The following is a 72,089-nucleotide window of genomic DNA, read 5'->3' as shown; positions in this document are numbered from 1 at the left end:
CGACAAAGACAAAGTCTTCGATCATGAGCATATTCCTCACGTGGACATGGAATCCCTGCCGTGCTTCGAGCCAGTCCTTAGCGTTCTTCACGACGCTGGACTGTTAAATTTCTGCACTGACATCTGTGATTGGAATGAAGAACTTATTCTTCAATTCTATGCAACGCTGCACATCACCGGAAATTCAGAAGATGTGAATTCATGGGTGCTGGACTGCATGTCTGAAAACACTCACTACAAGGCACCAGCTACTGAATTGCTTCGTGCCTTACCTCTCAGTCCGCCCCTTGAAGGTGCTTGTTGCGTCTACAATGAACCTGAGCTAACCGATCACTACATGCAAGTGCTGATGAAGCCTTTGAAGCCAGGTCAGACCTCAAGAATAAAATTCCTTGTGAAGGAATTGTTGTATGTGCCTCGGACTGTCTATCGCATTCTGACGAAGACATTGAGTCCAATCAAGGGCCACGACTCAAATGAAGAAGAAGTCGTTGGCATCATGAAGAATCTGCTTTTCAATATCATTCATGGCATTCCCATCAACTTCCATGATTTCTTCATGAGGACTCTGGCCAACGTCGCCATGTCACCGTTTGAGCTGAAGCCTTATGCACCTTGGATTATGAGATTCATCAGGACAAGATCTTCACTCAACTATAAAGCTGATACACTGAACCATTGCAGCTACTTCCCCCCAATTGAAGTCCTCAAACGGACATTTTCCTCAGCTGATGAAAAGGGCAAGGCTACTGCTGTTATTGATGAAGGCATTCGTCCATTGGATGGTCAATTCCCCAAGGCTGCATCCTACTCCACCAATGCTGACTCTGCCACCCATGACTCTGCCGCCAACGCACCCAAGCAAAAATCCTCAAGGCACAGCACCCAGGGTGATGACTGACCGTGAGCTTCTCCTCAGTCTTCACCAGAAGGTTGATCGAAATCATAAATGGGTCAAACGTCAGTTTGGTTCAATTCTTCACAACATGACTGCTACCCACAATGCAGTGAAGAAAAACCACTACTACCTTCATGAAATCCTCAACCGCACCTGGGCTATTCTGTCTCAAGTCTACAGTGAAGAAGATCTGAAGACAATGGGTCTCAAGGACGATCTTGACTGGGCTACACCTCCTCCGAAGAAGTACAAGAAGGTTAAGGTTCCTTCCTTGGTGGCCAGCTCCTATTCTTCATCATGTGACACTGATGAACATGAAGATTTGGACGACACTGCGGCAGGCCCTACATCGACAAACGACCCCAACAACGCCGACGCTCCTTCATCACCTTGATATTCTTCAGGGACGTTAGTCCTCATTTTCAACCCTTTTGGTCATTTGATGACAAAGGGGGAGAAAATTGAGTTAGTCTTCAAGCGGGTCTATCTTATATGGGCATTTTTTCTAAGTTGCAACTCTCATTCTTTTGAAGACGTTGCTGGATTGAGTTGTAAACTTAAACTCTATGGTGACCTGATAGTTTTGATGTTTCTTCTGCATGCTTATTCCTCGTTAATATTATTGCACGCATGCTGAATTACATCAGTCACCATATTTCATCATGCATTTCAAATTCTTCATATATTATGTCAAATGCGTGTATGAATTACAAGATATAGGGGGAGATCTCCATGATTCAACTCTTCAAGTGTGCATTGCTTCAAAAGCAAATTCCTCACTATGCACATCTTTAGGGGGAGTTCTTCTATATCTTGCAATCAAATTCCTCAATATCAGTATTTACACTTCATATGTTTATCCCCGTTGAAAACTTAACCTATATTGTCATCAATCACCAAAAAGGGGGAGATTGTAAGTGCATCTAGTGCCCCTTAGTGATTTTGGTGTATTGAAGACTTATAGGTTAAGGGACTAATGCGTTTGTGAGTGTACACAGATCTATAAGTCTATGAGGAGTTTGATATTTACAGAGAAAGTCGACCCCTAAAAATGAAGTTCTTCGACTGAAGACTTTGGATTTCTGAAGACTTTCTGAAGACTTTGAAAGTGAAGAAATTGGTGTGACCTTGAAGACTTAGTATTCATTTGAGGAATATGAAGCGTGAAGACTTTTGTTTTTGTAGTTTTCATTTTATCTTTCTTGAGTCATAGGAAACACCGTACTGTTAAAGGGGGTCGAGAAAATACTAAGGAAAAATTTCCATGTGATGCTCAACTCAAAATCCTACACCTACCAATCCCTTCGAGTGAAGCCATTGAAAATCTCATACAGTTCAGTCATATTCTTCAGTGACAGAGACGAAGTTCTTCTGGTCTCTGAGGAATTTGTTCTGACTAAGGAGTTAGGAATTCGCCAGTGCGGATTGCCTACACAGTGAGGAACATGATAGCCCTGAGGAAATAGAACCTCAAATTTCCGACCGTTGCTGTGCTGCGCGCCAGCTGTCCCAAAATATCTTATCCACCTAACGGTCATACCATTGAAGGGCATTTATGTCTTATCATGTCGGGCTGCTCCCTAGGCTATAAATAGCCGCCCCCTACAACCACTAGCTGGTTGGCTGCTCTGAGAGAAACTGACACTTGTTAATTGAGAGCATCCCATCCTCCGAGGACTTTGAGTGAAAATCATCAAGTGAGGAAAACCCCAAACCCAAACACCTACAAACCCAAAGTGATTGAGCATCAGTGAAGAGATTGATCCTGCGTGGATCTGACGCTTGTTACCTTTGAAGACTATGCTTCTTCCAGACGGTTAGGCGTCATGGTCTAGAGCATCCAAGAGGAAATTGTGGATCGCCGAGTGACCGAGTTTGTGAAGGTTTGGAAGTCACTTGAAGACTTACCACGAGTGATTGGGTGAGGTCTGTGTGACCTTAGCTCAAGGAGAATACGGTGAGGACTGTGTGTCCAGGACTGGGTGTCCTCAGGTTTAAATACCTAGCCGCTCCAACCAGACGTACAGCTGAGACAGCAGTTGGAACTGGTCTACCAAATCATTGTATTCACCAAGCCAACTGGTTCTATTTCCTCAACTCTTCCATTTCCTCATTGTTGTGTTGTGCTCTTGTTCATATCTGTGTTTGAAGACTTTGACTGAAGACTTTCTCAATTTCCTCAGTTCAATTTCTTCAGTCTGTTTGTCTTCATCCTGTGTTATCCTGTGTCTTCGCTTTCTGTACTCTGTGCTTGTTTTCATTTCATCATGATGACTATGCTTGTGTTCTGCCATGCATACTTTTGAGTACTTATTCCGCTGCAAGTAGTTCTTCGCTAAGGAATTTCCTCACCCACAAATTCCTCAGTGAAGAATTCATAAAAATCGCCTATTCACCCCCCCTCTAGTCGATATAACGCACTTTCAATAAACCTCTTCGATAACATATGGGCCTTCCCATTTTGAGAGGAGTTTTCCTGCAAAGAATCTAAAACGAGAGTTGTACAAAAGAACATATTCTCCAACTTTAAACTCACGCTTTTGGATTCTTTTGTCATGCCATCTTTTAACTTTCTCTTTGAATAATTTTGCATTTTCATAAGCTTGGGTTCTCCATTCATCTAATGAGCTAATACCAAATAACCTCTTTTCACCAGCAAGCTTGAAATCATATTTGAGCTCTTTGGTGGCCCAAAATGCTTTATGTTCTAACTCAAGAGGCAAATAACAAGCTTTTCCTTAAGCATTTTAATAGAGGTGTTGTGATCAGCACTACTGGTTGTAATAGCTTCTACCCATTTAGTAACATAATCAACAACAACCAAAATATGTGTATACCCATTAGAGGAAGGAAAAGGTCCCATGTAATCAAATCCCCAAACATCAAATGGTTCAACAACAAGTTAATAATTCATAGGCATTTCTTGACGCTTACCGATATTACCTATTCTTTGACATTCATCACAAGATGAGACGTACTTGCGGGCATCCTTGAAGAGAGTAGGCCAATAAAATCCAGACTGCAATACCTTATGAGCAGTTCTATCTCCAGCATGATGCCCTCCATAAGCTTCGAAGTGACATTTCCGTAGGATTTGTCCCTGTTCATGCTCAGGTACACAACATCTAATAATACCATCTACTCCTTTATAAACATGTGGGTCATCCCAAAAGTAATGTCTTAAATCATAGAAATTAGCATAGTCAGCATACCAAGGAGTATTATGAGAAACATTTATTGCAGCTAACTGCTCATCAGGAAAACTATCATCCATAGGTAGTGGGTCATCAGGCACATTCTCAAGCCTAGATAAATTATCAGCTACGGGGTTCTCAGCTCATTTTCTATCAATGATATATAAATCAAATTCTTGTAACAAGAGAACCCATCGAATAAGTCTAGGTTTAGCGTCTTTCTTTTCCATAAGATATTTAATAGCAGCATGGTCTTTGTGAATAGTCACTTTGGAATCAACAATATAAGGTCTAAATTTATCACAAGCAAACACCACTGCTAAGAATTCTTTTTCAGTAGTAGCATAATTTCTTTGAGCACTGTCTAGAATTTTACTAGCATAATGAATAACATTCAATTTCTTATCAACTCTTCATCCTAGAACAGTACCAACAGCATAATCACTAGCATCACACATAATTTCAAAAGGCAAGTTCCAGTCAGGTGGTTGAATAATAGGTGCAGAAATTAAGGCTTTCTTGAGTGTTTCAAAGGCTTCTAAACAATCATCATCAAAAACAAAAGGAATATCCTTTTGCAAAAGACTAGTGAGAGGCCTAGAAAGTTTAGAAAAGTCTTTGATAAATCTCCTATAGAAACCAGCATGACTTAGGAAACTACGGATACCTTTTATATCTTTAGGACATGGCATTTTCTCAATTGCATCAACCTTAGCTTGGTCCACTTCAATACCTCTTTCAGAAATTTTATGACCCAAGACAATGCCTTCATTAACCATAAAGTGGCACTTCTCCCAATTAAAGACAAGATTTGTTTGTTCACATCTCTGCAAAACTCGATCAAGATTGCTTAAACAATCATCAAAAGACTTCCCATAAACAGAGAAATCGTCCATGAAAACATCAACAATCTTTTCACAAAAGTCAGAGAATATAGCAGTCATACATCTTTGAAAGGTAGCAGGTGCATTACATAAACCAAAAGGCATACGTCTATAAGCATAGGTTCGAAAAGGACAAGTAAAAGTGGTCTTTTCTTAATCAGGTTGAGAAACAGGTATTTGTAAAAAAGCCAGAATATCCATCAAGGGAGCAAAAGTGTGTGTGCTTAGATAATCTTTCAAGCATTTGATCAATAAAAGGCAAACGGTAATGATCTTTTCTAGTTGCTTTATTTAATTTTCTAAAATCAATTACCATCCTATAGCCTGTAACAATTCTTTGTGGAATAAGCTCATTCTTATCATTAGGAACAGCAGTTATACCTCTTTTCTTAGGGACACAATGAACATGACTTACCCATCTACTATCAGCTATAGGATAGATTATACCTGCTTCCAGAAGTTTTAATATTTCTGATCTTACCACTTCTTTAATCTTCGGATTTAACCGACGTTGGTGATCAACAACGGGTTTAGCATCAGGTTCCATATTAATTTTGTGCTGACATAGAGTGGGACTAATGCCCTTTAAATCATCAAGAATATATCCAATAGCAGCTCGGTGCTTCCTTAGAACTTTCAATAATCTATCTTCTTCATGTTCTGAAAGGTTAGCACTAATAATAACAGGATATATCTTCTTTTCATCAAGATAAGCATATTTCAAAGTGTCTGGTAATTGTTTTAATTCAAACACAGGATCACCTTTAGGTGGAGGTGGACCTCCTAGAGTTTCAATAGGCAAATTGTGTTTAAGCAGAGGACATTCTTCAAAGAAAATCTTATCTATTTCATTTCTTTCAAGCATATGTAAATCATTTTCATGGTCTAGCAAATATTGTTCTAAAGGATCAGTAGGTGGTACAGCAATAGAAGCAAGACCAATTAATTCATCCTTACGAGGCAATTCTTTTTCATGAAGATTTCTACTAAACTTGGAAAAATTAAACTCATGAGACTCATTACCAAAACTAACACCGACAATTTATTTCTCACAGTCTATTCTAGCATTAACGATGTTCAAGAAAGGTCTACCAAAGATAATGGGACATAAGTCATCTTGTGGGGAGCCAAGAACAAGAAAATCAGTAGGGTATTTTATTTTCCCACACAAGACTTCAACATCTCTAACAATCCCAATTGGTGATATAATGTCTCTATTAGCATGTTTAATAGTAACATCTATGTCTTCTATCTCTGCGGGTGTTATGTCATTCATAATTTCTTGATATAAGGAATAAGGAATAGCACTCATGCTAGCACCTATGTCACATAAACCATGATAACAGTGGTCTCCTATTTTAACTGAGATGACTGGCATGCCAACAACAGGTCTATGTTTATCCTTTTTATCAGGTTTGGCAATTCTAGCAGCTTCTTCACAGAAGTAAATAACATGCCCATCCATATCTTCTTCCAAGAGATCTTTAACCATAGCAATGCTAGGTTCTACTTTAATTTGTTCATCAGGTTTATGTGTTCTAATATAGCTTTTGTTAACCATAGTTGAAACTTTAGCATGTTCCTTTATCCTAACAGGGAAAGGTGGTTTCTCAATATAAGCAGAAGGGACAACTGGATCAACATTATAAAGTATAGTTTCTTCTTTAACTAGTACCGATTCTTTAATTTCTTCTTTAATAGGTGGGTGATATTTAAACCACTTCTCTTTAGGGAGTTCAACATGAGTAGCAAATGATTCACAAAAGGAGGCTACCATCTCAGAGTCAAGTCCATATTTAGTGCTAAACTTTTGAAAAGCATCGGTATCCATAAAAGATTTAACACAATCATACTTAAGTTTAATACCTGACTCTTTACCTTCGTCGAGTTCCCAATCTTCAGAGTTGCATTTAATTCTTTCTAGAAGATCCCTCCGGAATTCAATAGTCTTCTTCATAAAAGAACCAGCACAATATGTATCAAGCATGGTTTGATCATTACGAGAAAGCCGAGCATAAAAGTTCTGGATAATAATTTCTCTTGAGAGCTCATGATTGGGGCATGAATATAACATTGACTTAAGCCTCCCCCAAGCTAGAGCGATACTTTCTCCTTCACGGGGCCAAAAATTATATATATAATTCCGATATCGATGAACTAGATGCATAGGATAATTTTTTTGATGGAACTCCAATTTCAAACGATTCCAATTCCATGATCCAATATCATCGTATAGCCTATACCATGCCAATGCTTTTCCCTTAAAAGGTAAAGGGAAAACCTTTTTCATAACTTCATCTCTGGGTAAACCTGCAAGCTTAAACAATCCACAAATTTGTTCCACATATATCAAGTGCATATCAAGATGTTCAGTTCCATCTCCTGCATATGGATTAGCTAGCAGTTGTTCTATCATACCCGAAGTAATTTCATATTCAATATTTTCAGTAGGTGTAGTAGGTTGAGGGGTAGCTAATTGTGGTTCCGGTCAAGGTGAAGGTACCCCGAACAAACCCCTCAAAGGATTGTTTTCCATAGTAACAAGTGACAATAAATTTTAGCACACTATATAAATGTTTCCTTATCAAATTCCACTTACCAAAGGCGCTTCCGTAACGCCCCGAGGCCGATGCTCCAGAAGCCTTCCATATATTTCGTGTTCGCCGTGTGTTTTATTTTGTTTGTTGCATTCATCATGTCATCATGAGCATTGCATCGCATGTTTTCATAAAACTTGCACCCGTTGATAGTTGCCGCTTCTTCCTCGTCTCTGTTGACCTTTCTCAAGACCGACCATTCTTTTGTTGCCCGACCGTTTGACCCTCTCTACACAATGCTCAAACCCCTCACACGAGTCCGGAAACTGCCCCGAACCAGAACCGCTCAGTCATCACCGTTGGATTCGGATCATCCCCAAACATCTATAAAACATCTCCGTTTTCTTATTTAGACTCCCTATCTATTTATTTCTCGGCCGTCCGATTAAAATCGGAGGGACCAAATACCCCTACCTAAAAATCCACTTGCTATATATAAGACCATCACCTACCAAATCATCCCAACCCTAATTTCTAGGAGGTTTGTCCCCATCGCCGCCGCCGCCCAGTCTCGATCCACCTCGGGATCCCCTTCTCCTTGTCTTCCTCCACCCACCAACCAGAGCAGCCAGCCCCACTCCTCGTGCTTGAGGCCTCCCGAGCCGCTCCTCGCCGGACTCCTCCCGCGGCAGCTCTAGCCCCACCTCATCGCCGTCCAGAGCCACCTCGTCCCCGCACCCTCGAGCTCCCTCACATGGCGGCCTCGCGCCACCAGAGTCAAGCCGCCGGCAAGCTTCACCAGAGATGAGCACCGACGCCCCCTTCTTCTCCTTCCCATGCTCCTCCCGTTTTCCCCTCTCTGAACCCTCTATTTTCTGCCCATCTGCTGCAGGAGCAGGTACGCCCTGGCCAGAAGCACGCCAGGCGCCATGGCCGCCGAAGGAACTCCGCCGCCTCGCCGAATCCTCGCCTCCACCTCTCCCCTGCGTTGCCAGGTCGCCCTTCTCGCGCCCCTGCCCTCCTCCCTCTAGTTCTCTTCCTTGTCTCTCATGCCTCTCCCTCTCTGTTCCAGGAGGCAACCAGGAGCTCGCCATGGTTGCCCGCAGCTCCCTCGTCGTCGTTTGCACTAGGCCGAGCTGGGAGACGGACGGATCCGTCCTCCCACGCCCATCCCCGTCGTTCCCGCGCGGAACCCCTCCACCAAGGTCCGTCGCCGTCCGCTACAACGCGCGTTGCCGGCCTCTGCTTCCCCTGCAACGAGCAGCAGCCGGTGCATCGTCTCCCGCCTGCGCCCGTTGACCGCTTCAACCTTCCACGTGGGCCCCGCGTCGCCAGCCAGCTCCAAGGCCCAGCCTGCTTCCCCTCCAAATCCGGCCTGCTCCAGATCTGGCCCAGCCGCCGCCACCGACCTGGGCCTCAGCCCATGGTGAGCGCCCAGAGCCCAGCAGTTTCGGCCGGATGTTTTTTCCCTGCTGCGAATTTGTCTAATTTCCAGAGAACGCTGCATTGCAGAAAAGTCCCTCTAGATCATGCATTTAATAACTCACAAATGGTGCATCAGTTTAAAATGATTTCAACATGTAAAATGCTTAGATTTCTGTCTAGTTTCATATTTTGCAACTTTCATCCATGTTTAAAATGTTTAAACTTGCTGTTTGTTTAAATTTGCTTAAATGCCATGTTAAAATGATTTATTTCATAACTAAATATTCGTAGCCCTAATTTTAATAAACTTTATATGTCAATGGGGTAGAAAAATGCCTAGTTTAACATGGTGCACTTCATTTTGCTGTCTAACAACTTTAATATATGGTTTAGGGCAGAACAGTACCGAATTCAAAATATGCATATGGGGATTTTCCGGAATTGTTGTTTGTTGTTTCCGGCCTCATTTAAACTTGCCTAAATAGTTAGTTTACTTACGTTTCACCTCTTGCCATGTTTAACAACATTTAACATTGTTTGGTAGCTTAAACGAGATTAAACTAAATATGTCAATGTGGCGTTTCGTCAATATGCAACTCGTTGCATATCAAGCTCCACTTAATTTGTAGTATTGTTTGTGCACTTTGCCATGCCATGCCTCTTTAAACCGGACATGCATCATACTTGTTTGTGCATCATGTCATGATTATGCTTGTGTGTTTTACCATGTTGTTTGCTTCTTTCCGGTTTGCTCCTCTCGTTAGCTTCGGTTTCTTTCCGGAGTTGTGAGGATTCGTTCGACTACGTTCATTTGTCTTCTTCATGGACTTGTTCTTCTTCCTTGCGGGATCTCAGGCAAGATGACCATACCCTCGAAATCACTTCTATCTTTGCTTGCTAGTTGTTCGCTCTATTGCTATGCCGTGCTACCTACCACTTGCTATATCATGCCTCCCATATTGCCATGTCAAGCCTCTAACCCACCTTTCCTAGCAAACTGTTGTTTGGCTATGTTACCGCTTTTGTTCAGCCCCTCTTATAGCGTTGCTAGTTGCAGGTGAAGATGAAGTTTGTTCCATGTTGGAACATGATTATGTTGGGATATCACAATATCTCTTATTGTAATTAATGCATATATATACTTGGTAAAGGGTGGAAGGCTTGGCCTTATGCCTGGTGTTTTGTTCCACTCTTGCCGCCCTAGTTTCCGTCATACCGGTGTATGTTCCTTGATTTTGCGTTCCTTACGCGGTTGGGTGATTTATGGGACCCCCTTGATAGTTCGCCTTGAATAAAACTCCTCCAGCAAGGCCCAACCTTGGTTTTACATTTGCCTACCTAAGCCTTTTTCCCTTGGGTTTTCGCGAGCCCGAGGGTCATCTTTATTTTAACCCCCGGGCCAGTGCTCCTTCGAGTGTTGGTCCAAACTGGGTGATGTTCGGCGCCCCCTGGGCAACCAGGGTCTATGCCAACCCGACGTCTTGCCCATCCGGGATTTGTCGGCACATTCGGGCGGCTGTGCTGGTCTTGTTTTATCATTGTCGAAATGTCTTATCAACCGGGATTCCGAGACTGATCGGGTCTTCCCGGGAGAAGGAATATCCTTCGTTGACCATGAGAGCTTATGATGGGCTAAGTTGGGACACCCCTGCAGGGTATTATCTTTTGAAAGCCGTGCCCACGGTTATGTGGCAGATGGGAATTTGTTAATATCCGGTTGTAGAGAACTTGACACTTTACTTAATTAAAATACATCAACCGTGTGTGTAGCCGTGATGGTCTCTTTTCGGCAGAGCCCGGGAAGTGAACACGGTTCGGGTTATGTATGAACGTAAGTAGTTTCAGGATCACCTCTTGATCACTTCTAGCTTCGCGACCATTGCGTTGCTCCTCTTCTCGCTCTTATTTGCCTATGTTAGCCACCATATATGCTTAGTGCTTGCTGCAGCTCCACCTCATTACCCCATCCTTCCTATAAGCTTAAATAGTCTTGATCTCGCGGGTGTGAGATTGCTGAGTCCTCGTGACTCACAGATTCCACCAAAACAGTTGCAGGTGCCGACGATACCAGTGCAGATGACGCAACCGAGCTCAAGTGGGAGTTCGACAAGGACCTTGGTCGTTTCTATGTTTCGTTTCCTGATGATCAGTAGTGGAGCCCAGTTGGGATGATCGGGGATCTAGCATTTGGGGTTATCTTCTTTTCATTTGGATTTGACCGTAGTCGGTCTATGTGTGTACTTTGGATGATGTATGGATTTATTTATGTATTGTGTGAAGTGGCGATTGTAAGCCAACTCTCTTTATCCCATTCTTGTTCATTACATGGGATTGTATGAAGATGACCCTTCTTGCGACAAAACCTACCATGCGGTTATGCCTCTAAGTCGTGCCTCGACACGTGAGAGATATAGCCGCATCGTGGGCGTTACAAGTTGGTATCAGAGCCATCCCCGACTTAGGAGCCCCGTGCTTGATCGAATCGCTGGCGTTGTTGAGTCTAGAAAAAAATGTTTTGAGTCTTAGGATTATATATATCAGAGAGTAGGATTCTTTTTACTCCTCAGTCCCTTCGTCGCTCTGGTGAAGCCCCCTGACGTAGAAGTTTTGACTCTCCTCTCCTCAAATTTCACTAAAAAAATTAGGATCACGCGGGTATCTTGGAATCGTTCCGATGGTTTTGTGACGAGAACATTGATCTTGGTGCCTCCTGACATTTAGGGGTTGTGGCAGTGTCCCGGGGAGTTGAGCTCCGAGGTGTTGTCATCACAATTTTATCGTTGCGGTTCTGGAATACCTGAGTTTCGCTGACATCGAAAATCTCTTTTATGCAGTTGTTGGTGAGATCACCTCGACGCCACCCAGTACTGGGGCGGGAGTTCGGGAGTATTGCCATAACTCGTATAACGGATGCTTTTCGAAGGTTGAGGCACATGATTTCCGGAGTTTTCTTGGTTATGTGTTGACGGATGGATACAACTGGATCTAGGGATTGTTAGTTTGGGTGAGATATATTGCGTCCCCTGTATCCCCAACACCTGATTGCATAACCAGAAAGTTTCGGGAGTTTATAGGTGGGAATTCAAGTAGCTCCTAGAATATCTTTTTGACAGATGTATGATTTGAGATTGGGGTCCAACATCTAGTGGTTCGCTTTTCACGGTCGATTTACAGTGGTCGCAAGGCGTCGTAAAGAATCCTTGGCTATGCCGATTCGGGGACGTCTTGTTTGTCATTCGTGACGTCCACTGTACGTCGTGCCCGTGGGGCCTCATCACGAACACTTTGGGTGAAGTCTCTATCATATGTTTGTTTCCGGCTTATTCTGCAAGCCAAATCCTTTGTTTTGTTTTATTTGTGGTATTCGAGTTGCTTCGATGTCAAGTGTTGATTCCATACCTTTTCCTAAATGGTGTTCTCATATTTCTATGGGAGTGCTAATCCTTCTCTATCACTGAGGTTGTCATGTTGATTCTTTTCCAACCGGCGTGCTTCTCTTCAAGTGGATCCGATCATTTCAACATTCACGGGATCAATTCTAAGTTTTCTCAACGGTATCCATTCCATCTGCCCCAAGTTGCCTTTGTTTTTTTTCCCGCCCACCCACCCTTTTTCTTCAAGGACTCATATTTCTTAATCATGTATCCTTTTATTTGAGAGAAGTCTCTTCATTCTTTTCTTTCGATGTTCTTATCCGGTGATTTCCCATGAAGATGCTCAACAGTTTCAAGTTCATCATCCTTCGTTGTTGTTTCTTCTCTGGCGTATCCAATTTCAAGCTTTCGGTGTTGATCACATCCCTTTCCTCGTTTCAAATGTTTTCCCATGCCGGTGCACCTCTTAATTGCTCACCTCTCTCTATTCATATCTGAAGTGCCGAGGATATCTCAGAAGATTTGTGTCTCCATTATCAATCCGTTCAAGCTATTTCGAGATTATTATCTCATTCAAGTCATTTAATTCAACCGGTGCAATCTCTCTTCCAAGCGACCTTTTTAACGGTGTGTCTTTTGAGTGGGCCCTAACCCACAGGTCTTTTCCCAGGATCTTACCTGACTCTTCTAATTTTCCCGGAGCTATTCCCAAATTCTTTTCGAATTTTGACGTAAGAATGAATTGTCATCAGTCAAATGTCTTTCTCCAAGATCTTTCAAATTCTTTTCATCGTTGGTTCAACCTTCCTAACTTTCATTCCGGAGTGCCTCAATAATTCACGGTGGTGTTTCTCGTCATCATTCTCAGATTTTGAAGACCGAAGAGGAATTCCTCTTAAATCCTTACCCGTTCTTCCAAAGATGTGAAGTTCAAGCTTGATGCCATCCTCTCATAATTGTTTTCGATTGTGAGAATTCTTTTTACCCATCCGGAGCATTTCATGAGTTGTTCCCATTTCTTTCCTCCGAAGGCCATCATGTCATAATTATTCATTCCAGCTTTCAGCTCTCGTTCTCCAAATCTTACCGGTGCATCATTCAAGTATTCTCTAATCAGCTCATGATCTCTTCGTTCTCACGTATTTAAATTCTGCCAAGTATCTTTATTCGTTTTCTAACTCTTCCCGACGATTCGTTCTCTTTTCTTCGTTCGTTTTCAATTCTTACGGTGGTTTGTTCAAGATTTCTTTTCCTTCGTCATCGTATCAACTCATTCGTTGTTCAAATCCTACCGGTGGTTTGTTGAAGACCTTCCAAAGTTTTTGCTATATCTCTCTTAATCCTTTATACGAGAATTAGTAGTATGCCAAATCCATTGCTTGTCATCAATTTATATTGGTGAAGGATACGAATAACATAATTCTTGTTCTTGTTTCATCCAAGCGATTAATTCCTTCTTCCGGAGTTTGTAGTGATATCAATTTCTCAGTTATATGTTGTTCATCTTTCTTTTCCGGAGTTCCAAGTTTTCCGCATTATCTCATCGCGAAGCTCCATCTAAATCATCGCAAGGCTTCACCTTGTGTTCTCAACTTCTCTTTCTTTTATCATCCTTTCATTACCGGAGTTCTTCATGGAGGTTCACATGGTGGTTCGTCAAGGATTCTTTTCATTTTTCAATTGTTCTTCAAGATTTCTCTCGAAGTTATGATCCGTCAAGCTATACTCTAAAATAAACATGGTGCTCAACACATGTTTGTTTTGAGGAGTTCAAACATTCTTCATATTGCATTCCGAAGTGCAATTTTTTCTCTCTTATCTTTTGAGGTGGTGTTATGTCATTCTTGATAATTTTCTTCATGCTTCATGATTCACAAGTTGTCAAGAATGAGATATTTAAACCCATCATATTTTCTTCGTCCATGAGTTGTTTCAACCCATAATAATCTCTTTGTTGGAGTTATCTTGGTATAGATTTCACTTAAAGCCTTCTCCAAGGAATGTTGCTAATTGTGGTGTCTATCAATGATCCAAGTTTTCTCCTATCCTCTCAGCGAGAGAAGTTTTCATCTCTTCGTTGATCTCAAGCAAGCAATTGTTTTCGTTAGTGGCAGAATTCACCTCAAGTTTTGAGATGTCTCCATAAGCCCACGAAGATCATATCCTTTCTTTGTTGATTTTTCAACAACTCCATTCTATCCTTCTTTTAAGGATGCTCTCTCAAATTCACTTAAGGTAGAACATGTTGTTTTCTTCTCCATTCTTTTCATTGCATTCTTTCATTTCTACCGGAGGCATTGTGATATTGCTCTCTTCGACCCATCTTCTTGTTTTGTCAAGATCATCTTCTTTCCTTGCTTATCCATTTAACCGGAGTGTTGTGTCATCTCTTCAATTTCTTTTCATCTTATCAAGTTTTCCTTCTCTTTTTCAACCGGAGTGCTGTCAAAATTATGTCATTCTTGTTCCTTGGCTATCTCGTTATACCGGTGTGGTTTCATATTCTTTTGGTTTGTTAAACCCTTGTTTCATGTCTTTCAACCCACAAGGTTCTCATAATGTTCCTTGTTCCCCTTTTCTAACAGAGTGTTTGTAATCTCGTTCATCTCCGTTGTATTCTTTTCTCAAAATTGTTTAACCTCTCAAGGTTCTTTGGTTTCACTCGTTTGTACAAGAAGCAACTTAGTTTTACCTCTTCTCCTCATCTTCCGTTATGCCTCCGGTGCCATCTTAGATCTCGGGACGATATCTCTTGTAAGTGGAGGAGTGTTGTAACGCCCCGAGACCGATGCTCCAGATGCCTTCCATATATTTCGTGTTCGCCGTGTGTTTTATTTTGTTTGTTGCATTCATCATATCATCATGAGCATTGCATCGCATGTTTTCATAAAACTTGCACCCGTTGATAGTTGCCGCTTCTTCCTCATCTCTGTTGACCTTTCTCAAGACCGACCATTCTTTTGTTGCCCGACCGTTTGACCCTCTCTACACAATGCTCAAACCCCTCACACGAGTCCGGAAACTGCCCCGAACCAGAACCGCTCAGCCATCACCGTTGGATTCGGATCATCCCCAAACATCTATAAAACATCTCCGTTTTCTTATTTAGACTCCCTATCTATTTATTTCTCGACCGACCGATTAAAATCGGAGGGACCAAATACCCCTACCTAAAAATCCACTTGTTATATATAAGACCATCACCTACCAAATCATCCCAACCCTAATTTCTAGGAGGTTTGTCCCCATCACCGCCGCCGCCCGGTCTCGATCCACCTCGGGATCCCCTTCTCCTTGTCTTCCTCCACCCACCAACCAGAGTAGCCAGACCCGCTCCTCGTGCTTGAGGCCTCCCGAGCCGCTCCTCGCCGGACTCCTCCCGCAGCAGCTCTAGCCCCGCCTCGTCGCCGTCCAGAGCCACCTCGTCCCCGCACCCCCGAGCTCCCTCACATGGCGGCCTCGCGCCACCAGAGTCAAGCCGCCGGCAAGCTTCGCCGGAGATGAGCACTGACGCCCCCTTCTTCTCCTTCCCATGCTCCTCCCGTTTTCCCCTCTCTGAACCCTCTGTTTTCTGCCCATCTGCTGTAGGAGCAGGTACGCCCTGGCCAGAAGCACGCCAGGCACCATGGCCGCCGAAGGAACTCCGCCGCCTCGCCGAATCCTCGCCTCCACCTCTCCCCTGCGTTGCCAGGTCGCCCTTCTCGTGCCCCTGCCCTCCTCCCTCTAGTTCTCTTCCTTGTCTCTCATGCCTCTCCCTCTCTGTTCCAGGAGGCAACCAGGAGCTCGCCATGGTTGCCCGCAACTCCCTCGCCGTCGTTTGCACCAGGCCGAGCTGGGAGACGGACGGATTCGTCCTCCCGCGCCCATCCCCGTCGTTCCCGCGCGGAACCCCTCCACCAAGGTCCGTCGCCGTTCGCTGCAGCGCGCGTCGCCGGCCTCTGCTTCCCCTGCAACGAGCAGCAGCCACTGCATCGTCTCCCACCTGCGCCCGTTGACCGCTTCAACCTTCCACGTGGGCCCCGCGTCGCCAGCCAGCTCCAAGGCCCAGCCTGCTTCCCCTCCAGATCTGGCCTGCTCCAGATCTGCCCCAGCCGCCGCCACCGACCTGGGCCTCAGCCCATGGTGAGCGCCCAGAGCCCAGCAGTTTCGGCCTGATGTTTTTTTTCCTGCTGCGAATTTGTCTAATTTCCATAGAACGCTGCATTGCGGAAAAGTCCCTCTAGATCATGCATTTAATAACTCACAAATGGTGCATCAGTTTAAAATGATTTCAACATGTAAAATGCTTAGATTTCTGTCTAGTTTCATATTTTGCAACTTTCATCCATGTTTAAAATGTTTAAACTTGATGTTTGTTTAAATTTTCTTAAATGCCATGTTAAAATGATTTATTTCATAACTAAATAACCATAGCTCCAATTTTAATAAACTTTATATGTAAATGGGGTAGAAAATGCCTAGTTTATCATGGTGCACTTAATTTTGCTGTCTAACAACTTTAATATATGGTTTAGGGCAGAACAGTACCGAATTCAAAATATGCATATGGGGATTTTCCGGAATTGTTGTTTGTTGTTTCCGGCCTCATTTAAACTTGCCTAAATAGTTAGTTTACTTACGTTTCACCTCTTGCCATGTTTAACAACATTTAATATTGTTTGGTAGCTTAAACGAGATTAAACTAAATATGTCAATGTGGTGTTTCGTCAATATGCAACTCGTTGCATATTAAGCTCCACTTAATTTGTAGTATTGTTTGTGCACTTTGCCATGCCATGCCTCTTTAAACCGGACATGCATCATACTTGTTTGTGCATCATGTCATGATTATGCTTGTGTGTTTTACCATGTTGTTTTCTTCTTTCCGGTTTGCTCCTCTTGTTAGCTTCGGTTTCGTTCCGGAGTTGTGAGGATCCGTTTGACTACGTTCGTTTGTCTTCTTCATGGACTCGTTCTTCTTCCTTGCGGGATCTCAGGCAAGATGACCATACCCTCGAAATCACTTCTATCTTTGCTTGCTAGTTGTTCGCTCTATTGCTATGCCGCGCTACCTACCACTTGCTATATCATGCCTCCCATATTGCCATGTCAAGCCTCTAACCCACCTTTCCTAGCAAACCGTTGTTTGGCTATGTTACCGCTTTTGCTCAGCCCCTCTTATAGCGTTGCTAGTTGCAGGTGAAGATGAAGTTTGTTCCATGTTGGAACATGATTATGTTGGGATATCACAATATCTCTTATTGTAATTAATGCATCTATATACTTGGTAAAGGGTGGAAGGCTCGGCCTTATGCCTGGTGTTTTGTTACACTCTTGCCGCCCTAGTTTCCGTCATACCGGTGTATGTTCCTTGATTTTGCGTTCCTTACGCGGCTGGGTGATTTATGGGACCCCCTTGACAGTTCGCCTTGAATAAAACTCCTCCAGCAAGGCCCAACCTTGGTTTTACATTTGCCTACCTAAGCCTTTTTCCCTTGGGTTTTCGCGAGCCCGAGGGTCATCTTTATTTTAACCCCCGGGCCAGTGCTCCTTCGAGTGCTGGTCCAAACTGGGCGATGTCCGGCGCCCCCTGGGCAACCAGGGTCTATGCCAACCCGACGTCTTGCCCATCCGGTGTGCCCTGAGAACGAGATATGTGCAGCTCCTATCGGGATTTGTCGGCACATTCAGGCGGCTTTGCTAGTCTTGTTTTACCATTGTCGAAATGTCTTGTCAACCGGGATTCCGAGACTGATCGGGTCTTCCCGGGAGAAGGAATATCCTTCGTTGACCGTGAGAGCTTATGATGGGCTAAGTTGGGACACCCCTGCAGGGTATTATCTTTCAAAAGCCGTGCCCGCGGTTATGTGGCAGATAGGAATTTGTTAATATCCGGTTGTAGAGAACTTGACACTTGACTTAATTAAAATACATCAACCGTGTGTGTAGCCGTGATGGTCTCTTTTCGGCGGAGCCCGGGAAGTGAACACTGTTCGGGTTATGTATGAACGTAAGTAGTTTCAGGATCACCTCTTGATCACTTCTAGCTTCGCGACCGTTGCGTTGCTCTTCTTCTCGCTCTTATTTGCGTATGTTAGCCACCATATATGCTTAGTGTTTCCTGCAGCTCCACCTCATTACCCCATCCTTCCTATAATCTTAAATAGTCTTGATCTAGCGGGTGTGAGATTGATGAGTCCTCGTGACTCACAGATTCTACCAAAACAGTTGCAGGTGCCGACGATACCAGTGCAGATGACGCAACCGAGCTCAAGTGGGAGTTCGACGAGGACCTTGGTCATTACTATGTTTCGTTTCCTGATGATCAGTAGTGGAGCCCAGTTGGGATGATCGGGGATCTAGCATTTGGGGTTATCTTCTTTTCATTTGGATTTGACCGTAGTCTGTCTATGTGTGTACTTTGGATGATGTATGGATTTATTTATGTATTGTGTGAAGTGGCGATTGTAAGCCAACTCTCTTTATCCCATTCTTGTTCATTACATGGGATTGTGTGAAGATGACCCTTCTTGCGACAAAACCTACCATGCGGTTATGCCTCTAAGTCGTGCCTCGACGCGTGAGAGATATAGCCGCATCGTGGGCGTTACAGCTTCACTCCCCGGCAGCGGCACCAGAAGATAGCCTTGATGACCCACAAGTATAGGGGATCAATTGTAGCTCTTTTTGATAAGTAAGAGTGTCGAACCCAACGAGGAGCAGAAGGAAATGACAAGTAGTTTTCAGTAAGTTAATGTTTGCAAGTGCTGAACTTGTAAGTAGCGGAGTAGTTTGATAGCAAGATAATTTGTAACGAGCAAGTAACGATAGTAGTAACAAAAGCAGCAAGGTTGCCCAATCCTTTTGAGGCACATGACAGGCCAAAACGGTCTCTTATGATAAGTAAAGCGTTCTTGGGGGTACACGGGAATTTCATCTAGTCACTTTCATCATGTTGGTTTAATTCGTGTTCGCTACTTTGATAATTTGATATGTGGGTGGACCGGTGCTTAGGTGTTGTTCTTACTTGAACAAGCCTCCTACTTATTATTAACCCTCCCGCAAGCATCCGCAACTACGAGAAAAGTATTAAGAATAAATTCTAACCATAGCATTAAACTTTTGGATCCAATCGGTCCCTTACGGAATAGCGCATAAACTGGGGTTTAAGCTTCTGTCACTCTCGCAACCCATCATCTAATTTATACTCCACAATGCATTCCCTTAGGCCCAAATATGGTGAAGTGTCATGTAGTCGACGTTCACATGACACCACTAAGGGAATCACAACATACATACTATCAAAATATCGAACACATATTAAATTCACGTGATTACTTGCAACATGATTTCTCCGGTGACCTCAAGAACAAACGTAACTACTCACAAGTAATAATCATGCTCATGATCAGAGGAGTATTAAATAGCATAATGGATCTGAACATATAATCTTCCTCCAAATAAACCATATAGTAATCAACTACAAGATGTAATCAACACTACTAGTCACCTACAAGCACCAGTCTATAGTTCCGGTAACAAGATTGAACACAAGAGATTGAACTAGGGTTTGAGATGAGATGGTGCTGTTGAAGATGTTGATGGAGATTGCCCTCCAAAATATGGGCGAGTTGTTGGTGATGATGATGACGATGATTATATTTCCCCCTCCGGGAGGGAAGTTCCCCCGGCGGAATTGCTCCGCCGGAGGGCAAAAGTGCTCCTGTCCAAGTTCCGCCTCAAGACGGCGGCGCTCCATCCCGAAAGTCCTCTCCTTATTTTTTTTCTAGATCAAAATGACCTATATACCAGAAGATGAGCACCGAAGGTGGGCCTGGGTGAGCACAACCCACCAGGGCGCGCCTGGGCTCCCTGGCGCGCCCAGGTGGGTTGTGCCCATCTGGTGGGCGCCCTCTAGTAGTTATTTGCTCCAATATTCCTCAAATATTCCATAAAAAATCTTCGTGAAGTTTCAGCTTGTTTGGAGTTGTGCAGAATAGGTAGCCTGACGTAGCTTTTCCAACTCCAGATTTCCAGGTGCCGGAATTCTCCCTCTTGGTGTGTACCTTGCATATTATCAGAGAAAAGGCGTTAGAATTACTCCAAAAAGCATTATTATGGATAAAACATTATAAATAATAGTAAGAAAACATGATGCAAAATGGACGTATCAATGCCCCGCAAGGAATGGGCAGAGGACCTCTGCGATTCAGTCATGACACACGCAGCCTACGGCTTCATCATTGCCCGTGGCGGCTGTGTCAACCTCGATCCTGACGATGTGGTAGCCAAGCTCGAGTGCATCCTTGGCGGAGTTGACGTCCCCGGCGAAGTAGAACATCATCAACGTGATATCTTGAGGATGCAGGTGATGGACGGAATTTGCTACCAGGCTAGAGACATGAAAATAGAGCGGTTCCACGGAGATATCATGCGCACGATTGCACGCTGTCAAACTCTTCTGGAAGAGGCCAGCAGCCCCAAGAGCCTCCCAGCGCCAGCAGCTCCGTAGGCGGAGGCGGGTCGAGACACTTGGAATGAACGGCCGCAAGGGTGCTATGCTGATCATGGAGTCCGAGAAGACCGTCGTCAGAAGGCCGCCAGCTCAGTCTTTTAGCCTATATTTTATTATAATTGTATGCATATGTAGGTCGTGAGTGTTTTGGGCGTTGCCGCATGTGGCATTTTAAATTATCCTGAATATGTAAAACAATTATTAACCGTTGCCATTGTAAATTTGCCACAACGGTGAGCAGAGCGCGCACAGGGACGCCCGAGCGGAGTGCGCCGTGGCCGCCTCATGGCAAACAAAACGCGCGGATGGATGCGAGAAGAGCGCACCACGACCGCCTCAATGACGAGCAGACCGCGCCGCGGCCGCCTCAACGGCGAGCAACCACGTGCTCAACCTTCTGGCACCCCATGGGAGGTGCGACGACGCATCCATCGAACACGATGGTGATATCTTGACCGTGTGTAATAGTGGGCAGACACGTACACGTACATCCGAGAACGCGGACCCATGTTTCAGGCTTCCGATGCGTGGCATACGGTTGATCCATAAGAACTGTTTGCGATGAGCCAGAACAATATAAACGGGCATTTTAGGCCCAGAACTATCAATAAATTTTGACCTTGTTTCTTGTCACGTTGCAGATTACAACGCAATAAGTAATTGCAAATATGTTCACACTGATCAAACTAATATGTGTTCACACTTAGCACCGGGCTATAAAAACTACCCACTCGAAGATTACTTCACAGTTTCTCTCCTCATCACCCACAAAACTGGTCTTTCCTATCAAGTCGTTTCGCCATGACCGGTAGGAGGAGCTTCAGGTGGACATATAACCAGGCAGCAAAGACCAAGGCCGCGAAAGCACTAGAGAGGTCCCGCTGCCAAGCGGCAGCGGCAGCAGAGATCTCCCGGCACGCCGCGGAGCCCTTGAACGAGCTCTCACAGGCACGCGAGTGCTCTCACAAGCGCACTTGCCGTGTCGGGCATCGCGACGAGCTCGCGTTGCTGAAGTCCTTGGCCGGCGACGATGACATTCTCGCTGGCCTCATTAAGCATCAGGAGTTGGTCGATGGCTTGATGAAGCTGCTCACGATCAGCGATGCCTCGGTTGAGAAGGAGACCGGCCTCGTTGAGCAACTCATGGGTGACAATGCGAAGCTCCTCAAGGCGCTCGCCGAGAAGGAGGAGGAGGCTGCCGACTGGAAGATGCTGCATGAGCAGAGCAGTGCCTCGGGGATGACACTGACGGTCGTCGAGGAACTGGGGTGACTTGAGGAAGCTCCGGATCGAGCGTGAGCAGGAGGTGGAGTAATCCATGGCTGCTTTCAAGCAAAGCCGTGAGGAACTGAAGAAGGAGCTAGAGGATGTCGTCGCCCGGCGATCCATCGAGGAGTAGAGATAGTAGCGACCCAGATCGTTGTCTGCGATTTTCTTCTTCTCTTGCCTCCGTGTCTTCCGGGCTTTGCCGCATGTGGCATTTTAAATTATCCGGAATATGTAAGACAATTATTATCCGCGCCATTGTAAATTTGTCGTCGTATTATCCGTTGCCATTTTATTTGTCGTCGTATTATCCGTTGCCCTATGTGGCATTCTAAATTAGGCCGGAATATGAGTTGAAAACATGAACAAAGCAAATGCTAACGTTGAGCGGGGCCATGGGATCACAAGCAAACACCCTCCGTCCAGGTGCTTTAATTAACCGCGTGTTAAACAGCAGCTCGACCACCATTAATGGAGAGGTTGTGAGCGAGGCAGGCGGCTGGTGGATGGAGGTCAAAGAGCTCGCTTCCCGGTGAGCATGGGCGGCCTTGCTGCTCGCACGTGTCCCATCGAGCCTGCGAGGTGGACAGGATGCATGTGTCCCGTCAAGCCTGCGAGGTGGACAAGATGCCGACAAGCAAGCAACCACACATCATGGAGAGAATAGTGAGAGAGTGAGCCACCCAAAAGGGAGTGAGAGCCACAAGCCCAAAATGAGTGCCTCCACGATGAGCGACAAGAAAAACTTAGTGCTATTTGCCACCAAAAGTGAGATGAGAGAAGTGTGTGAGAACCCATCAAGTGTTATGCACTATGTCCTTTTGTGCAAGGACGAGGCAACAAAAACTAACACCTCTCACAATCTACCTTTAGTGTTATCTTCTCTATTGCAGGAATTCCAAGATGTATTCCCCGGCGAGCTACCTCCGGGTCTACCTCCTCTTCAAGGCATCGAACACTGCATCGACCTCATCCCCAGAGCACCTCTTCCTAACAAGGCACCATACCGCGTCAACCCCGAGGAAACCAAGGAGATCCAACGGCAAGTACAACAACTCATCGACAATGTCCATGTACGAGAAAGCTTGAGCCCATGTGTCATCCCGGTAATCCTTGTTCCCAAGAAAGATGGTACATATCGCATGTGTTCCGATTGTCGTCCTATCAATGCTATCACCGTGCGTTATCACTACCGCATTCCACACCTTAATGATATGTTAGATGAGCGTAGCAAAGCCACCATTTTCTCTAAGATTGATCTTAAGAGTGGCTATTACCAAATTTGCATCCAAGAAGGTGGCGAATGCAAAACCGCTTTCAAAACAAAGTTTGGCTTGTCTGAATGGTTGGTCACGCCAATGGACTTATCCGAAGCACCCGAGACCTTTATGTTGGGGATCGTTGCAGAATTTTAAAATTTTCTATGCATCACCAAGATCCATCTATGGAGTTTACTAGCAACGAGAGGGAAGGAGTGCATCTACATACCCTTGTAGATCGCGAGCGGAAGCGTTCAAGTGAACGGGGTTGATGGAGTCGTACTCGTCGTGATCCAAATCATCGATGACCGAGTGCCGAACGGACGGCACCTCCGCGTTCAACACACGTACGGAGCAGCGACGTCTCCTCCTTCTTGATCCAGCAAGGGGGAAGGAGAGGTTGATGGAGATCCAGTAGCACGACGGCGTGGTGGTGGAAGTAGCGGGGATCCCGGCAGGGCTTCGCCAAGCGCAAGCGGGAGGGAGAGGTGTCACGGGAGGGAGAGGGAGGCGCCAGGGGCTGTGGTGCGGCTGCCCTCCCTTCCCCCACTATTTATAGGAGCCCTGGGGGGCGTCGGCCCCCTAGAGATCCCATCTGAGGGGGGCGGCGGCCAAGGGGGTGGCTTGCCCCCCAAGCCAAGTGGGGCGCCCCCCACCCCCAGGGTTTCCAACCCTAGGCGCAGGGGAGGCCCATGGGGGGAGCACCAGCCCACCAGTGGCTGGTTCCCCTCCCCACTTCAGCCCATGGGGCCCTCCGGGATAGGTGGCCCCACCCGGTGGACCCCCGGGACCCTTCCGGTGGTCCCGGTACAATACCGATAACCCCCGAAACTTTCTCGGTGGCCGAAACTGGACTTCCTATATATGATTCTTCACCTCCGGACCATTCTGGAACTCCTCGTGACGTCCGGGATCTCATCCGGGACTCCGAACAACTTTCGTGTTTCTGCATACTAATATCTCTACAACCCTAGCGTCACCGAACCTTAAGTGTGTAGACCCTACGGGTTCGGGAGACATGCAGACATGACCGAGACGCCTCTCCAGTCAATAACCAACAGCGGGATCTGGATATCCATGTTGGCTCCCACATGTTCCACGATGATCTCATTGGATGAACCACGATGTCGAGGATTCAATCAATCCCGTATACAATTCCCTTTGTCAATCGGTGCGTTACTTGCCCGAGATTCGATCGTCGGTATCCCAATACCTCATTCAATCTCGTTACCGGAAAGTCACTTTACTCGTACCGTAATGCATGATCCCGTGACCAGACACTTGGTCACATTGAGCTCATTATGATGATGCATTACCGAGTGGGCCCAGAGATACCTCTCCGTCATACGGAGTGACAAATCCCAGTCTCGATCCGTGCCAACCCAACAGACACTTTCGGAGATACCCGTAGTGCACCTTTATAGTCACCCAGTTACGTTGTGACGTTTGGTACACCCAAAGCACTCCTACGGCATCCGGGAGTTGCACGATCTCATGGTCTAAGGAAATGATACTTGACATTGGAAAAGCTCTAGCAAACGAACTACACGATCTTTGTGCTATGCTTAGGATTGGGTCTTGTCCATCACATCATTCTCCTAATGATGTGATCTCGTTATCAATGACATCCAATGTCCATAGTCAGGAAACCATGACTATCTGTTGATCAACGAGCTAGTCAACTAGAGGCTTACTAGGGACACGTTGTGGTCTATGTATTCACACATGTATTACGATTTCCGGATAACACAATTATAGCATGAACAATAGACAATTATCATGAACAAAGAAATATAATAATAACCATTTTATTATTGCCTCTAGGGCATATTTCCAACAGTCTCCCACTTGCACTAGAGTCAATAATCTAGTTACATTGTGATGAATCGAACACCCATAGAGTTCTGGTGTTGATCATGTTTTGCTCTAGGGAGAGGTTTAGTCAACGGATCTGCTACATTCAGGTCCGTATGTACTTTACAAATATCTATGTCTCCATTTTGAACACTTTCACGAATGGAGTTGAAGCGACGCTTGATATGTCTGGTCTTCCTGTGAAACCTGGGCTCCTTGGCAAGGGCAATAGCTCCAGTGTTGTCACAGAAGAGAGTCATCGGGCCCGACGCATTGGGAATCACCCCTAGGTCAGTAATGAACTCCTTCATCCAGATTGCTTCTTGCGCTGCCTCTGAGGCCGCCATGTACTCCGCTTCACATGTAGATCCCGCCATGACGCTTTGCTTGCAACTGCACCAGCTTACTGCCCCTCCATTCAAAATATACACGTATCCGGTTTGTGACTTCGAGTCATCCAGATCTGTGTCGAAGCTAGCGTCGACGTAACCCTTTACGACGAGCTCTTCGTCACCTCCATAAACGAGAAACATATCCTTAGTCCTCTTCAGGTACTTCAGGATATTCTTGACCGCTGTCCAGTGTTCCATGCCGGGATTACTTTGGTACCTTCCTACCAAACTTACGGCAAGGTTTACATCAGGTCTGGTACACAGCATGGCATACATAATAGACCCTATGGCTGAGGCATAGGGGATGACACTCATCTTTTCTCTATCTTCTGCCGTGGTCGGGCATTGAGCCGTGCTCAATTGCACACCTTGCAATACAGGCAAGAACCCCTTCTTGGACTGATCCATATTGAACTTCTTCAATATCTTGTCAAGGTATGTACTCTGTGAAAGACCAATGAGGCGTCTTGATCTATCTCTATAGATCTTGATGCCTAATATATAAGCAGCTTCTCCAAGGTCCTTCATTGAAAAACACTTATTCAAATAGGCCTTTATACTTTCCAAGAATTCTATATCATTTCCCATCAATAGTATGGCATCCACATATAATAAGAGAAATGCTACAGAGCTCCCACTCACTTTCTTGTAAACACAGGCTTCTCCATAAGTCTGTGTAAATCCAAACGCTTTGATCATCTCATCAAATCGAATGTTCCAACTCCGAGATGCTTGCACCAGCCCATAGATGGAGCGCTGGAGCTTGCATACCTTGTTAGCATTCTTAGGATCGACAAAACCTTCCGGCTGCATCATATACAATTCTTCCTTAAGAAAGCCGTTAAGGAATGCCGTTTTGACGTCCATTTGCCATATCTCATAATCATAGTATGCGGCAATTGCTAACAGGATTCGGATGGACTTCAGCTTCGCTACGGGTGAGAAAGTCTCATCGTAGTCAACTCCTTGAACTTGTCGATAACCCTTAGCGACAAGTCGAGCCTTATAGATGGTCACATTACCATCCGCGTATGTCTTCTTCTTAAAGATCCATTTATTTTCTATGGCTCGCCGATCATCGGGCAAGTCAGTCAAAGTCCATAATTCGTTTTCATACATGGATCCTATCTCGGATTTCATGGCTTCTAGCCATTTGTCGGAATCCGGGCCCGCCATCGCTTCTTCATAGTTCGAAGGTTCACCGTTGTCTAACAACATGATTTCCAGGACAGGGTTTGCCGTACCACTCTGGTGCGGAACGTGTCCTTGTGGACCTACAAAGTTCGGCAGTAACTTGATCCGAAGCTTCATGATCATCATCATTAACTTCCTCCCCAGTCGGTGTAGGCACCACAGGAACATCTTCCCGCGCTGCGCTACTTTCCGGTTCGGAAGGGGTGACTATCACCTCATCAAGTTCCACTTTCCTCCCACTCACTTCTTTCGAGAGAAACTCTTTCTCCAGAAAGGACCCGTTCTTGGCAACAAAGATTTTGCCTTCGGATTTGAGGTAGAAGGTATACCCAATGGTTTCCTTAGGGTATCCTATGAAGACGCATTTTTCTGACTTGGGTTCGAGCTTTTCAGGTTGAAGTTTCTTGACATAAGCATCGCATCCCCAAACTTTTAGAAACGATAGCTTAGGTTTCTTCCCAAACCATAATTCATACAGTGTCGTCTCAACAGATTTCGACGGAGCCCTATTTAAAGTGAATGCGGCAGTCTCTAAAGCATAGCCCCAAAATGAGAGCGGTAGATCGGTAAGAGACATCATAGATCGCACCATATCCAATAGAGTGCGATTACGGCGTTCGGACACACCATTTCGCTGAGGTGTTCCAGGCGGCGTGAGTTGTGAAACGATTCCACATTTCCTTAAGTGTGTGCCAAATTCGTGACTTCAATATTCCCCTCCACGATCTGATCGTAGGAACTTTATTTTTCTGTCACGTTGATTCTCAACCTCACTCTGAAATTCCTTGAACTTTTCAAAGGTCTCAGACTTGTGTTTCATTAGGTAGACATACCCATATCTACTCAAGTCATCAGTGAGAGTGAGAACATAACGATATCCTCCGCGAGCCTCAACACTCATTGGACCACACACATCGGTATGTATGATTTCCAATAAGTTGGTTGCTCGCTCCACTGTTCCGGAGAACGGAGTCTTGGTCATCTTACCCATGAGGCATGGTTCGCACGTGTCAAATGATTCGTAATCAAGAGACTCCAAAAGTCCATCTGCATGGAGCTTCTTCATGCGCTTGACACCAATGTGACCAAGGCGGCAGTGCCACAAGTATGTGGGACTATCGTTATCAACTTTACGTCTTTTGGTATTCACACTATGAATATGTGTAACATCACGTTCGAGATTCATTAAGAATAAACCATTGACCAGCGGGGCATGACCATAAAACATATCTCTCATATAAATAGAACAACCATTATTCTCGGATTTAAATGAGTAGCCATCTCGAATTAAACGAGATCCTGATACAATGTTCATGCTCAAAGTTGGCACTAAATAACAATTATTGAGGTTTAAAACTAATCCCGTAGGTAAATGTAGAGGCAGCGTGCCGACGGCGATCACATCGACCTTGGAACCATTACCGACGCGCATCGTCACCTCGTCCTTCGCCAGTCTCCGCTTATTCCGCAGTTCCTGTTTTGAGTTACAAATATGAGCAACCGCACCGGTATCAAATACCCAGGAGCTACTACGAGTACTGGTAAGGTACACATCAATTACATGCATATCACATATACCTTTGGTGTTGCCGGCCTTCTTGTCCGCTAAGTATTTGGGGCAGTTCCGCTTCCAGTGACCACTTCCCTTGCAATAAAAGCACTCAGTCTCAGGCTTGGGTCCATTCTTTGACTTCTTCCCGGCAACTGGCTTACCGGGCGCGGCAACTCCCTTGCCGTCCTTCTTGAAGTTCTTCTTACCCTTGCCTTTCTTGAACTTAGTGGTTTTATTCACCATCAACACTGGATGTTCCTTTTTGATCTCCACCTCCGCTGATTTCAGCATTGAATATACCTCAGGAATGGCCTTTTCCATCCCCTGCATATTGAAGTTCATCACAAAGCTCTTATAGCTTGGTGGAAGCGACTGAAGGATTCTGTCAATGACCGCGTCATCCGGGAGATTAACTCCCAGCTGAGACAACCGGTTGTGTAACCCAGACATTCTGAGTATGTGCTCACTGACAGAACTATTTTCCTCCATTTTACAACTGAAGAACTTGTCGGAGACTTCATATCTCTCGACCCGGGCATGAGCTTGGAAAACCATTTTCAGCTCTTCGAACATCTCATATGCTCCATGTTTCTCAAAACGCTTTTGGAGCCCCGGTTCTAAGCTGTAAAGCATGCCGCACTGAACGAGGGAGTAATCATCAGCACGTGATTGCCAAGCGTTCATAACGTCTTGGTTCTCTGGGATGGGTGCTTCACCTAGCGGTGCTTCTAGGACATAATCTTTCTTGGCAGCTATGAGGATGATCCTCAGGTTCCGGACCCAGTCCGTATAGTTGCTGCCATCATCTTTCAGCTTGGTTTTCTCTAGGAACGCATTGAAGTTGAGGGCAACGTGGGCCATTTGATCTACAAGACATATTGTAAAGATTTTAGACTAAGTTCATGATAATTAAGTTCATCTAATCAAATTATTCAATGAACTCCCACTCAGATAGACATCCCTCTAGTCATCTAAGTGAAACATGATCCGAGTTAACTAGGCCGTGTCCGATCATCACGTGAGACGGACTAGTCAAGATCGGTGAACATCTTGATGTTGATCGTATCTTCTATACGACTCATGCTCGACCTTTCGGTCTTCCATGTTCCGAGGCCATGTCTGTACATGCTAGGCTCGTCAAGTCAACCTAAGTGTATTGCGTGTGTTCCGAGGCCATGTCTGTACATGCTAGGCTCGTCAACACCCGTTGTATGCGAACGTTAGAATCTATCACACCCGATCATCACGTGGTGCTTCGAAACAACGAACCTTCGCAACGGTGCACAGTTAGGGGGAACACTTTCTTGAAATTATTATAAGGGATCATCTTACTTACTACCGTCATTCTAAGCAAATAAGATGTAAAACATGATAAACATCACATGCAATCAAATAGTGACATGATATGGCCATTATCATTTTGCTCCTTTGATCTCCATCTTCGAGGCGCCATGATCATCTTCGTCACCGGCATGACACCATGATCTCCATCATTGTGTCTTCATGAAGTTGTCACGCCAACGATTACTTCTACTTCTATGGCTAACACATTTAGCAATAAAGTAAAGTAATTTACATGGCGTTATTCAATGACACGCAGGTCATACAAAAAATAAAGACAACTCCTATGGCTCCTGCCGGTTGTCATACTCATCGACATGCAAGTCGTGATTCCTATTACAAGAATATGATCAATCTCATACATCACATATATCATTCATCACATCTTCTAGCCATATCACATCACAAGGCACATGCTGCAAAAACAAGTTAGACGTCCTCTAATTGTTGTTGCAAGTTTTTACGTGGCTTCTATAGGTTTATAGCAAGAACGTTTCTTACCTACGTAAAACCACAACATGATATGCCAATTTCTATTTACCCTTCATAAGGACCCTTTTCATCGAATCCGTTCCGACTAAAGTGGGAGAGACAGACACCCGCTAGCCACCTTATGCAACTAGTGCATGTCATTCGGTGGAACCTGTCTCACGTAAGCGTACGTGTAAGGTCGGTCCGGGCCGCTTCATCCCACAATACCGCCGAAACAAGATATGACTAGTAGTGGCAAGAAAAATTGACAACATCTACGCCCACAACTGCTTTGTGTTCTACTCGTGCATAGTAACTACGCATAGGCCTGGCTCATGATGCCACTGTTGGGGATCGTTGCAGAATTTTAAAATTTTCTACGCATCACCAAGATCCATCTATGGAGTTTACTAGCAATGAGAGGGAAGGAGTGCATCTACATACCCTTGTAGATCGCGAGCGGAAGCGTTCAAGTGAACGGGGTTGATGGAGTCGTACTCGTCGTGATCCAAATCATCGATGACCGAGTGCCGAACGGACGGCACCTCCGCGTTCAACACACGTACGGAGCAGCGACGTCTCCTCCTTCTTGATCCAGCAAGGGAGGAGGAGAGGTTGATGGAGATCCAGCAGCACGACGGCGTGGTGGTGGAAGTAGCGGGGATCCCGGCAGGGCTTCGCCAAGCGCAAGCGGGAGGGAGAGGTGTCACGGGAGGGAGAGGGAGGCGCCAGGGGCTGTGGTGCGGCTGCCCTCCCTTCCCCCACTATTTATAGGAGCCCTGGGGGGGCGCCGGCCCCCTGGAGATCCCATCTGAGGGGGGGCGGCTTGCCCCCCAAGCCAAGTGGGGCGCCCCCCCACCCCCAGGGTTTCCAACCCTAGGCGCAGGGGAGGCCCATGGGGGGCGCACCAGCCCACCAGTGGCTGGTTCCCCTCCCCACTTAAGCCCATGGGGCCCTCCGGGATAGGTGGCCCCACCCGGTGGACCCCCGGGACCCTTCCGGTGGTCCCGGTACAATACCGATAACCCCCGAAACTTTCCCGGTGGCCGAAACTGGACTTCCTATATATAATTCTTCACCTCCGGACCATTCCGGAACTCCTCGTGACGTCCGGGATCTCATCCGGGACTCCGAACAACTTTTGTGTTTCCGCATACTAATATCTCTACAACCCTAGCGTCACCGAACCTTAAGTGTGTAGACCCTACGGGTTCGGGAGACATGCAGACATGACCGAGACGCCTCTCCGGTCAATAACCAACAGCGGGATCTGGATACCCATGTTGGCTCCCACATGTTCCACGATGATCTCATCGGATGAACCACGATGTCGAGGATTCAATCAATCCCGTATACAATTCCCTTTGTCAATCGGTACTTACTTGCCCGAGATTCGATCGTCGGTATCCCAATACCTCGTTCAATCTCGTTACCGGCAAGTCACTTTACTCGTACCGTAATGCATGATCCCGTGACCAGACACTTGGTCACATTGAGCTCATTATGATGATGCATTACCGAGTGGGCCCAGAGATACCTCTTCGTCATACGGAGTGACAAATCCCAGTCTCGATCCGTGCCAACCCAACAGACACTTTCGGAGATACCCGTAGTGCACCTTTATAGTCACCCAGTTACGTTGTGACGTTTGGTACACCCAAAGCACTCCTACGGCATCCGGGAGTTGCACGATCTCATGGTCTAAGGAAATGATACTTGACATTGGAAAAGCTCTAGCAAACGAACTACATGATCTTTGTGCTATGCTTAGGATTGGGTCTTGTCCATCACATCATTCTCCTAATGATGTGATCCCGTTATCAATGACATCCAATGTCCATAGTCAGGAAACCATGACTATCTGTTGATCAACGAGCTAGTCAACTAGAGGCTTACTAGGGACACGTTGTGGTCTATGTATTCACACATGTATTACGATTTCCGGATAACACAATTATAGCATGAACAATAGACAATTATCTCGACTTTGTGCTAATATGGGCAAATGCCTTTTCGGTGTTGATAAGCTTGTTTTCTTGGGTTTCGTTGTGTCTTCTAAGGGTGTTCATGTAGATGAATCTAAGATCAGTGCTATTAAAACTTGGCCCCAACCAACCAACTTGCAACAAGTGCGAAGTTTCCTTGGCTTAGCCGGTTTCTATCATAGATTCGTGAAGGACTTTAGCACCATTGCTTTACCTTTACATGCTTTAATCAAGAAAAATGCACCATTTGTTTGGGGACCATCTCAAGATACCGCATTCAATGAGCTTAAGAATTTGCTTACGCACGCCCCTTTGCTTGCATTACCCAACTTTGATAAACCATTTGAAATACATTGCGATGCTAGCAGTTGCGGCATAGGAGGTGTGTTGATGCAAGAGAAGCGCCCCATAGCTTACTTTAGTGAAAAACTTTCCGGAGCGCAACTTAACTACCACATCTATGACAAAGAGCTATATGCTTTAGTGAGAGTCTTGCATGTTTGGGAGCATTATCTCCGCCTTCACGAGTTCATTCTTCATACGGATCATGAAACGCTTAAGTACCTTAAGGGTCAAACTAAGTTGAACAAGCGTCATGCTAAGTGGAGTGAATTCATTGAATCTTTTCCTTATGTCATCAAGTATATCAAAGGCAAAGACAATGTTGTGGCGGATGCGCTTTCTCGTAGATGCATGCTTGTTACCCAACTAGAATTGAATGCCATTGGCTTTGAGCACATAAAAGACTTGTATGTGCATGATCCTACTTTTGCTATTCCTTATGCCAAATGTTTGACGCATACATCTTGGGAACGCTATTACATCAAAGATGATTACCTTATGAGAGCTAACAAACCATGTATCCCCGAGTCTTCTCTTCGTTTGTACTTTTGCAAGAGGCTCTTGGAGGAGGACTTATGGGACACTTTGGACGCGGCAAGACATTTGCTACGCTCTCAAAGAACTACTTTTGGCCCAAGATGTTCCGCGACGTCTCACGCTTCACCAACCGATGCTCTACATGTAGCAAAGCTAAGTCTAAAGCTCAATCCCATGGTCTCTATATGCCACTTCCTATTTCGTATCACCCATGGGAAGATATTAGTATGGACTTTGTGCTTGGTTTGCCTCGAACTCGAAATGGCAAAGATTCTGTGTTTGTTGTTGTGGACCGATTCTCTAAAATGGCTCATTTCATCCCATGCAACAAGATAGGCGATGCTTCAGATGTTGCAAATATTTTTTGTAGGGAAATCTTGCGCCTACATGGAGTGCCAAAGACTATTGTCTCGGACCGCGACATCAAGTTCCTAAGCTACTTTTGGAAGACCTTATGTGCCAAGCTCGGAATCAAGCTCTTGTTCTCTTCGGCATACCATCCCCAAACCGGCAGCCAAACGGAGGTCATGAATCGGACCTATCGACTCTCCTACGCGTGTTGATCAAGAAGAACATCAAGGAGTGGGAAGAGTGTCTACCAATCGTCGAGTACGCCTACAATCGAGCACGACACTCTACTACCGGCAAGTCCCCCTTCGAGGTCGTCTACGGCTTCAACCCGTTGTCCCCATTAGACATCCTACCTCTACCACTACAAGAGCGCATCAACATGGACGCAAGTGCACGAGTGAGCTACCTCAAGAAGATGCGTGAAGATACAAGGCACACCATCGAGTGCCAAGTACAACGACTCGCGACCAAGCTCAACATCAACAAGCAACCCATGATATTCAACAATGGAGATCTCGTGTGGCTACACCTTCGCAAGGACTTCTTCCCCAACAAACGCAAGTCCAAACTTCTACCTCGAGCCGACAGACCCTTCAAGGTGCTAGCACGCTACAACAACAATGCTTACAAGATCGATCTCCCACGCGACAAGTACAATGTAAGCGACGTCTTCAACGTCAAAATCTCTCTCCCTACCATGGTGATGAGGATTTCGATCCGAGGTCGGATCTTTCCCAAGGGGGGGGGGAGATGATGCGGAGCATCCCACGGTCATCCCCGTGGACCTACCTAAGTCTCCCACGACACCACTTGGACCAATGACAAGAGCCCGAGCAAAGGCTATCGAAGATAAGGTGAACTCGCTCCTCTCCGAACTACCACTTTCTACATATAAGACATGGCTACTACCTCAAGCGGAGACCCTATGTGTGATCAGGTACTTGGAGGAAGGCCACGGAGCAGCTGCACCCAACGAACAAGATGGCGAGGACACCAAGTACAAGGACCAAGAGAACATGCTGCCAGGAGTTCTACAGCCACCGAACGACCGGATCTCACCGGACGTCCGACGCCTGAAGCACCAGCCCGCCAGCCAAGTCCCAGTCTGCGATCGCTATAGCGGCCTGACGACCGAGACGGACCGGACGTCCGACGCACCCCAGCGACCGGACGATCGAGCCCCCCCCGGACATCAGGTGTCACCCAACAGAAGGGAAATTATCGGAAGTCCGAGACCTCCAGACGACCGGACGACCGATCGCCTCCGGAAATCCGACGCCGCCTGATCAGAGCTAAAATGCCGGACGACCGGACCCTCGCGAGCCTCCGGACGACCGGCGCCTGTCTGTGCACAGCGTGTTGGGCCGAGGCCCATGTACCCTTTCGCCCCCTAGACTATTTATACTCCTCCTCCCTCTTATTAGGGTTAGCAATGTGATAGCTCATTTTGGAGATAGAGTTTTGCTCATCCACTTGATACTTTCTCCTTCGGAGACCGTAGCCTCCACGGAGAAGATCCCCCAAGTGGATTCAAGACCCCTCACGGGAAGATCCCTCAAGACCTCCTCACGGAGAAGAACTACCGCCTCTTGTATCGTCCTTTGTTGCGTTTGGATCTTGTATCACCCTTTATGTTCATGGATCTAGCACATGTGTGATCGTTTCCGTTGATTTGAGTGTTTTCCCTCGTGTTTCCCCTCGTGTTCTTCGTGTTCGTAGTATCCCCTCCATCTCGTGAAAGATCGGCCTTAGGGTATCCACCCTACATCATCTATTGTTAGTTTAAGTATTAATATTTCATACAACCAAATTTCACTGAAATTATTGCAACCCATTCCCGTAGAAAGGCACGAGGTATCATCTAGTATATTTAATTCGCGGGATTAAGATCATAGGGCTAAAACAGAAGGGATACACAAACACATGGGATAGCTCAGATTCACGAAAGATGATGTCCTTAACATATTAGGTCAACGTTGTATAAATTACCATGCTATTCACATAGAAGTTATTGGTGTATGTTTCAACAACTTTTTTTTCTCGGGTCGAAGTTATCACGGTGTTGTACGTAAATTATCAGGTATGAGGTGTGTAATCATGATAGTATTCATATAGAAATTACCACGGTGATGGTCATGGAGCGAGACAACACATCTCGTCCTCTCTTCCACAATTTGGCAAGAGGGCAAAGGACTCGACATCCCGATCCACTCAACTCTATGATCAAATTAGCTGTTCTTCAGTTTGGCAGATTCGATAACAATTCCAATAAACAGATTTAAAACGAGTTGTCTTCAACCTAAACAACAACTACAGTATTTGTTAGTGGATGGTTTGGTTGGCTAGCTAGAACCTAGACGAAACGACTGGAGTTAGCTAGCCCCCTCACTGACATCACAGGTTATATTAATTACTTCCCTAAAATCCTCGCTAAAATCATGGTGTACATTAATTACTTCCCTAAAAATCGTTGCCGAAATCATGCCCGCATTCGTTCCTCAGCAAAAACCGTCCCACCCCTGTCGAAATCACGCCAACGCGATCCGGATCGGACGGCAGCCAATGCATTCAGTTCTGTCACGAGATTTGGAGCGTTAACTTTAATCAGAAAAAAAACAATTCGCTCACAAAAGAAAACAAGCTTTTTTTAAATGAAATAAATAAATGTGCGCGTGAAAGAAAAACGAGTAACGACACCTAGCACAGGCAGCGAGTATTGACGGCGGCCCCGCATATGACAAGAGTCACCTGCCAAATGGCCCCACTGCCTAACGCAGAGGCGGGCCGTTTGAAATTTGAAATCCCACCGCAGGTCCCCCCAGCCCCCACGCTCGCCACGCCGCACTCCAACGTCTCTTTCTCCTTCTAGGCTCCTCAAATCCCTCCCTTTCTCTCTCCCTCTCCGCCCCCAAATCTCTCCTCGGCGCATCCACAAATCCCTCCCCCCCTTCTCCTCCCGATCGGCGGCCAGAGAGCGAGCGATGGCGACGGTAATGCCGGGGGTCTTGCTGCGCCTGCTGCAGGCGATGCACACGGACGAGCGGGTCACCGGCGAGCACCGCTCCCCCGCGCTCCAGGTCACGGCGGTCGTGCCCGCGCTCACGGCCTCCACCGCCGACTCCCTGCTATGCCCCTCCAACGGCTTTCTCCTCCAGCTCTCCGACGGCCTCCACTCCACCTACGTCCAGCCCTCACCCGCCGACGCCGACGCGCTCCTCTCCGCGCGGCCCCACATCGTCGGCCACCTGGTCCACCTCGACCGCCTCCGCTTCGCCAGCCCGGTTCCCCGCGCCGTCGGCCTCCGCCCCGTTCCGTCCTCCCGATCCCTCCCCTGCGTCGGCAACCCGGAGCCGCTCATTGTCCGCTCCGCCGCGTGCTCCCGGGGCTACGTCATCAGGCCGGATTCCTCGCCCGACGCTGCGCCGCCGCTCATGCCGTCCGGCTCCGGCAGTGCGCCACCGTCTGATGCGATGGATGCTGCCGTCAAAAGGACCGTTCTTGCTCCCAGGAATGGCCCCGAGGCCGCGGCGCTGCCAGGCGGTTCGGCCGTGAAGCGGCGGTTCTCGTCTCCGGCGCCGGCCAAGCAGCGAGATCCGTCGCCTGCGGTGAAGGGAGCGTCCCGAGCGGCGTCTCCCTCTGTCAAGGGCGCCTCCAGAGCGTCGTCACCTGCCGTGAGAGGCACGTCCAGGTCGTCGTCGCCAGCCCCCTCGAAGTGTGTGGTTCCCAGCCTTGTTGCGGCCAAGGAGGAGAACCGCAGGGTCGCAAAGGAGCCAGCCATTATCGTGCCATCGAGGTACAGGCAGCCTTCACCAGGAGGGAGAAGAGGAGCGGCCTCTCCAGGTGGCGGTGGCAGGCGGGGCTCCCTCTCACCCGGTTCCCGGAGGCTTTCAGGAGAAGGGGGCAGCAAGAAGAAGGTCGGGGTGTTGGTGTCTGGTATCTCGAAGATGACAGATTTGGGGAGCGGGTCAGCCATGAAGCCGGGGAGGAAGAGCTGGGACGAGTCGGCAATGGCTCTTGCAGCTGCGGCCGCTGGCACGGTGAAGAAGTCCAAGGTCAAGGTGGACAGAGATACTATTCTGAGGACTCAGGTAAGGATCATGTTAATTGCTACATTGTGTTGCATTTGGGAATTTCGGATGTTGGAATTAGGCATAATTGCTGTGTAGGTATCTGCCACTAGTATATGTACTGTTAATTGACCATGCTCATCCATAAGACCAAATGGGGATGTGAAAGAGATGCATTTCCTTTTTTTAGCTGTACAGCTGCAACAGTAGCAGCATGCTCAATTGTTTAAATATAGAGCATGTTAAACTAGAATTGACCTGTAAATAATATTGTTATGTTCCAAAATCTTGTAGTGCTAGCCACTTGTAATGTGCTCAATAGTGTAGGAGTACTGGATTGCTAGCCACTTGGTTAGTTCTGACTATTTCAGTTTCGTTGTCAGAAAATGAATCAAACTATTTGGCTATGATATTTTCATGTGCTTGTACATTGCATAGCCTCATTGATAATAATTTTGTAGACGAACGGGAAAATTATTGATGCTGTGCATCTATTGTATAGAGTTCTTAGTCTACAGTTAATTCCAGTTCTTTGTCTACAGTTAATTCTAGTGTATGTGTGAATCAAGAGCATTGTGCAATGGGCATATCTTATTATCTGCACTGCTTTATTCTGAATTGCTTAGGTTTACATGTGATTGAAATTCATGTACCTGAGCAATGACAACTGACCTTCTTCTGTAACTTCAGGAAGCAATGTCACGGCGACTTAGTGATGCTACAACAGAGCTATCCAGTAACGATGACACCTCTGTTGATGAGAAGCCAAAACCACGAAAGAAGACAGAGTCTAGTGCAGGGAAGGCAAAAACAGCTCCAAAAATCATACTTCATGATGCTAAATGGACTGATGGCAGCGTTCCACTGGTTACAGTTTCAGATAAACTTTCGAAGATCGGAAAGGTATGCTACTCCCTCTGAGGGAGTACTTCATTTGCTTTTGCGAACAATATGCATTTATTGATCCTCCTAATGCCGTCTTCGTTTTGTTATTGATTTTACAGGAAGCTGATCCTCCTAATGCCGTCTTCGTTTTGTTATTGATTTTACAGGAAGCTGCTGAACGGAGAGATGCAGCAGCAGCCGCTGCAGCTGACGCTCTGCAGGAGGCATTGATCACTGATTCAGTTATCAGAAATCTGAGGTAACTTGCAGCAGTCTGGTTTTTGTTTTTCCACCAAAGTCTGTATGTCAGCAGAGTGTGATGATTGTAACATTGTGTTGATTTCTGTCAACAGCAAGTTCTCTGAACTTTGTTCGTTGTCGAAGACCGCGAATCCACTCCCAACTGTCGATTGTTTCCTTGCTGTCTATGAAGACACTCTCAAGTGGAAGAAAATCGCCGAGTCAATGGCCACCAACGGAGCAGACGAAGCTGCATTCTGGGAGAAATCAGCCACTCATTGGGTTGAGGCAGCATTAGCAACCGAACTGGAGGTCCTCAAGCTTGTTAACAGCGCCACTGGATCCATCTACCAGAAGAAGAGCACTGAAAAGCCCAAGGCTCCTGCAGTGGAACCACCAAGAACAAGCCTGTCCAAGAGGCCATCGCTTGGAGCTTCTGCAAAGGTCCAGTCCAGGGCATCACCTCTCCCTGCTGCATGGCCTAAAACTCCGGGCATGAACGAGACGGTTGAGCTTGCCAACACCTTGTGCCGAGAGATGCATGCCTGGTTTCTGAAATTTGTGAACGAGGCCATGGATGTAGGCTTCCACCTGTTTGAAGACCAGAACATTGCAACTAGGGGAAAGCAGAGCGGCCATATCACGGTGGTCCTGTCGCAGTTCAAGAGGATCAGCGACTGGCTCGACGGAGTCGGTAAGATCGCCGACGAGGATGCGACCAAGGACAATGTAGAGCGGTTGAAGCGCAAGATCTACCAGTTCGTCATCAGCCGCATGGGGTCTGCCTTCGAGAGCTCGGTCTCAGTTTCAGCAAAGAGTTGACCGGATGCTTCAAGCTCTGAAGTTTCTTTCTTAGCTCGCATTTTCATTATTTTGTCGGGATGAGACCACAATTGTGGGTTGTGGCAATGGTATAGATCGTTTTCATATGTCTTGCTCTGTGAATAAGTTAGACTGTCTGTGACCTACAAATGCCTCGTGTGTTTCAGTTATGAATGAAACCCCGTTCTTTCCGTGGTTATGTTTTCTGGTTGTTGGAATTGTGTCAAATATGTTGAACTTAGAGTCGTAGTGTGTGCAGACAGGGTACGAGTTGTGTTTGAGTAGAACACTTGTATTTCGGACCTCTTATATAATGTAGGAATAGACACACGATGTAACGTATGCAAGGCCCGGAAAGCCAGTGGCGTGTGCAGGGCCCGGGTGGTCGGTTTTGTAGCGGTATCATCGGAAGGAGCGCCCATAGTCATACCTCTGAGATGTAGCCATGTTGGTGAACCTCGTTAACAAATCTTGATGTCATGCCTCATGTGATTGCTTGGTCCTCGGTGAATCGACAATATGCTTTGAATTAATATAACAAGTGATATCATGAGCATAAGGTCGGTCTGGAGGTCGTGAAGGAGTTGATCTAGAGGTGGAGCAGAATCGAGGATCGATTACTAATGAGTCAGGGTTGCCGCCAAATTGAAGCTTGGTACGATGGGTCAAGGGGGCTGGAGCGGCTTGGAGTTGGATCGATCGTGCGGCAGGCGGCATGTTTTTGTCTGAAATTTTCAGTGAGACCAACCGATGGGTGTGTAGGAGTCAAATCTGACCTGGATTACGGCGTGCTCAGGAAGGAATATAGTGCGGCATGCAGCGGAGGCCAGCAACAATAGGCGTGCATAGATGTGGGCTGACCGGAGGCGCTTGAAAGCTGCTGTCGAGGCTACTCAAGATTGAATTCAACACTTCTATTCAGACTTTGAGAGAGAATTTGGGTATCCAGTTCTAGGGTTTACAACTTAGTAAGAGGGAAAGTAGGTAAAGCACGCCACAAACCGCTAGGGTTACAACCCAATTACAATTATCATGCCTCGCATAGAAGAGGAGAGAGGGTTGTAGTGCCATTACAGGGAGAGAGTGGTTGAAAAGCAACATCATAAAGCAAAAAATGGTACCGGATGTTGAACAGCGATGCAAGAGCGAGGGAGAGACGTCTGATGAGCCATCAACGACAGAGAGAGACCCAAACTAGTGAACTTTTATCTTTGACAGTGATGGTGGCCCAGCTAAAAGGTCTCTTACCATGTCGTCTCTTGGTCTAGTGGGCGGGCCGAGGACCCCTATGTCGGTTCCAGAGTCTTACGAACAGGGTCTTACGACTAAAATATCTCGTACAAATAGGGTTTTACGACTAAAATCCAACTCATACAACGGAAGCAAATAAAACTTAATCAGGTAAGAATACATGTTGCGTTAAGAAGGCTCAAAGTAAGGCAAATGACATCCATATCCTTGCCCAGACTGCTGTCTGAAGCACTACCAAGCTAATGTTGTCCATCACCACGCGTATAAGTATTTGTTGTGGCAAGGATGAGTACAAAGGTACTCGGCAAATCTCATTACTAGGGGTACTAGCACTAACACTACAATTAGGTAGAGAATGGTTAAGTGGTGAAGCTGCACGCCTAAGAATCACACTACAACTTGCATCTATTAGATTAAGATAAGCGTAATCCAAACATCGGGTAACTCCTGAACTAAGAACCTACTCACCTGCCTACGCAAACAGAACACTACTTTGTCCTCCTCTTCGTATACCCCATGAATAAGAGACAAACAAGGCATTGTCACCTTGGTTGAATTTGTTTTAGGAACTATTAGTCAAGCTCCAAGTCGTCCATAACGGCGGACATGACTTTCCAAAAGGTTTAACTCTGCAGGGGTGCACCAACATACCCATTATAGGCTCCATATGCACATTGTTCCTAACTGGAATCTACCCACTACACCCACCCATTGAGCTATTACCGAAACTTTGAGACGACACGACAAAGCTTGCTCGACGATAACAGTCGTTGTTCCCCATGACATGTTGAGCAAGACAATTTTGAACGAATGACTTTCACCGTCACTGTCACTACGTCCTAGTCTAGGAGACACTCGATCAGGTCAACACCCATATCGAGAGTCAGGCGTATCACTAACACGGACCCAATCATCTACGACAGGGGCTACAACGGTTAGTACCCTATACAGCTACTTATCGGGTACTCCGCAAGTCTCGAACTACGAGGGAATATCCCCTAATGGCCTGACATATAACATAATAAAATCCTGAGGGGTTATCTCCTCTGTATGCAAGTATGAGTGGTGTGGCGAATGTAAAACCAGCTTGTGGCTCATGGATATTCTGCAGCTACAGGTAATTGGGACCCACATATGGTTAGCGCACTCATTCATAGAACATAAACAAGATCCCACTCTAGGGGGACTCAAGTGGAACAAAACCAAGGCATAAGGCCCAGCCTCTCACCGTTGTCATTTGCCTACCATTTAATTATCTCCACAGGCATATCATAATAAGTGACCCATTGTAATATAAGCATAATCCAAGTAAAGCATGACATAACTTGAAAGGAAACAACTTAAGCATGCATACTAAGCAAGTTAAATAAGTAGTCACATAGCAATAACAAGGTTTTTTGGGAGATGAAGGTAAAGGCTTTATCGTGGCAAGGAACATGGCTTTGACGGTGGATCGGAGCGAGATCATCAAAAGCATCGCAATTAGTATTGCAAGTAAAGTTAGTACAAGAATGCAAGGTAATGATCATTCTTGCCTTATACCCTGTTTGGTAGAAGAGTAGACCGTGTGCGTATCTTGCATCATCTCCGAGTTCTATCTGTGAAGATGCAAAGAATACTGGAACACAAACAACAGATGAAATCCTACCACTACGCGGAGCATGACAAAGGCGAGACAAAGGGGAGCTGACTAGAGGCACATATGCTTTTTTTCGATAAAAGGCATACGCCCGACTTTATAAATAAAGCCACCAGGCAGAGTCACAGAGCAAGCACCAAGCCAACAGAGTATCACAGCAACAGCTAACATAGTATGGATACATGGCTACCTAGCCAATCATGGCACGCAGGCCAGCAACAGAACCAAAAGGGAGGGAAGAATAAGCCATCATTCGGGATCGTCGCAACAGGGAGAAGCCGTAGACCGCATCTTGGATAACACAACATCAAAAGCCTCGAGGTCCGCCTCCTTAGTCAATAATCTCCACTGCTGCAAGAAGACACTAGATTTAAATAGGCAGCTCACAGGGTTAGCCGGAAATATATGTTCAATAGTGAACTTGTTTCTAGTAGTCCACAACGACCAACAGATCGCCGCAAAACCAACCCAGAACACCCTTTTAGCCAACCCAGATAAACCACTAGCACAATGCCTCAGGTCCTCGAAGGACAAGGGATTCCAATTAACGTGAAGCCAATGCTGAATACAGCTCCAAAGAAACTTGGCCAAAGAACAGTGAAAGAAAATATGCTCGGTGTTTTCAATGGCCCCACATAAAACACATCTATCAGAGCCCGGGCCGTTCCTTTTCCGGATTTGATCAGCCGCGGGAAGCTTCCCACGGAAAGCTTGCCACAAGAAGATTTTGATCTTAGGAGGGATACGGGCCTTCCAAATGCACTTGAATTTCAACGTAGGGGAGCCGGATATAAGCTTAGCGTAGGCAGATTTAACCAAAAAGCAGGGAAGAAGAGTGAGGCCAGACAACCGTGTCTTGTTCATCCGAGAGCACAGGGAAGCAGGCAGTAAGACGATGCCAGCCTTCCAACTCTACAGGAGAAAGGGGTCGACGGAGGGCTAGGTCCCAATTATTAACCGAGAGCTCAAAGATAGAGATCTCTGGATCAGAGCGGTAAGAAAATAAAGCCGGGAACGCCACCACGAGGGTGGAATCCCCAGCCCACCAGTCTAACAAAAAACGAGTGGACTTACCATTCCTAACTACAAACTTGACCAAAGACTGAAAAATTGGAGGAACTTTAACGAGCTGAAGCCAGAACTGGGAACCACCAGTAGAAGGAGCAAACATGGGGCTCGAGTCCGGGAAGTATTTAGCCTTGAGAAAGGATAGCCATAGGGGGTGCTCCTCGAGGAACATAATTTTCCACCACCATTTTAGAATGAGGCACTTGTTCATAACCGACGTATCAATGATCCCTAAACCCCCCATGTTCTTTGGCCTACAAATGAATTTCCATTTGACCAGCCTATATTTGCGCTTATTGTCGGAAGAATTCCAGTAAAAAGCACCCCTGTGTTTGTCAAAGCCCGCATGGATCCCTCCAGAAAGAAGGTAGAAGCCCATTAAGAACATTGGGAGAGAAGACAGACAGGCGTTGGTGAGAGCAACCTTGCCCGCTTGGGTATTATAGCGACCTCTCCAAGGTAAGACCCTATTGCCCACCTTGGTGACAGCCAGAGCGAAATCCTTAGCCAGAAGCTTATGGGGGGAGATCGGAAGGCCCAAATATTTGAAAGGGAAGGATCCTTGAGGGAGTCCTGAATTAGGGGGTCCTCGGACAGCCGGACTATATCCCTTGGCCGGACTGTTGGACTATGAAGATACAAGATTGAAGACTTCGTCCCGTGTCCGGGTGGGACTCTCCTTGGCGTGGAAGGCAAGCTTGGCAATACGGGTATGTAGATCTCCTCCCTTGTAACCGACTCTGTGTAACCCTAGCCCCCTCCGATGTCTATATAAACCGGAGGGTTTAGTCCATAGGACAACAACAATCATACCATAGGCTAGCTTCTAGGGTTTAGCCTCTACGATCTCGTGGTAGATCAACTCTTGTAATACTCGTATCATCAAGATCAATCAAGCAGGAAGTAGGGTATTACCTCCATCGAGAGGGCCCGAACCTGGGTAAACATCTTGTCCCCCGCCTCCTGTTACCATCCGCCTTAGACGCACAGCTCGGGACCCCCTACCCGAGATCCGCCGGTTTTGACACCGACATTGGTGCTTTCATTGAGAGTTCCACTGTTCCGTCACCACAAGGTTTGATGGCCCCTTCGATCATCGGCAACGATGCGATCCAGGGTGAGGTTTTCCTCCCCGACAGATCTTCGTATTCGGCGGCTTCGCACTACGGGCCAACTCGCTTGGCCATCTGGAGCAGATAGAAAGCTACGCCCCTGGCCATCAGGTCAGGTTGGGAAGCTTGAACTATAATGCCGACATCCGCGGAGACTTGATCTTCGACGGATTCAAGCCCATGTCATGTGCGCCGCACAGTCTCGACAGGCATGACTTAGCTCTGCCGACTGACAGTGTTCGGGAGATCCCACCTGCGGCTACTCCGGCCTTCGATCCGGAGCAGATTACGCCGTCCGAGGACGGGTGGATGGACCCCGCCATGGAGGCAGCACACTCAGCGGCGATAGAGCCGAATACTGACTTCACCTCTTATGAGACCCGTGTTGCCGGACATTTGGATTCATCCCCGGCCACGGGCTCCGAACCGCCTGCGTCCGTGCCTATCGAATCTGATTGGGCACCGATCATGGAGTTTTCCTCCGCGGATATCTTTCAGCACTCACCACTAGGCGACGTGCTAAACTCATTGAGGTCTCTCTCCTTGTCAGGAGACCCTTGGCCGAACTACGTCCGGCTAGAATGGGATGCGGACGACGAAGAAATTCGCTACCCACCCACCACCCACTTAGTAGCCACTGTCGACGATTTAACCGACATGCTCGATTTCGGCTCCGAAGACATCGATGGTATGGACGACGATGCAGGAGACGAACAGGAACCACCGCCCACAGGGCACTGGACTGCCACCTCATCATATGATATATACATGGTGGACACCCCCAAAGAAGGCGATGGCGATAAGACAACGGAGGATAATCCCTCCAAGAAGCAATCCAAGCACCGACGTCAGCGGCGCCGCTCTAAGTCCCGCCATAGCAAAAGCAGCGATACCGGCACAAGAGACAATAACGCTCCGGATAGTGCCGAAGACGACGACAATCCCCTCCAGCCAGACCTCGAGCGGGAGGATGAACAAGCTAGCCCTCCAGAACAGGCAGCAAACGAAGAATCAGAGGATGACAATTACATGCCTCTCTCCAAAGACGAGGTGAGCCTCGGCGACGAAGAATTTATCGTGCCTGAGGATCCCGTCGAGCAGGAGCGCTTTAAGCGCCGGCTTATAGCCACAGCAAACAGCCTGAAGAAAAAGCAACAACAGCTTCGAGTTGATCAAGATCAGCTAGCGGATAGATGGACTGAAGTCCTGGCGGCCGAGGAATACGAACTCGAGCGCCCAACCAAGAGTGACCCAAAGCGCAGGTTGCTACCCCAACTCAAGGAGGAAGCATTGAAACCTACATCACCAGCGTATGATGTGGCTGATCGGCCACCTCATGGCCAAGACAGAGAGGCATATCAGCCCAAAGTCCAGCCCGCACCCCGCCGCCATTCAAACAAAAATACCAAGGCCCGGGGCAACACGCGGGACCTGCGAGACGTATTGGAAAACAAAGCAAAACATACAAGATCGATCTACGGATCACGGGGTCGCGCCCCAACACATGACGATGATCGTCACGCCGGATACTCTAAAAGCAAATCCGGCCGGGCCGAATACAGCAGACAAGACTCGTATGAACTGCGTCGTGATATAGCCCGGCACAGAGGCGCCGCACACCCCCTATGCTTCACTGATGAAGTAATGGATCACGAATTCCCAGAGGGTTTTAAACCTGTAAACATTGAATCATATGATGGTACAACAGACCCCGCGGTATGGATCGAGGATTTACTCCTCCACATCCACATGGCTCGCGGTGATGATCTACATGCCATCAAGTACCTCCCACTAAAACTCAAAGGACCAGCTCGGCATTGGCTGAATAGCTTGCCAGTAGACTCCATTGGCAGTTGGGAGGATTTGGAAGATGCATTCCTTGACAACTTCCAGGGCACTTATGTGCGACTACCGGATGCTGATGACTTGAGCCATATAACTCAGCAGCCAGGGGAATCGGCCAGGAAATTCTGGACCCAGTTCCTAACTAAGAAAAACCAAATTGTCGACTGTCCGGATGCAGAGGCCCTAGCGGCATTTAAGTATAACATCCGTGACGAGTGGCTCGCCCGGCACCTCGGCCAGGAGAAGCCAAAATCCATGGCAGCCCTCACGACACTTATGACCCGCTTTTGCACGGGCGAAGATAGCTGGTTGGGTCGTAGTAACAATACAGCAAGCAAACCTGGCACATCAGAGGCCAGGGATAGCAACGGCAAACCACGACGCAACAAACACAAGCGTCGCAAATATGGTGAAAACGCCAAAGATACGGCAGTTAATGCCGGGTTTAGGGGTTCAAAGTCCGGTCAGCGAAAAGGGCCACTCAAAAATAACAATTTGGGTCCATCCAGTCTGGACCGCATACTCGATCGCCAATGCCAAATTCATGGCACCCCAGGAACGCCAGCCACCCATACCAACAGAGAATGCTGGGTCTTCAAACAAGCCGGCAGGGCAGGCGCCAAAAACGGAGAGGGGGGGTCTCAAAGCGATGATGGCGACGAAGAGCCCAGATCACCGAACACAGGAGGGCAAAAGAAATTTCCCCCGCATATTCAATCGGTGAATGTGGTAAACACCACCCAAATTCCCAACTCGGACCGGATATGCACCCTTAGGGATGTCGACTTAACGGAACTAGTCGTCCCACAATATAAACTAGGGCCGGTCACCTTCAACCGCACGGATCGTCCGGTTAACGCCAGTCAGGGCAATCCAGCCGCACTAGTCCTCGACCCAATAATTGACGGGTTCCACCTCACACGAGTCCTTATGGACGGAGGCAGCTATCTAAATCTGCTTTACTAGGACACAATGCGCAAGATGGGCATCGATCATTCGGTGATCAAACCCACTAAAGCCACTTTCAGAGGCATTATACCAGTTGTGGAAGCCAGCTGTACAGGCTCCATCGCCCTTGAGGTAGTCTTCGGATCACCAGAAAATTACCGTACCGAAGAGTTAATCTTCGAAATCGTCCCTTTCCGCAGTGATTATCAGGCACTGCTCGGACGAACCGCGTTCGGCCGATTCAATGTGGTGCCACATTATGCCTACCGTAAGCTCAAGATGCCCGGTCCACGCGGCGTCATCACGGTTAATGGCAAGGCCAAACCTTTCCTCGGCACCAACAAGTACACCACTGCCTTAACAGCAGAAGCAACGAGCAGCACCTGGCAGCCGAACCTCGAGTCGACGTCCAGGCTCCCGGGCACCGTCAAGGGACTCCGAACTACTTCGCGGAAGGATAGCCGGACTCGTCCAGAGCTCGATTAAACGCTCTGGCAAAGGCCAGGACAGGCCGCACTTGGCGGCTCAACCACTCTCCGGCACACAAACGTTTTTTACATTTCCTTCGCAGGTTCACCTTTGCACCGACCAGGTGGGGCGATACAGAGGCAGCTTGAACGCGCAAAGGAATCCTTACACATTCCCCGCAATGACCATCCGGCTATACTCCGGATCCGCACTCAGCTTCTTCCCCCCTGGTCTCAGCAGGTTCCGCAGTCATATTCCTTTTTTATCACATTACCTGTACTCATACGCATAGACGTACTATTCAAATACAACATGTGGATTTATATGACGCTTACCTGCTGTTATTTCTTATTGAAATTCTTTTGTCAAGTGGCATCTGTACACAGCGACATGCCTTAAAATATGCCAGGGGCTTCGTTTCACCCATAACACGGCAATAAATCCCGAACACCTTCACGGAAGTTCGACACCCCGAACCTATAGCATTATAAGCATCAGCTCCGAATCATGTCTTGGGCCAATAGTTGGGTTTTCCCGGATCCCATGTTTTGGTACCTTACGTTCCGCTATATCGGCTAAGGTAGCACTGGGAGAACTACTGCGATTGTGTCCCGGTTCTTCCGGACGAGCACCTCAGTAGAGAAAGCCGAAAACTGACTGTCATGATACGGCGAGAGCTGGTCAGCTGTTCGAGAGGTTACAAAATCTTTAAGGATTTCTCCCGCATAATGCCATAACCAATGCAGCGTGCAATGGATCGGTTTTTCTTCCGATCAGGTGCTTATAGAGCCGCCCGTGCGGTCTTCCGAACACCAGGGGCTGCGCCTACCTTCCTAAAGCTCCTATGGCTAAGTGAGAGTGATAAAGCCTTATAGTCCGATTGCCTGGTTCGTTGTGCTGAACACCTCCTTCGAAGGACCCAAAACTGGGATAAAGAGTGATCAGGTTTATCCCGAACACCCCCGTACTTCTTACGTGGGGGCAGAAGCCGACGACTAGCCAACTCTCAGGATTAATATATAAAATGGCCGGGCAGGAGGATAAACTTTTATATAACAGGCAATAAATAATATAAATGACCTTGTTCAAACATTACAAAAGACAACATGATTTGCATTCATGGAAATATAATGTCCTTGCTACATAGCTCCGCTTCCAGGTAGGATCCTTTCCGGACACTCTCATAATATAATTCAGGCTTGCGGTGCTCCTTCCCCTCTGGCGGTCCTTCGGTCATCAGCTTTTCAGCATCCATCTTCCTCCGGTGCACCTTTGCGCGGGCGAAGGCCATTCGTGCACCTTCTATACAAACCGTCCGCTTGATGACATCAAGTCGAGGGCATGCACTCACAAGCCGCTTCACGAGCCCGAAGTAGCTGCTTGGAATCGGCTCGGCGGGCCATAGCCGGATAATCATATCCTTCATGGCCAGTTCCGCTGCCTTATGCAGTTCGATCAGCTGTTTCAGTTGATCGACAAAGGGCACCGGATAAATCGGTGCCAAATACTGCGACCAGAAGAGCTTATCCGCAGTGTTCTTTTCTTCGGCTCGGTAGAATTGGGCGGCATCTGATATGCTATGGGCAGCTCGGCAAATACCCCTGAGAAATCCGAATTCAAACTCAGAAACATAATTTTCCCCTCAAATACTTGCTTTACATGGAAAAAGCCTTACCCGCCGCGATCTTTCTCGCCTCTTGGATCCCCTGCAGGGCGCTTTGGGTTTCCCCCCGGGCATCGTTCGTGGCCTGATGCGCCTTGGTGAGTTCGGATTCTTTTTCCGTTAAACTCTGCTCCAAGGTCTCGCATTTCCTCACGGCCTCTTGCAGCTCCTGCTCAGCTTTAATAACCCTGGCCTCGTGCTTCTCACGAAGAGCCTGCTCTGTGGCTGCCTTTTTATCGGCCTCGGCCACAGCCTTCTTAAGAGCCTCGACTTCGGTCACCATCCCTAGCGCAAATCATGAAGCTTATTTCATCATACTGAAAATTCATTCGCAATAAACGCGAGCAAGACTTGTGCATACCTTGTTTATCCCCCAACTGCATTTTCAACTGGCCAAGTTCTTCCTTGGCCCGCTCCAGATTTTGATTCAGTCCGGAGATCTTCGCAGTATGAGCGGCAGCAGCCGCTACAGACGCCTGCTTATACAGAAGAGAAATAGATGTCATTCAATGAGTCTTCCTGCGAACATAAACTTGATCCTCTGTCCGGTTCTTTCTTTCACCGAACAGTGTATCAGGGGCTACTATCCATACCATGACACTCTTCGAAACCTCATAAAACATACCTCGAAACCTTTTATGAGGCCGATACAAGCTCCATTCAGTCCACTCTCAGCAGACTGAATCTTCTCAATCACCGCACCCATAAGGGCACGATGTTCATCGACGATGGAGGCGCTCTTCAGCGCCACCAACAAAACATCCGACACCTCTGGTTGGACAGAGGTTGCCGGTGTAACAGGCATGTCCCCTCCAGCTGAGAGAGGCTGCCTGTCTGATTCGGGAGCCGTATTGGTCTCCGGAACTGTATCCGGCTGGGAGCCGAATTCCAGATGGCCCCCGCCGTCAGCTCCCATGGGAATTTTCTCCCCCACGTGTTCGGCCCCTGAAGTTTGACCTCCAGGCACCGCCTTCACGATCTTTTCCTCTCCTCCTTGGCCGGGGTCCTTCTGGGACGAAGCCTCGGTGTTATGCACCTGTTTGGAGGAAGGGGCCTTTGGGGGCGTCCCGCTCTCCATAGCATCCGAGCTCAGTGAATCCTCTGATGAGGATTGTTTGGTACGGGACCTCGCCGGACTACAAAAAATATGGCTCAGGTTAAAATACTATGCCATGATGAGTCTGGACGCATAAACGTAGTCGGATTTTATATACTCACGAGTTCACCAGGGGCTGGGCCCTGGGATCCCACGCCGGGCCGCTGTCGGTGGCCGCAGTGGACTCCTCCGGAGGAGGAGCCTTTCCCCTTTTGGGCGGCTCGGCCTCCAAGTGTATGGAGGCCGTCCTCTTCTTTCTCCCCCCCATAGGGGATTCATCTTCCTCCTCCTCCTCGTCCTCTTCGGAGGTGGAACGGGCATCAGAGCCTTCGGATATTGTGTCCGAAGTGCCGCGGCGACGAAGGCCGCCCCGGGTCTTTTTGGCCTCCTTCTCGGCCGTCTTCTTCGGCACCTTCTAAGGCGCCAGGACCAGCATCTTCGTCAGAAGTGGGACGGCCGGTTCTTCGGGCAGCGGGGCTGGACAATGGATCCGCTCCGCCTTCTTCGTCCAGCCCTGGGAGAGTTGTATAAAACACGTTAAGCGCTTCCTTTGGGTTACGCGGATAAAAAGTATGATGACTTACCGAACTTGCAGGGCGGGACAGTTGGTACCCGCGGTCCTCGGCGGAGTCCGGCCATGATTTGCTGGACTTGAAAAGCACCTTCCAGATGTCCTTGTGCGAGGAGCCGAAAAGCTCTCGTAGGGTTTGGTGCCTGGCCGGATCGAAGTCCCATAGATTGCAAGTCTGGTGTTGACAAGGCAGGATTCGGCGAACTAACATCACCTGGACTACATTGACAAGTTCAATGTTCTTGTCTCCCATATCTTTAACGCGCGTCCGGAGCACCGACAGTTCGTCGGACGAGGACCAGTCCAGGCCCTTCTTGACCCAGGATGTAAGCCGCAGGGGGGCACCGGATCGAAACTCGGGAATAGCGGCCCATTCCATGTCGCGCGGCTCAGTGATGTAAAACCACTGCTGTTGCCACTCCTTGACAGAATCGTTAAAGGTTCCTGTTGGCCATATGACATTGGGCATCTTGCTCACCATAGCGCCCCCGCACTCGGCGTGCTCGCCGCCCACTACCTTGGGCTTCACATTAAAAATCTTCAGCCATAAGCCGAAGTGTGGCGAGATGCGGAGAAAAGCCTTGCACACGACAATGAATGTCGAGATGTTGAGGAAGGAATTAGGAGATAGATCATGAAGATCGATCCCATAGTAATACATGATGCCGCGAACGAACGGGTGGAGGGGAAACCCTAGCCCGCGGACAAAGTGAGGGAGGAATACAACCCTCTCGTGGGGTTCCGGAGTAGGGACGATCTGTCCCGCCGTCAGGAGACGGTGGCTGATTTTCTTGGCCAGATACCCGGCCTCCCGAAGCTTTTTGATATCCTTCCCCCAGACGGTAGAGGCCATCCATTTTCCTCCCGCTCCGGATTCGGACATTTTCGGAAGGCCTTTGTGGGCAGAAAAGATGAACGCTTGGGCGCTGGAGCTCGGGCGGAGGGGAATGGATCGGGAAGAAGAAAGCGCGGGGGCGAATGGGCGTTCGTATCCCCTTATAAAGGCAGCAGGTATTCTGCGCCTCCCCGCTTGCCCGGTAAAATCACTTATCCCCCAAGCGCCGTAATTGATGGCGCGGTTGGGTTACCCACACCCGTATTGATGAGAATCCCGTGATAAGGGGACACGATCTCTGCTTCGACAAGACGTGCCAAGAAAACCGCCTCGCAACATGTGCAGTGGCGGGCACGGGAAAAGCGGTTCGTCATGACCAGACCACGGTAGTACGTCACGTTATGAAAAGCTGTTGGCAGATTAGATTTGTGGAAATATTATTCTCTCTACGGTGGTATGTGGAATTTGTTTGCAGAGCCGGACACTATCCTCGCGTTCAAAATCTTCTATGGAGTATTCGGAGGAGGAACCCGCCTTGCAATGCCGAAGACAATCTGCGCGCCGGACTCATCGTCATTGAAGCCTGGTTCAGGGGCTACTGAGGGAGTCCTGAATTAGGGGGTCCTCGGACAGCCGGACTATATCCCTTGGCCGGACTGTTGGACTATGAAGATACAAGATTGAAGACTTCGTCCTGTGTCCGGGTGGGACTCTCCTTGCGTGGAAGGCAAGCTTGGCAATACGGATATGTAGATCTCCTCCCTTGTAACCGACTCTGTGTAACCCTAGCCCCTCCGGTGTCTATATAAACCGGAGGGTTTAGTCCGTAGGACAACAACAATCATACCATAGGCTAGCTTCTAGGGTTTAGCCTCTACGATCTCGTGGTAGATCAACTCTTGTAATACTCGTATCATCAAGATCAATCAAGCAGGAAGTAGGGTATTACCTCCATCGAGAGGGCCCGAACCGGGGTAAACATCGTGTCCCCCGCCTCCTGTTACCATCCGCCTTAAACGCACAGTTCGGGACCCCCTACCCGAGATCCGCCGGTTTTGACACCGACAATCCTAGAGAGCAGTTAAGTAGATGCGCAACTCTCTGAGCCTCGGTATCATCTACCCCAGTGACAATGACTTCGCTCTTAGAAAAATTGATTTTAAGACCTGAGAGCGCTTCAAAGCAGAGAAGCAGGAATTTCAAATGAGTAATACTGGCCTCGTTAAGCTCAACCATAATGATGGTATCGTCCGCATATTGAAGATGAGTGATGCCATTGGGGATAAGGTGAGAGCTGACAGGAGTGATGTGGCCGGCAAGAGCAGCCCGAGACAGAACATGGGAGAGGGCATCCGCGACAAAATTGAAGAGAAGGGGGGAAGCCGGGTCACCTTGTCTTAGGCCCCTGCCGTTGGCGAAAAAATTACTGACCTGCCCATTGACCGACACAGCCGTGTGTCCACCGGTGACCAGCTGCATAAGCTGGTGAACCACCGCACCATCAAAACCCTTAGCAAGAAGGACTTGACGAAGGAAATTCCAACTAACCGAATCGTATGCTTTCTTGAAATCGAGCTTGAGAACCACATCTTTAGTCCCCTGGATCAGCAAATCATGGACAATCTCATGCAAACAGAGAACGCCATCCAAAATAAACCTGCCCTTTATGAACGCAGATTGATAAGGGCTAATAGCACGGTGAGCGATCGGAGAGAGCCTAGTGACAAAGCCTTTAGCCGGAAATTTCGCAAAGTTGTTGATCAAGGCAATAGGCCTAAATTGAGAAATCAAGTCTGCCCCTTTGACTTTAGGAATGAGAGTGAGCACCGCGTAATTTAGCCTAGAAATGTCGACGGTCCCCAGCCAGAAACCTTGGATAATCGCCTGGACAAGGCCCCTTAGCTGAGGCCAAAACTGCCTGAAAAAGGGGATGGATAAGCCATCAGGCCCAGAAGCCGCATTAGAGTTGGCAGATCGGATCGTATCGAAAATCTCATCTTCAGAGAGAGGAATCAGCAAGTCCTCGTTCTCAACACTCGATATCTGGTCATGGGAGGTCCAAAAAGCACTAGCCAGCCTAAACCCCACCTCAGGTTTAGCGGAGAGGAGAGAGGAGAAAAAATTAACCACATGCCGCATAATCTCATAATGGCCAGAGACCCTGACACCATTGATAAGAAGGTTGTCGACCAAACAGCGACGACGCCTGTCGTTAGCAATGGCGAAAAAGTACGATGTGGGAGAATCTCCTTTTAAAGTCCAATTGATGGTGCCTCTTTGCCTCCAGTACAGTTCCTCCTGACGATGCAGAGCCAAAAGGGCCTCTTCTAAATCATATCGCACCTGCCATTCAGCGGGGGAAAGGCCCGGACCGTCAGCACGAGCATCTAGGGAGCCAATTTGGGCAACCGGCCGAACTTTGTCACGCCTTGACTCAGCAGAATGATTCTTGGCCCATCCATGAAGGAATCTGCGAAGAAAGTAGGAGCACTGATGCCAGTCGTCCATCGGGCCAAAGGAGCGACGATAAGAAGATAAGAAGGTAGAAATCTTTTGCGCTATCAAGTCAACAAAACCCTCTACCATTATCCAAGACGCGTTGAACTGGAACCGAGGGAAGGAGACAGAATGCGTCCCGTCATCAAGAATCAGAGGGGAGTGATCAGAACCCACGATGGACAGAGCCCTGAGGGCGGCTCGAGGAAACAACATATCCCACCTAGGACAGAAGAAGACACGATCCAGGACAGACCGAATGGGGTTAGATTGGCGATTTGTCCAAGTGTGGAGGCACATATTTAATTCCATGAGAAGCACAGTTGTGCTTCCCTGGAAAAGAAGCTTCCACAAGAAGCATATATTTTCTTCTCATGGAGGCACAAATTTACTTCTGTGAGAAGTACGGCAGTGCTTCTCGGAAAGGGAAAGAAAATATGTACTTCCATGAAAAACACATATTTGATTCCGCGTGAAAAGAAAATAAAAGTGAAAAAAATCATGGTTCCAGCTCCGCGTTTTTCCTTTCAGTTTATTTTGAAAAAATATCGTCGAAACCTATTGACATGGTATGTGGTTTCGAAAATCTCAACGCGAGAAATCCAATAGTGAAAACGGTTTAAGATTTGGACGCATGGTTCAAGATATAAAATGTTTTGAATAAATGAATCTACGAAAAAAGATACACATGTCAGCACCTGAGAAGATGCGAGTGATCTTTTGCAAGGGATAACACTTAACCAGTGATTTTGCCGATTAGGAGCACTCTTTTTTTTTTGAGTGCTCACATTGGGGCTTAGCCCAGTCGGTGACGAGGTTGGCCAAAGCGCTGGGCTGGGTTAGCAGGCCGCGGTTGGACTGACCCACGTCGATTGGAGGCTTACGGAGCTGGGCCACACGGCTGGGGCCCACTAGGGCAGCGGAGGAGAGCTGGGGTGTGGCGGCGGTTCCTGGCGCGGCGGCGTGCCGCTGCGAGGCTCCAGCGGCTCGCCGGAGGTCGTGGTTGGCCGGAACCGGAGTGGACGGCGCGGGGACGTCCGGATCTGGTGCGTCGCCGAGCAGGGGAGGCGCGGGACGAACCCGCAGTTGCTCCCTGCGGCGGACAGAGGATGATAGCATGGCTTGCATGCCATAGCTAATAGCAATGTAAGTATAAATCGGATAGCTAGCTCGGTGAGGTTTGTCATAGGTGCTAATTCTACTAGGTTGGTGTTTCTGTGCGTGTTTTGGTCCCGGTGCTTCCCTGCCGGTGACGATGGCGTTGCTGCCGGAATTCGATCCAGCGGACGTGGGCGCCGGCCGCGGCCTCATCGACCGCCTCACCGCCGACGCCGCGGCGCTGCAGAGGGACGTCCTCACGGAGATACTCAGGCGGAACTCCCACACCGAGTACCTCCGCGGCTTCCTGGATCGCGTACCACCAGGCGCCTCAGCCGCCGACCTCCGCGAGGCCTTCAAGGAGCGCGTGCCCGTCTCCGAGTATGAGGACATCAAGCCGTACGTGCGCCGCATCGCCTCCGGCGAGCCGTCCAGCATCCTCTGCTCCGAGCCCATCACCCACCTCCTCACAAGGTAAACCCCGCGGTGCCCGGTACTCGGTCGTGCGAGAAAGTCCAAAGTCGTGCTGTATATACGTTTCTCATGGTGGTGCCACGTCTAATGCAGCTCCGGCACATCCGGCGGGCAGCTGAAGCTCTTTCCATCCACCGCGGAGAAGCTCGATCAGAGGCTGTTCTACAATGGCGTCCAGGCACTCTTGAGGAAGATGTAAGCATTGGGCCCCTTGTTCGAATTCATTTGGCCGCATAATATTTGTCAACATGCATTGGACCGCTTGAGGAAGATGTGTTGTGCAGTCTAACAAACGGTGTGCATGCATTGCATGGTTCCAGGCATCTTCATCCTGATCAGGGGGACAGACGTGGCAAGGGGATGTACCTCATGTTCATCTTCCCTGGAAGCCTGACCTCGTCCGGCCTGCCTATCATGGCATCCAGCAGTGCCTACTACCACAGCAGCCAGTTCCGGGAGCACGACATTGGCGGGTTCGGCAGGTGCACCAGCCCCATCGAGGCGGTCCTCTGCCCAGATGGCAGGCAGAGCATGTACTGCCAGCTGCTCTGCGGCCTGCTTGACCGCGGAGTCGTCGACCATGTCGGCGGCACCTTTGCTAACGCTTTCATCAGAGGCATCCAGTTCCTGGAAGACAACTGGGAGGAGATGTGCTCCAACATCCGCACTGGGCGTCTCAGCGACTGGATAGCACATGCTCCTCTGCGTGATGCCGTGGCTGCGCGTCACCTGCGAGGACCTGACCCGGCACTGGCCGACGAGATCGCATCTGAGTGTGCCAGGAAGCCCTGGGATGGGATAGTCAGGAGGCTCTGGCCAGGAGCACGGTACATCCTCGCCATTGTCACCGGCTCGATGTCGCAGTACATTCCGGTTCTTGAGAGTTATGGTGCTGGGCTGCCATTGGTGTCGCCCATGTATGTGTGTACAGAGTGCGCCGCGGGGATCAATCTGAACCCTCTTGATCTACCTTCTGCTGTGTCGTACGCATTGCTTCCAAACATTGCCTACTTCGAGTTTGCAGAGGTCACGCATGGTGACGATGAAAAGGTGCAAGCAAGTACTGGTTTGTATGACAATTTGGGCAAGTTGAAGCTTGTCGATCTTGTGGATGTCAAAATTGGTCGGCGCTACGAGCTGGTTGTCACCACCTTTGCAGGTCAGCTACTCATTATTATCTCCAATCTGATTTCTTGCATTCTTTCAAAGCTGTTGTAGCTGTGCTAGGACTACATCATGATTTATTCTCTCTTGGCGTTACTCCAAATACATGATCAATGTAGTTATCTGCTCTGCCAATTATGAAGAAACAGAATTGAACTAGCACTTCACTGCAGTAAGGCAATTAACCTGCCTGTGTAAGCCTGATTTGTTTTCCTTATACTTAGCTTGAAGGATTTGTGGTGTTATAAAACCAACAGTCCAACAACCGCTGAAGAAGTTGTAGTCCAACTTGTGTGAGAAACACTATGATTTTGACTCGACAGTTTTTTGCACGCCAGGTCTTTACAGATACCGAGTGGGTGACCTTCTTACTGTGAGCGGATTCTACAACGCAACGCCACTGTTCCGCTTCACTGGACGGTGTGGTGTCATCTTAAAACTACGAGAGTATAAGCGAGGAGGATCTCCTGAAGGCCATTTCACAAGCATACGAGCTGCATCTTAGGCCTCTTGGTTACATGCTTGGTGGCAGCACTGCATATGCAGACATATCCACCTTGCCTGGCCACTACGTCCTGTTCTGGGAGCTAGCCACTGCAGAGGGTAACCATGTCGCGACTGACATCGATCGAACTGTCATGGAGAATTGCTGTTTGGCCGTGGAGGAATGCTTTGATCAGATGTACCGCGAAAGCAGGCGCCGAGGGTCGATCACAGCACTCGAGATAAGGGTACTTGAGCGCGGCGCATTTGATGCTCTCATGGACTTGTTTCTGTCGAGAGGCACATCGGCCAGTCAGTACAAGACTCCAACGGCTATTCGATCAGAACAAGCGCTGCTGGTGTTGGAGGAGAGGGTGTCAGGAAAGTACTTTAGCCAAGAGACTCCCAACGGCCCTTTGTAGTACGACTATACGAGAGGAAATGGCGCTGGTTAGTAGGTGTGCAGGACGTATATAGGATTTACATGGTGCCCCACTACCCAAGGATTCTGCAAGGCTAAGCCTAGGAGGCAGGAAGGAGGCCAAGTCCTTGTTGGCATGTTGCTGTGGGTCTGAACTTGAACACTTACAATTTAACATGCTTGTTAGTAGTATGATTCAGGTTGGAGAACTTACGCTTTGTTTCCACTTTAGCATGCGGGTTGTTAGTTTCTTTTCTTTCAAAAAAGGGCGCATTTATCTTATATATATACCTAAATAGTTCATCTCAACTACTTCTATTATCTTAACATGCACACATGCCACATTATCACAGGTCCACCTCAACATGCATGAGAATTATTTTTCATTATTAGTTTGATCCTCACTAATTCTATTTATTTCAACATACACACATAAGCCATCCACACATGTCACGTCATCAAAGGCCCACCAAACATGCATAGAATTTTTTTTATATTATATTACCTATATTCAGTATATATTTTTCAACTATACAATAATTCCATACAATATATAATAGGTATTTTAGTTTTTTCGTATATTATTAATCCAAATGTTTGCGTACAAGCAAATCTTATTGACATACTACGATATTACAACATATTCCCGCCACAACGCTCGCGGTATTATCTAGTACTCCCTCTGTAAACTAATATAAGAGCGTTTAGATAACTACTTTAATGATCTAAACACTCTTATATTAGTTTACGGAGGGAGTATCTAGTATTCCTAAGAAATTCATCTTCACTAACTTTTTCTGTCTCAACATGCAAGCATGTCATGTCACAACTATGAATAGGGTGACCCACCTCAACATGCAATCATGTATGTGAAAGACCCACTGCAACATTCAACCATGCATGAAAAATTGTTTTTCATTTAATTATTCTTTTTTTTTGCGGGTGTTCATTTAATTATTCTATTTATATTCAATGCATATTGTTACAACTATACATAATCAAATATAACAAGTCATATGTATTTTTAATTTTGGTCGTGATGTTATCAAACCAAATTTTAATCAACCAATTCCCGCAACAACGTGCCTTGTATCATCTAATTAACTCAAATGTAGCACCAAGTGGATATAAAACATGATGAGCAACACCCGACCTTTGTATAACTAAGATGCACAACCAAACACCAACAATTTGAAGAAAAAAATCAACATATCGGCAACAGTAGCCATATTGGACCGACACTATGCATATGTTGCCACCCATGTTGGGTAGAAACTTCCCTGGTTACCTACTCCAACCGGAAACACACCACCTTGAACGGTGATCGGTACTATGTTCGGTGTAGTGTAAACCATGTACGAAGCGAATGCATACAGTGAAAACTAACATGCAAAGGAGAAGATCTTTTGCCACTAAAAACCAAATCATTTCTACTTATCTTAGGCTGCAACTTGTGGTTTGTATTGGAAACATGGCAATTCTAATGCCTGGCACTTTGTGCCTTTTTTCAATCCACTTTCTATGGTAAATAGTTCTACATCACTGGGAAGCGGACAGGCTATTACTATGTAGGAAATATCTATTCTGAATCAGGTTTGGCGACGCAAAATCATTGCTCGGACGCACTCTTTCTTCAGGTCTTTGTGCTTCTTGATGTTCTAGTCATATTTAAAACAATGCAGCCGTTGCGGTTCCATTGAATATATCTTCTTTCACTGCAACTTTAGTAGAGGTGTTTGGTTTAAGTTGGGTACTAGAACTGATTGTTTTGACAATGCTCTCTATCCTTCTTCTATAATCAAGCTCTTAGTTGATTTGAAACATCCAGATTTAAACTTTTTTTACCCTAAAAACAGCAGGAGAGGCTCCTACTACCAGCTTTAAACATTGATTTTATTTTCTCTCTTCCGTGGAACATCTGGAAAGCTCGAAATGATTTCATCTTCAAAAAGAACGAATGGTCCCCTTTGCAGGTGCTCTATGCTACGAATAATGCAGGAGTAGATGACCCTCTGGACAGAGCATCGAATGAGCTAACTTTACACTCATCTAATAAATCGGATCACCCTCTAATCAATTTCAGATTGAACATCCTAAAGCTTTTGTTGATGTGTCCTTTAATCCTTCCATGGCACGGAATATGGCAACAATTGGAGTTTTCTTAAAAGAATAGGAGTCCTCTCATCATTCTATCTTTATCCAGGCAATCTCTTTGGATACAAATTCTATTTTGTAGGCTGAAGCTTTAGGACTTTTATTGGCGGCCTTAATAGCTAAAGAATTTGGATGGAGATATATCAAATTCCTTACAGATTGCAAAACACTAGCAATTGCAGTTGAGGCCAAGAACATTATTTCTGATCATGGCATTGGAGCATCAGACCCACTCTTGCAGATTTCTTTCTTGCTTCTTCTGATTCTTAAGCTCTAAAGTTATCCATATCCCTAGAACTCTTAGTCTAGTTGCCCATTCTCTTGCTAAAGGGCTTTCAAAAAATAGAGCAGCTACTAGTTTGTTTATCTTTGTACCGAAGGATCAAGATATACTCCCTCCGTTCCTAAATATAAGTCTTTTTAGAGATTGCACTATGGACTACATACAGAGCAAAATGAGTGAATCTACATTTTAAAATATGTCTATATACATCCGTACGTAGTTTGTAGTGAAATATCTAAAAAGGCTTATATTTAGGAACGGAGGGAGTAACTCTAAAAAGGATTCTAAAGCCTCCTAAGGGGAGGGATTAAAATATGTCTATATACCTTCCTAAGGGGAGGCTATTATCGTACACTGTTTGGGATGTTAATAAAATGTACTAGTCCTCCGTGGAGGACTACAGTTTGACAAAAAAAGATGTGTGTGTATCTTTTATACATATAAGAACACATCAAAAAAAATTGATAAATCTTTCCCTAATAATAAAGCACGGATTGACTTTGTCGGGTTCACCGTCATAATACGCTTTCTTCCCGTGATTTTACGCTTTCAGTTTGAATTTAAAACATATTCAAGGTGGTACTAAATTTTGTGGTTGTCCTTGTTTATTACGTCAATTTCGCCCGTCACGCTGCTCGTAGGCTTCATCCTCGATACAACTTTCCATACAGGCTGGGCTAAATCGCCTTACTAGGCTTTGGCCCGAAATCGGCCCAGTCAAAAAATATGACATGTAACCGAGATTAGGCAGAAATAAGCGTCTCCATGTGGGTCGAACTCCCAAAGTTGCACGTCAAGGCCCAAGGCTGCAACTGCAACCAACAGAACTAAGGCATAAGGATGCAAACAAAAGGTTTGTTTCTTTATAAATTAGTACCACCTCGCTCCTTTGCAATCCGTTCTACCGATTTATATATGTTTCCTATTCAAAATCAATAAGCAGCCTGGACAATTAATGGTAACAAAGATGGCTGACAAAGATGTGTGGCATGACCAGCGGGCATAAATAAGGAAAAAGAGTGGCGTCATTAGCGGGAATAAAATATGGAAAGAGAGTTTCACAAAAAGAAAAATGAAGGAGAGGATAATGACCATAAGGAAGGTGAGCTCCTAAAAAAAGAAGGAGAGAAGCACTCTCTTGCAGAGAGGTATTACGTGGGCATAAATAAGGAAGGAGAGTTCCTTTAAAAAAGAAGGAAGATAATAATATGTTGCAAAGGAATTATATACGAGGGCATGATCAGTATACATAAATAAGGAAGGAAGGAGAGTTTGACAAGAAAGAAAGAAAGGTGTATGATATGACACAAAGCAATTACCCAGACATGGCATGCAATTAACTCAAATAGCTCTAGAGATGGCCTAACAGACCTTTTGGTGAGATTTTAAAATTGCTTCAATTTACAAATAATGCCTTTAAGATTTGAAAATTAGGGGGTCCTTTAGAGTCAAAATTGTCGTACAAAAATCGCTGACAGAACTCTTTTAGCGAGATTTTTTTTATGACAACTTACAAATAATGCCTTTAAGATTTGCTTAGTAGTGGGCCTTTATCAAAAGCATTGTATCTATAGCATGCTTCTTAAAGTACAATTGGAAAAAGACTTCCTTGCCTATGAGCATTGCTACGCTCCGCAACGCATCTGGGGACGAAGCCACGTAAATCTCTCCTCATCCTAATTAATTTCTCTCCAAGGTGAATTCAAGGGTGGGCCCACACTAACTAATCACCCCCTCCCTAATTCAATCATAGGGCCCACACTAACTAATCTCACCCACCTGAATTCGCCTGAATTAACCACGCCCGTACAATTGATATGATTACTAATAAAATTTGATATGTCGCACGCTAGCCTCGCTAGCCAGGACCTCCAATGTCGGAACCAGATCGTCTGACGTAGAAACAAAGTACTGCAGAGGGACGTAGATCATTTGCTACCGTCCCATACGCATCCGACGGTGGCCCGTGGAACTGAGCGAACACAGCGCAACAGTCGGCCCACAAAGGGATTGAGGACACAAAAACGGCGTGATATATGCTCTTTGATATGTTTCTCAAAAAAGAAAATCTGCTCTTTGATCTTGTGCGCACGTGCAAATATTCTGGCTCTCTCTTGCGGCCTTCCTCGTCAATAGCTTCGAATGTCATGCTCACAAATTCATTGGTGATATAATCTATTTACAACATGAATGATAGGCTCACAAATTCCTCTCATTTACATGCTCAGAGCATCAATGATCTGCTCGATATTCCTCTAACATATTTTAATTAAGATGGACGATATTTCTAAAAACTTTTTAAAAAAGTTCTAGGATGCTAATTTACAGCAGACGACGACCACGCATGCGTGGCCACCCTGGCCGGCCGCATCGCCATCCTTGTCCATGCTGTCATCGTCGTCCTTCTAGCGGTAGAAGGACGCGGGACCGCGGCAGCCTTGCCCGACCGCCGCCTGGCGCTCGCGGAGCAGCCGCTCCGCTTCTGTGAATGAATTTGACTGATTATTACTATGTGAATGAATGTTCCAACACATTAATGGTTATCTGCTACTGCTACGCTCCATCACTTCTAATTAACTGGTTCTCCTCACTACTATTCTATTCGTGCAGATTGGGTCAAGTTAATTTCCAATTTAATTCTCCATCCCTTTTGAATTGCCTTGTCATCTACACTAGATATTTATGAATAACAGTGTCTTGGTTTGATAGAATTTGAATATGGCGGTTCATGTTTCTTTTTCTTTTTTGCTTACACACATTTTTAGCAATATCATGATTTGTGATAGAACAGGCTACCATTAAACCATTTTTTGACTAATTTTAACATAGCAAATTTACCATTCTGCTGGTAATAATATCTTGATTATGATTGCACTAACATTCAGCATATACTCATCTTCCTCTCCATACACATACCTTCAACTACTTGAAGCTACGTATGGCTTCCAGAGAGGAGAATTGTAAGTTCCTTCGCGCGTCCAGCAGCAGGAAGCCTTGGAAGCCTTTGGACTGGCGCGTCATGAATCCTAAAGGCTTTTTGTATAGCGGCAAAGAGGAAGGCTTTTTAATTCAGACTCGGTTGCTGCTAGCTCCATTCTGCTTCCCATTACATTTAATTTAAGTACACACATTTTTTCTCTCCCGGTGCAATGGACGGGCATATGTGCTAGTCTTTCCTAATAATAAAGCACGGATTGACTTTGTCGGGTTCACCGTCACAATACGCTTTTCTTTTCGTGAATTTACGCTTTCAGTTTTTTTCACCTATATTATTTTCTATATCCGAGGTGGTACTAATATTACAGTTCGTTTCCTACGTTTGATCATCAAACGATTGTCTGATTCCACCTATCGATCGCTCGGCATGGGCCTTCATAGGTCGGTGTGCTTGGTTTCCACCGATCAATTGCTAGGTATGGGCCGGCCCATTTAATCAGGAGCCAGCGCTGATCGTTACATGTTTTTTCTGCCTGTAAGTATAGGCTAAATGTGTCGTAGGTTGTTCGTAGCTACGTTGCTGAGCCTGGGCCGCAAGTCATGTTTCCAGTTCTCGCGCAAGCCACCAAAAAAAAGGATGCCTGAGGTGAAGATCGAACCTGTAACCTCAGGTGTTGTGTGCTAAGTCAGTAGCCAACAGAGAAAGCATACTGATGCGATGATGCGTGGATATTTTTGTTTGAATAGTCCCACCTCGCCAATTTAAACTAATTCTCACCAATTCATATACGTTCTCAAGTTGTCTGGAACATCACCTATATAGCTGGCGGCTAGCTAGGTGCCGGGATACGAGATTAGCATAATATAAACGTTGCCTTGAGAGAATATGGAAGCAGCCAGTGATGTGATATACTGCATCGACCATGAATTCATAAATCAAATCTTGGAAAAAGAACAAGTACGTATTGCATTCTCTTTACTAGCTCTTTTTTCTGTAACAAGATTTTCGTCCAACTTAAATCTTCAGTATTTTATCTTTACAGTCTTTCTCGTGGCACCTTTTGTTTCAACTTGACCTACAACATATGGGCATGTGATTTATTTCCTCCCGTTGCAACGCACGGGGCCTTTTGCTAGTAATAATAAAGCACGGATTGACTCCGTGGGTTCACCGTGATAATACGCTTTCTTTCTGTGAATTTACGTTTTCAATTTGAATTTAAAACATACATGCGAGGTGGTACTAATACGGGGAACCACGTCGCAAAATTTTCGTACCTAATCTGTTGTCTGCACTACTACCTGGGCCTCATCCTCGATACAACTTTGCCAGGCTGGGCTAAATCGCCTTACTGGGCCTTAACCCGAAATCGGCCCATGCAGAAAATATGACGTGCAACCAAGATTAGGCAGAAACTAAATGTCTTTACATGGGATCGAACTCACAATGTTGCACGTCGAGGCCCAAAGCTGCAACCAACACAGCTAAAGCATCAGGATACAAAACAAAACGTTTGTTTCTTTATAAATTAGTACCACCTCGCTGCTTCACAAGCCGTTCTACCGATTTATATATGTTTCTGATTCAATATCAATAAGCAGCCTGGAGAATTAATTAGTAATAATGGGCCCTGTTTGTTAGGAAAACGCCTTTGAGAATAAGGAAACAGAGGTGGCTGACATATATGGCTTAGATTTCATGAGATGTGTGGCGTGTGATTAGAGGGTATAAATATGGAAAGAGAATTTCAAAAAAGAAAAGGGAGAGGATAATGACCATATAATACCAGCGTTGTGATCCTTGGGCATAAATAAGGAAGGTGAGCCTCCTAAAACAAGGAAGAATTATAATACGAGGGCATGATCCTTATACATAAATAAGGAAGGAGAGTTTAACAAGAAAGAAAGAAAGGTGTATGATATTGACACAAAGCAAACCCAGACATGGCATGCAATTAACCCAAAGTTGATGAAATTTTAAAATTGCTTCAATTTACAAATAATGCCTTTAAAAATTGAAAATTAGGGGGCCCTTTAGGGTCAGAATTGTTGGTACCAAAAGTATTGTATGTGTAAAGAACTAGGGATTGTTTGTTCAAATGCGAAGGAACTATAATCCATTATTTCTAATGCTTAGTGAGATAGTATTTTTTTCACGGCAACTTACAAATAATGCCTTTAAGATTTAAAAATTAGGGGGCCTTTTAAGATCAGAATCGTCGTATAAAAATTGTATCAAAAGCATTGTATATGTAGCATGCTTCTTGATATTGACACAAAGCAAACCCAGACATGGCATGCAATTAACCCAAAGTTGATGAAATTTTAAAATTGCTTCAATTTACAAATAATGCCTTTAAAAATTGAAAATTAGGGGGCCCTTTAGGGTCAGAATTGGAACTAGGGATTGTTTGTTCAAATGCGAAGGAACTATAATTCATTATTTCTAATGCTTAGTGAGATAGTATTTTTTTTCACGGCAACTTACAAATAATGCCTTTAAGATTTAAAAATTAGGGGGCCTTTTAAGATCAGAATCGTCGTATAAAAATTGTATCAAAAGCATTGTATATGTAGCATGCTTCTTAATGTACAATTGGGAAAAGACTTCCTCGCCTGCGAGCATTGCAACGCTCCGCAACGCATCTAGGGACGAAGCCACGTAAATCTCTCCTCACCCTAATTAATTTCTCTCCCTGGTGAATTCAAGGGTGGGCCCACACTAACTAATCACCCCTCTAATTCAACTGTGGGGCCCACACTAACTAATCTCACCCACCTGAATTCGCGTGAATTGGCCACACCCGTACAATTGATATGAAGTATTACTAGACCTTGGTGCGCGCCTTCCTGCCGTTGCCGGGTGGCATCATTGAGATGTTCTTGGGACATGTTGCGGATATTTCGGTGGATACGTCACTATATCTTCCGTTGAAACGCACGGGTATATGTGCTATGATTCTAATGACCATATTCAAAACTTCTTGATATCCAAAACATTGCAAATTTTAGCAATTTGCCATGTTCTTCACAATTAGATACCAATTTTTTTAAGCATGGCTGGCTTTAGAAAAAAAAAATCATTATTTGCACACGGTTTTATTAGCTACCATGGTTTTAGAATAAAGTTAGCAAATTTATGTTCATTAAATGGCTCCAGCAGGAGATGAGGCCCGACGAGTGACCGCCCCTGCCGCGCATCGACGCCGACCCCGGCGACCTCACCATTAACAAGCTCTTGGAGCACAGAGCTCCCTGCACACATCCTCCTTAGTTCTCGGCATAGAACCGAGGGAGATCACCAGCAGCCACCAAGAGAAGGTTCCTGCGCTGGTGACATTTACCGACGGTACTTTTTCTCCAAAATAGCTTTACAAAAAAAAGCGTTTGCCATGATATTGGGTATTATTTTGTTACCATTATATGTGTAGTTGCCCTGATACAAGTACCTTTTTCTCCTTATTTCCCATTATCTACACAACAGATTTTTCCTTGATATTTATTTGTTAAAAAATCATTTTCCTAAATTTTCCATGCCAATTTAGCTCTTTTGCAAATACCATGGCTTTTTTTATTGATCTTAGCCATGCAAACAACTTCTTCCATGATAATAGGTAGTAAATTTGCCATGATATGTATAGTTGACATGATACAAGTACTTTTATCCACATATTTGCCATGATCTACAGAATTAATTTTCCATGATATTTTTATTGTTTTAAAAAAATTCATTTTTCTAAATTTTGCCACACAAATATGTAAAGTCTTTTTTAATGATCACATGTTGTAGGAACGAAGTATGTCTACCAGAGGGGGTGAATAGGAGTTTAAATTTTCTTTGGAAAACTTAAATCTCTTAGAACCCAGCAGCGGAATGAATGAAAAACAAACTACAGTGAACAAAGACAGAGTATCGAAGGTGAACTAAAGTGTGCATCGATGTAAATTATACGAATGAAAATGCATCGAAGGTAAACATGAGTGACAGATATAACCGATGATGCTCGATGGCGACAAGGAATTTGTTCGACCAGTTCATCCTTCTGCACAAGGACTACGTCAGGTTGGAGGGGTTGTGACTTAACACAGAAGATAAACTCTCTTCACCCAATTCTCCTCGACAATTGATTCGTAAACCGATGCCAATTACTCGTGGTAGGTACTTGAAGGCGATCTCCGAACCTTTACAGACTTCTTCTTCGAGAACCACAATCACTCTTGGTCTCTGAAGAAATTGTCACCTAACCGTCTAGAGAGTTTGCGGCTCTTGATGTCTACTACGCAACCTTCTTCTTGTAGACGTTGTTGGGCCTCCAAGTGCAGAGGTTTGTAGGACAGTAGCAAATTTCCCTCAAGTGGATGACCTAAGGTTTATCAATCCGTGGGAGGCGTAGGATGAAGATGGTCTCTCTCAAGCAACCCTGCAACCAAATAACAAAGAGTGTCTTGTGTCCCCAACACACCCAATACAATGGTGAATTGTATAGGTGCACTAGTTCGGCGAAGATATGGTGATACAAGTGCAATATGGATGGTAGATATAGGTTTTTGTATTCTGAAAATATAAAAACAGCAAGGTAACTAATGATAAAAGTGAGCGTAAACAGTATTGCAATGCTAGGAAACAAGGCCTAGGGTTCATACTTTCACTAGTGCAAGTTCTCTCAACAATAATAACATAATTGGATCATATAACTATCCCTCAACATGCAACAAAGAGTCACTCCAAAGTCACTAATAGTGGAGAACACACGAAGAGATTATGGTAGGGTACGAAACCACCTCAAAGTTATTCTTTCCAATCAATCCGTTGGGCTATTCCTATAAGTGTCACAAACAGCCCTAGAGTTCGTACTAGAATAACACCTTAAGACACAAATCAACCAAAACCCTAATGTCACCTAGATACTCCAATGTCACCTCAAGTATCCGTGGGTATGATTATACGATATGCATCACACAATCTCAGATTCATCTATTCAACCAACACATAGAACCTCAAAGAGTGCCCCAAAGTTTCTACCGGAGAATCAAGACGAAAACGTGTGCCAACCCCTATGCATAGGTTCATGGGCGGAACCCGCAAGTTGATCACCAAAACATACATCAAGTGAATCAATAGAATAACCCATTGTCACCACGGTTATCCCACGCAAGACATACATCAAGTGTTCTCAAATCATTAAAGACTCAATCCGATAAGACAACTTCAAAGGGAAAACTCAATCCATTACAAGAGGGTAGAGGGGGAGAAACATCATACGATCCAACTACAATAGCAAAGCTCGCGATACATCAAGATCGTATCACCTCAAGAACACGAGAGAGAGAGAGAGATCAAACACATAGCTACTGGTACATACCCTCAGCCCCGAGGGTGAACTACTCCCTCCTCGTCATGGAGAGCGCCGGGATGATGAGGATGGCCACCGGTGAGGGTTCCCCCCCTCCGGCAGGGTGCCGGAACAGGGTCCCGATTGGTTTTGGTGGCTACAGAGGCTTGCGGCGGCGGAACTCCCGATCTATTCTGTTCCCCGATCATTTTAGGGTATATGGGTATATATAGGTGAAAGCAGTACGTCAGGGGAGCCACGAGGGTGGAGGGCGCGCCCAGGGGGGTGGGCGCGCCCCCTGCCTCGTGCCTTCCTCGTTGCTTCGTCGATGTGGACTCCAAGTCTCCCGGGTTGTTTTCCTTCCAAAAATAACTTCTCCAGAAGGTTTCATTCCGTTTCGACTCCGTTTGATATTCCTTTTCTTCGAAACACTGAAACAAGGGAAAAAACAGGAACTGGCACTGGGCTCTGGGTCAATAGGTTAGTCCCAAAAGTAATATAAAAGTGTAAAATAAAACCCATAAACATCCAAGATGGATAATATAATAGCATGGAACAATAAAAAAATTATAGATACGTTGGAGACGTATCAGCATCCCCAAGCTTAATTCCTGCTCGTCCTCGAGTAGGTAAATGATAAAAACAGAATTTTTAATGTGGAATGCTACTTGGCATAATTTCAATGTAATTCTTCTTAATTGTGGTATGAATATTCAGATCCGAAAGATTCAAGATAAAAGTTCATATTGACATAAAAATAATAATACTTCAAGCATACTAACTAAGCAATTATGTCCTCTCAAAATAACATGGCCAAAGAAAGTTCATCCCTACAAAATCATATAGTTTAGTCATGCTCCATTTTCGTCACACAAGAATGCTCTCATTGTGCACAACCCCGATGACAAGCCAAGCAATTGTTTCATACTTTAGTAATCTCAAACTTTTTCAACCTTCACGCAATACATGAGCGCGAGCCATGGATATAGCACTATGGGTGGAATAGAATATAATGATGAGGGTTATGTGGAGAAGACAAAAAAGGAGAAAGTCTCACATCAACGAGGCTAATCAATGAGCTATGGAGATGCCCATCGATTGATGTTAATGCAAGGAGTAGGGATTGCCATGCAACAGATGCACTAGAGCTATAAATATATGAAAGCTCAACAAAAGAAACTAAGTGGGTGTGCATCCAACTTGCTTGCTCACGAAGACCTAGGGCACTTGAGGAGGCCCAATGTTGGAATATACAAGCCAAGTTCTATAATGGAAAATTCCCACTAGTATATGAAAGTGACAAAACAAGAGACTCTCTATCATGAAGATTATGGTGCTACTTTGAAGCACAAGTGTCGTAAAAGGATAGTAACATTGTCCCTTCTCTCTTTTTCTCTCATTTTTTTGGGCCTTCTCTTTTTTTATTCCTCACTTGGGACAATGATCTAGAAAATGATGATCATCACACTTCTATTTATTTACAACTCAATGATTACAACTCGATACTAGAACAAAGTATGACTCTATATGAATGCCTCTGGCGGTGTACCGGGATATGCAATGAACCAAGAGTGACATGTATGAAAGAATTATGAATGGTGGCTTTGCCACAAATACTATGTCAACTACATGATCATGCAAAGCAATATGACAATGATGAACGTGTCATGATAAACGGGATGGTGGAAAGTTGCATGGCAATATATCTCGGAATGGCTATGGAAATGCCATAATAGGTAGGTATGGTGGCTGTTTTGAGGAAGATATAAGGAGGTTTATGTGTGAAAGAGCGTATCAAATCACGGGGTTTGGATGCACCGGCGAAGTTTGCACCAACTCTCAATGTGAGAAAGGGCAATGCACGGTACCGAAGAGGCTAGCAATGGTGGAAGGGTGAGAGTGCGTATAATCCATGGACTCAACATTAGTCATAAAGAACTCATATACTTATTGCAAAACTCTACAAGTCATCAAAAACCAAGCACTACGCGCATGCTCCTAGGGGGGTAGATTGGTAGGAAAAGACCATCGCTCGTCCCCGACCGCCACTCATAAGGAGGACAATGAAAGAACACCTCATGTTTCAAATTTGTTGCATAACGTTTACCATACGTGCATGCTACGGAACTTGCAAACTTCAACACAAGCATTTCTCAAATTCACAACTACTCAACTAGCATGACTTTAATATTACTACCTCCATATCTCAAAACAATCATCAAGCATCAAACTTCTCTTAGTATTCAACACACTCATAAGAAAGTTTTTACTAATCTTGAATACCTAGCATATTAGGATTAAGCAAATTAGCATGCTGTTTAAGACTCTCAAAATAATATAAGTGAAGCATGAGAGTTCATTTATTTCTTCAAAATAAAACCACCATTGTGCTCTAAAAGATATAATTGAAGCACTAGAGCAAACAACAAACTACTCTGAAAGATATAAGTGAAGATCAACGAGTAGTCGAATAATTATGCAACTATGTGAAGACTCTCTAACATTTAAGAATTTCAGATCTTGGCATTTTATTCAAACAGCAAGCAAAGCTAAAGAAAATAAAATGACGCTCCAAGCAAAACACATATCATGTGGTGAATAAAAATATAGCTCCAAGTAAAGTTACCGATGAACGAAGACGAAAGAGGGGATGCCTTCCGGGGCATCCCCAAGCTTAGGCTCTTGGTTATCCTTGAATATTACCTTGGTGTGCCTTGGGCATCCCCAAGCTTAGGCTCTTGCCACTCCTTATTCCATAGTCCATCGAATCTTTACCCAAAACTTGAAAACTTCACAACACAAAACTTAACAGAAGATCTCGTGAGCTCCGTTAGTGAAAGAAAACAAAACAACACTTCAAGGTACTGTAATTAACTCTTTATTTATTTATATTGGTGTTAAACCTACTGTATTCCAACTTCTCTATGATTTGTAAACTATTTAACTAGCCATAGATTCATCAAAATAAGCAAACAACACACGAAAAACAGAATCTGTCAAAAACAGAACAGTCTGTAGTAATCTGTAACTAACGCAAACTTCTGGAACTCCAAAAATTCTAAAATAAATTGGTGGACCTGAGGAATTTGTCTAGTAATCATCTTCAAAAAGATTCAACTAAATAGCACTCTCTAGTAAAAATTTGAAGCTAATCTCATGAGCGCTAAAGTTTCTGTTTTTTACAGCATGATCATAAAGACTTCACCCGAGTCTTCCCAAAGGTTCTACTTGGCACAAACACTAATTAAAACATGAAAACACATCTAACCAGAATCTAGATGGATTATTTATTCCTAAACAGAACCAAAAAGCAAGAAACTATAATAAAATTGGGTTGCCTCCCAATAAGCGCTAACGTTTAATGCCCCTAGCTAGGCATGATGATT

At 46.1% G+C, this 72,089-nt stretch overlaps 1 protein-coding gene, 1 long non-coding RNA gene and 1 pseudogene across 2 annotated transcripts; all 3 read left to right on the top strand.

Moving 5' to 3' along the window:
* Nucleotides 1–15,124: 15,124 nt before the first annotated feature.
* LOC109746050 (uncharacterized) lies at nt 15,125–18,796 on the top strand. The gene is made up of 3 exons (XR_012181504.1): nt 15,125–16,434; nt 17,198–17,288; nt 18,520–18,796. It is a non-coding gene; the product is annotated as an uncharacterized lncRNA (long non-coding RNA).
* A 16,003-nt stretch (nt 18,797–34,799) lies between these two features.
* On the top strand, nt 34,800–39,563 carry LOC109746054 (uncharacterized). The gene is made up of 4 exons (XM_020305167.4): nt 34,800–37,438; nt 38,108–38,320; nt 38,470–38,561; nt 38,656–39,563. Exons 1-4 carry the CDS (start codon nt 36,332–36,334, stop codon nt 39,362–39,364), a joined length of 2,121 nt encoding a protein of 706 aa, XP_020160756.1. The 5' UTR covers nt 34,800–36,331; the 3' UTR covers nt 39,365–39,563.
* A 15,964-nt stretch (nt 39,564–55,527) lies between these two features.
* On the top strand, nt 55,528–58,227 carry LOC109746052 (probable indole-3-acetic acid-amido synthetase GH3.7; annotated as a pseudogene).
* The last annotated feature ends 13,862 nt before the right edge of the window (nt 58,228–72,089 follow it).

This window comes from Aegilops tauschii, chromosome 4 (genome assembly GCF_002575655.3).
Source record: "Aegilops tauschii subsp. strangulata cultivar AL8/78 chromosome 4, Aet v6.0, whole genome shotgun sequence".
Classification (NCBI taxonomy): domain Eukaryota; kingdom Viridiplantae; phylum Streptophyta; class Magnoliopsida; order Poales; family Poaceae; genus Aegilops; species Aegilops tauschii.
Note: the sequence above shows the minus strand (reverse complement) of the source record. Positions and strands in the feature narration are given on the sequence as shown.

Bases quoted from the DNA above. Each gene is read 5' to 3' on its own strand.
- LOC109746054 (XM_020305167.4), top strand. From the start codon at position 36,332: ATGGCGACGGTAATGCCGGGGGTCTTGCTGCGCCTGCTGCAGGCGATG. The intron at 38,321-38,469 runs GTATGCTACTCC...TTGATTTTACAG, and splicing joins AACTTTCGAAGATCGGAAAG to GAAGCTGCTGAACGGAGAGA. The intron at 38,562-38,655 runs GTAACTTGCAGC...TTCTGTCAACAG, and splicing joins TCAGTTATCAGAAATCTGAG to CAAGTTCTCTGAACTTTGTT.